The sequence below is a fragment of the Pezoporus flaviventris genome, unplaced genomic scaffold (genome assembly GCF_033815535.1).
Source record: "Pezoporus flaviventris isolate CSIRO_AGI_PZ_B2104156 unplaced genomic scaffold, CSIRO_AGI_Pfla_v1 ptg000057l, whole genome shotgun sequence".
Taxonomy (NCBI): Eukaryota; Metazoa; Chordata; class Aves; order Psittaciformes; family Psittacidae; genus Pezoporus; species Pezoporus flaviventris.
This window is the reverse complement of record NW_026892605.1, coordinates 7,753,728-7,804,258: the sequence shown is the minus strand read 5'-3', so window position 1 is coordinate 7,804,258 and position 50,531 is coordinate 7,753,728. Positions and strand designations below refer to the sequence as shown.

The window sequence follows — 50,531 nt, the reverse complement described above, 5'->3', positions numbered from 1 at the left end:
GACTACTGCATAAGGTGACGGTAAATCCTGTCTGAGCAGACCTCAGAAGCACTAGATGGGAAGGCACTGCCTGATGCATTGGGAGTCAAGACAGCAAAAATGAAAACCTAAAATATTTTGGTCTATTTTGCCAGAAAAACAGCTTATGTAATCACATTCTAAGTGTATCCATGCCTCTTTCTTCCCCCAGGTGTCACTTTTTATCAAATTAAATGGAAGTAACCTTCAAAAGAATTTAATTTACAACTTCCATAAAAATAGACAAATAGAGAAGATGCCTTTTTGAGCTGCAACACAAACTCAACTCTTTTTTAAGCAGAGAGCCCAGAAGAGGAAATTACTCTTGTACATAATGCTCTCACTGTAGGAAAAGCTTAAGTAAGCGGTACCAAGTCCTTAAAACACTGGCTCAGGAACAAGATCTACGTACATTAGAGAACTGGCAACATCATGATCCTCAGCGACAAGTCTCCCTGCTGCATGGACAACAGCTTTTGAAGCAGGCAAAAAGCAGCTTCAAGGTAAATTAGCATCACATTTTGCTCACCTTAACAAACCATCTGTTACAAGCCGTAGCAGTGGCCAGCTGCTTCAGTTCAGCCACCAAGGCAGATGGTATTGACAAACCTATTTGTTGAAGGAGGGGAGGTTCCTTGAGGCATCGGCAGGGAATGAAAGCAGAGGGGAAGCAAACTCTGAGAACAGAGTAATGGAGAGTCAAGCTCGAGCTGACAGTAAAACTGAGAGCAAAAAAATAAATAGGTTAGTAATAAAAAGGCAAGAGTGGAAACATCCAAGATTGGAGATCTGCACAACTCATCCACAAGCATGAAGCAGGAAGTCACCAAGCAACAGCAAAACGAGAAGAAACAGAAAAGATCAAGAGCCAAAGAAAATAAAGGAAAAAAAAAGAGCTGAAAAGCAAATTGTTTGGAAGTACAGAAAGGGGGGGGGGGGACACGGGACAGGATGGTGTAGGGAAAGCCAGAGGCCAGTCATCAGCATTTCATTCTGTTCCTTTTTGCCATCTTACAAACTAACTTTCTTCTGTTTCTGGAGAAGCTCTTTCTCCTCCTTAGTCAGAAGGCATTTCTTACTGCCAGCTTTCCATGGGCTTCATGCTGCTACTGTGCAGGCAACAAAAAACAAGAGCCAATGGGAGGAAACTCCAGACCTCATTCAGGAATTAGCATGGGCAGCAGCTCTGACCATGCTTCTTCCCCATGCAAAGATCCTCCTACACACACCTGAAATCACACTTTTGTTTTTGACACAAAACACTTGACAGTGTCTCATTCCTAATTAAACTGTTTTATACATTAAGAATTGCCACAGAATGAATTACTTTTTGAATAAATTTGTATTTTTCTGAAGCGGGAAACCCTCTTCCATGTGAATAGATAGATGGACAATAGGGAAAAGTAGGACACAACAGGCTGACTACCTGAAGCCCACCTGAAGCAGAACTGAGGCTTTGGTGGGAATCTTGAAGTTCCACTTCCCAAAGTGGTGAACACCAGAGCCTAAAAAACCCCCAGAAATTACTTAACAAATTAAAAGAGAAAAAAACCCATCCTTTAGGTATTGCATGCATGCGATACGCAGTAACCACCTGCAGCTCATAGCTTCAAAGGGTGCTTTATTTCTTTTCAGTACAGATTCAGTCCAGTTCACAGAGAACATGTTAGTTTATACATATCTTCACTTTGCAGGAAAAATGGACATGAACACATGAGCAGTCAGTCACCAGCCTTTGATAGGCAATTTATGCCATTTTTGCCTCACAAGCATTGTGTATGGAACACAGGTTTCATTAGCATCCTATATAGGACCACTGTAACATCATCCTAAAAACACAGGAGAGCAGGATGTAAATCTCAGGACTGTAAAACTGCATATATATGTACTGCTTGGGGACTGAACTTTCAAAATCCTGATCTTGACATTAACTTGAAAGTTTGTTTTAAAAGAATGTGTCCCTGAATAGTCTATGTTCTTCCTTGAGGCACACGTTCAAGTTCAGGCTTTGGATAGCAGTCTTTATTTCAAGCAGCCATTGAGAGCTGAGACTTGGAGCAGACAAAACTGCCTTAAAACCAGCTCTCAGCGAGCTGCAATAGCAGCTAATAGGAAGAAGGGTACCTGAATCTCAGCAGAACAAAGCAGTCTTGCATGTTTAACCATGTAATTAGGACCTGAAATACCAATGAAGGCAGTTCCTGTTAACCTACCAAACTTACCTTTCCTTGTTAGATACATGGTCTGGTAATGCTCGTGAGGCTTTGGGTTTTAAGACTGGAAAAGCTCATCTATTTCCCCTGAACATCCATGCTTATACCAGGTGGTCTAGCAAAAGACACTGTTGCTCTTCACAAAAATCTTTATTACTTACATCAGTTATTTGATAACACCCAGTACAAACTATCCCCATCACAGACAGAGGTTCTGTCTTAAAGTAAAATAAAGCTGATAAATACTGTAGGCAGTTATCTTCTACACGAAAAAAAATAAAAATCCCCAAATCTTCTTTCTGAGGGGCATTAAAAGCTAACTTATTCTAAACCATGCTGGCTGTAAGGGTGACAAAACACCAACATCCTCTACAACCTAAACTGAAACAGACAGAATATGGAAAAGACTCACAGAACGAAGATGAGAAGACAGAAAAGGGACTACTAAAAAGATACTTCCACTCTGAAGCATGTTTCAACTAGCTCAGATTTTCAAAGTCATTTTAGAAGTTCTGTACATTTAACTTGCTCCTGAAAACTCCACTATATTTCTGACCTTTCCACCTAATTATTTTTCTCTCCTTTCAAAGAGCAACAGAAAAGGAGAAAACAGATCACAGGAGAGACAATGAAAGCAGTGAGTTAGCATACACTAGCAAGTACAGAAAGTATTCTCTATGCTGTCAAATGTAAGATCAACATGGCAACTTTCATTTTTCCTCCACTTAAACCAATTGCATTTTAAAATGTTTAAAAGAAAATATCCAAAGTTCATGGCCAAGCTCCTCAAAGTTAAAACACAGCATCTTACAACTGAGAGAACACTTGTCTTTTTATTTGTAAACCAGAGTTTGAAATATCTTACAATAGATTTTTAACTTCATTTTTTTTAAGGAAACAGCACTTAACTGAAAGAACAGTGTGCCATTAAATGTTAAGGACCATATTTTAAAAACCTTTATTAAAAAAGGTTATGTATGAATTTAATGGTATGATGAATTTAAGTTGCATTTTAAAGTCAACTACTTAAGCATCTAAATGATTGAAAATGAAGTGCAAAACTGGAATTCCAGTCAAAGATGAGGCTGTAGAGTTGTGCTTAAGACAGATGAGGTCTACCTACGGCAGGCACAGCTGCACGCTCCCAAGCTAACTTGGTCTGTCTCAGCCATGAATCCTGCAGATCCGAGTGACACTGCTGATTATGTCAGTTTGATCTATTTAATATAAACTCTCCCTTTCTAATAAGAAGGATATTAACTAAAGCTTTCAGTTAAGCAATAAAACCTTTCTAATTAGCAACAAAAAAATAAAAGTGACATGCTTGCTCTGTTTCAGGCACTTTCAAGATCATAGTTTATTTACTGCAGGTAAAAAGCTAGTATACAGATTAAGGGAACCCTTAAATTTCTACTCTACAGTTATACACCATCTAGTATTCTTGCTCTGAATATTAACCAAAAAAGTTTCTAAACACCTGTAAGCCCCACTATAAATCTGCATTTTTATGACGAAAAAAAAGAAGAAATATAAATTGTTGCTTAATTTTTTCAATGCACAATATTTACACTGTGAAATGGAAGAACAAGGAGTAGCAAAGAGGCAGTACATTTTAAAAAGACAGAGTTTTATATTTTTTTCACAAGTGGGCTAATCAGCATAACTGTATGTAAAAAAAAAATTAAAAAAATCAAAGTATAGCAGAGTGTCCCATGACACAAATCTTAATTGTCTGAACTGCAGTCATTATTTGCTAACTGTTTACATGCAGCAACTGCTAGGACTGAATTTCCGCTTTTAAAGTGTAAAATAGATTATGAGATTTAAGAGACAAACATTAATTTGTGTACGAAATAAAAAACTGCACTCTAGAATTGTACTGGTCACTCTTCCATAAAAGAGGGAGAAGAAAAGAAACAACAAAACAAAGCACGCACAATGATAAAAAGCAGTCTCTTTCCGTACACTTAATTATCAAAGGCAATGCATAGACTGAGAATACCTGAATGGCAAACTCTGCAGACATTGGAAACAAACAGCTTTCACATACATGCTCTTTACAGGAGGCCTCTCTTTCCATTGAATGGCAATGGCTGACAGCAAATAAGGGGCACCAGGTGTACAACTAAGTAGATCTTGCAAAATACTAAGATGGGGCAGCTGTTAATATACAATTTGAACTATATATACAATATAATGGAATGTATCCCATCCCAAAACTGGTTTATGAAACAACTGGACCTTTCCATACTAGCCTTATGACTCAGCTATCATTCTAATTAAAACTACACAAGAGACTTACATAAAAAGTAAAATTAATGGGGCCTTTTACAAGAACTATTGACAAAGCTGCTTAATGGCATTTCTGCTTTTAAAGTAATTTTGTTGGATATAATTGAAATGACATCTGTGTACAAAATGTCCTGAAAGACACTTCAACATGGAGCTTTGGTGATTTAAACCACTTCAGTAACAATAAGATGAAAAATAGATTAAACAAAGTATTTCAGATAACTCAAACTGAATAGGAAATGGAATACCAATATGGCAGTAAAACCTTTTTCTGTTGTTTTTAAACAGGAGAGTCTCTTGTACCAGCAGAATCCTGCATACAGATACACAGAGAAGGAGGGAATACACCGCTTATAATTCCCATTAAACAAAAGCCGATTCATCATGTGAGAAGGTACAAATTACAGAAAACATGAAGAGTCAATAGAAGACTAAACAACTGGTTTACATGAAAGAGAGAACACTTCAGTCTGAACGCAGTTACTTAGTGAAAGCTGCTACAACAGCCCACAGAACCTCATTCGTGTTGGCTTTCATACATTCAACCTCAGGGTCTAAATCCAAAAGCTGACGCACTCTCTTTGTGGCTAAATCATACTGCTCATCCAAAAGGGGGGCAAAAGCGTTCTCCAGAACATCTGAAGCATGGGCTAAGTAAACAAGTGCCAGCAAGCGCTTGTCCATGCGGTGAGGGTCGTTCACCCATTTGTCAAGAACTGCTTCTTGAACCTTCTTGATGAGGCGCTGTTTGATATTGTTGTTGGTGAGAGGGTGGGTGGTCATGTCAAAAAGGAGGAAGTTCTGTTTCTCTGTTGTCAGTACACCTTTTTCCACTAGATTTTTAGCTAACCGTTCACGGACATTTCGTAGTTGGTAGTGCAACTTCAGTGGGTTCCATGTTTCACCTAAAAAGACAAGCAAAATACCCAACGGTCATGTGAAGTCTAAGCTGCTCTGTTAAGAGTGAATGCCCCACCTTCCCCCCCTCACTGTGGTGGACAACGAGCTGTCAAATTTATATCGATAACCATTACACTAATATACTGTGCCAATGTCAGCATTTCTCCAATCGGACCTACCCAGATATAGACAGAGAGACACAAAATGTAAGAGCCTCCTTGGAGGAACTTCAGTGTACATTTTAAGTATAAAAGTAAAAATCCCCAAACAAGCAAAACCCAAACCAGTCACAAAGGAAGAGTTTAACAATAAACACCTTCTCCAATCTTGTACGTTTGTCTACGTCCACCCTTTTACCATTTCAGAGACTGGAAGAAGTGCCATTGCCTTTCTTACTGCCACAGAGGCAAGCTAATACAGACCTACCCAGTGCATTTCTTCATTTCTTCAGGTTTTCATTCCCTCTGTTCCTGCCCTCACCAGGTGAAACAGTAACCATGCACTGTGAGAGTGTGAGCGGTTCGTACATACAAGCACATTAGGCAGGGAATTTAATACTTCTATAAAAGTTATTTCTAATGATTTTTGTCAAGGCAGGAGAACTGGGTTCTTTAGAGGGCATGACAGTGTGTGGGTAGAGGAGGGAATTAAAAAAGCACAAAGTCAGCATCAACAGCTACTGATAAAGCTAGAATTGTTACACACTGAGAAATTCACCTTTGTTTAAGAGTTTACTCAAGTTAAAATTTTAGATCCAGCCTAATAAAGTATTGTCATAAGTACTAAAATCACCTCCTGATCTAAAAGAGTCTAAGCATATTAAGTGGTCACAGAAAAAAACAGCAGTACTTATTTCTTATACAAGTGGGAGTTTTCCATAAGTACAATACAAATTTCTGTATCAACTTGTTTCTGTATCAGAAAGCTTTTAAAAAAATCATTGGTATGAAAACAACAATAATTAATACCCACAGATTACTTTAAGATTTCTCCTGCTGTGATGGAGGGTGACATATGCTGTATCCAAATAACAGCCACTTAAGTAAACAAATGAGGTGATAACAAGTGCATAGTGAAAGGTAGAAAACCCACCCACACCTGAACTATAGAAGTCCCCTGTAGGGCCCACACTCATTGAATATGATTCCTCAGCGTGACCATGAATTAAACTATCACACACACAGACACACACTAAACAGCAGTTTCCTTACAGCGTTTCAAAGGGCAAAGGCTATTTCCTATACGTGTCTACATTTATCAGGTGGATATGGCTGTACGGCTGTACGGCAATAAAAATCAGTACTGTGCTGACACCTTGTGACCAATCTCCTCAATTACACCGACACTTGCTCGTGCAGGCAGATGTTTGTTACGTCTACAGAAGACCCGACATTTTGATTCAGGCTTCTGTATGCCGTACACTTTCTTCCCTTAGAAGCTATCTTAAAAACAACATCAGCCTGGCAAACATGACCTTACACGTCCACATTAACATTTCCATGATGGATTTGAAATCATATGTACGGTAACTTCAAGCCACATTCTTCACATGGTTGGCAATTACAATGGGAGTAGCTATTTTCAAGGATCAGGCCCTAAAGAAAAAAAAGTTCATAATAAAATAAAACCTAATAAAACACAACAATACTTCTCTTCAAAGGGCAGTCCTCTAAACCATGGGAAATACAAAGAACTCTAATGCCATTCAAGAACTAGTAATAACCATATGTAAGTAAAAATGTTTGATCCAAGTGTTGGTCACCACACTGACAATAACCATTTTCCCAGAGCCAAAGCTCAGCAGGGTCAGGGAAACAGCTTAGCTCAAAGAAAACATACAACATTGTTCATTCATTAGTTGACCTTTTTTAAATCAGTCCTAACTTGATGTGCTCTGCACTGAGAGAGAAGGTGAAATGTCAGCACAAATTATGTATTTGGGAAAAGAAAAATGAGTTGGTTTTGCAGCCTGTTAAAGTGAGGGAGAGCTGAGCAAGAACTGAACTGCCAGGCTGTACTGCAGCCATGCCTCCTACTGACAAGGACTGCTTTGTTTTCCTGTCTCCCCTCTCTGCCTGACAGTCAGTGAGCAAGAAGGGAGGGATGGCAAGGACAGGAGTACCATGTGGATGATGTGCAAGGAAGGCTGTTAATGGTGGTACAGGATGAACGGGAAGAACATAATGAAAACAAGCAAGCAGAGAAAGGTGGAGAAATTTGTTCATTTTTCAAATTCTTACGTATCAGTTGTTGCAAGTAACAGATTAAGAGAGACAACTTCAAGCATCATTAGCCATGCCCCACCCCAACCTCCCAGAGCCATGATGTTGACAAAACAGTGTGTTTTTCTCCTGCAGTGTTGGCACAGCTGAAGTACAGTTCTGCTATACTCCAAGGAGGCTGCTGTGTTTTGTAAAAACAAACGCTGGTGATGAATTCAGGCTACAGAAACAAGAAAACCCCCCAAAAACCCAGTAAAAGCACTGCATGTTAGAAAATGGTCATTGTTAATTTCAGTTTAATTTACGTATCCTAAGGATTCAACTGTTTGCAACGAATATGAAAAAAAATGTTAACTGTAATTGTAAAAATTAAATCTAACTGATATTTCATTTGTTTTGTTTTTTCCCACAACTTACTAGCTGTGCAGAAAGTGCTTTGTGTGAAGTACTCACGTTGAAGACTTTATTTTGAACAACAAGAAACATCTAACACTTGAAAATATTTGTTAAATTTGCTCACTTAATGAAAAAATAGAACTCCTGACTCTGTTGCTTCATAATTACTGGCCAAATAATCCTCAATTTTCACATCTGTGTGGCAATATTCTTATCTCCTTTCTTCATCAAAAATATCTGAACACTGAATCCATACACCTACACTCCAAACTTCCACTAACCCTGATTTCCAATTACAGAGAAAGGCAGTTCTATCTCCAGGGTGCAGTCCTGATTTACTGCAGAAACACCAGAAGACACCTCTTCCGCAGAGTTGACATGTCCTCTGACACTTCCATATAGATCCTTTCTGTACCAAGTCAAAAGCAACAGTTACTTATATTTGATTACAGGCTACAATCAACAAGAGACTACCTTAGAGAACATACTAATTAACTTTTTTGCATACTTTCTCCCCCAAAACCTTGTATCTCTAGTGATGCTAGATAATTACCTTTATTGGGGGTAAAAAAAGCAAATACATTATGTCTAAGGCTTACCACTAAGCAGTTCAATCCAATTTTGTACTGTTTCAGGAGGCTGTGTCTCTTTTATGTGTTTCAGAGCTTCATCAAGCAGAACATCCCCTGTAGGAGCATCTGACTTGCAAATCACCTATGACAGAATAAAACAGTATTTTGACTTAATTCATATACTACAAACATTCACCAGTAAAACTTGGGGAAAAAAAAAAAAGAAAAAAAATCTGCTATCAAAACTAAAGAAACCTTAAAAAAATAAGGAATCATCTCTAAGAACTTAAAACAACAAAAAAAAACCAAAAAACCAAACCACCTATTTGTTGAAAAATAGAACCCCAAACCTATCTAAGGATTTTAATTAGAAAGCTATGTCTTAATATAGCTTTATTTATAGGTTATCTACAGGTTATCTATAACTTAAAATAACCTTAACCCCATAGCATTAATAACATGCCTAATGACTAATCTTTAAGCAAGATACTCCACTAACCCAGCCAGGTCATTCACTTCCTCCCCAAAATAAACTTACTAACTATAGTGTTAAACTACTCTCTGATAGCTTCAAGTCAATTTATTCAAAATACTGCAGTTAAACAATTACAAATTAGCACTTCAAAACAATCAGGTAAAAAGGTAAGAGGCAACTGACAAAAAAATAACACAATATGTAAGAGAAGAAGCAAGAGAAAGCGCTTTTTTTTGTGTGTGTGTGTAGCACTTCACAGTAGTCAGGTGTCCTGGAAAAGCTTTAAGTGTCTTTTAGAAATACATCCCATTAGTCCTGTTCTGTAGTGCTAGTCATCCTTAATATAAACAGTACAGTGCAGTACATTTTCATAGGGTCTAAGATGACACTAAAATGAGCTACAATACTAAGACAGCTTTAATACTGGCAAGATGATCCCAAACTGAGAGATGTGAAAAGTCATGGAGATGAAATGGAAATTGCTGGAGAGATCTCTGTGAATACCTAAGAGGTCATAGCTGGGAAATTATTTCCAATTTAGATGGCATATATAAAGCAGAGAAAATAAGATTTTATTAAAAATCAGCATGAATGGAACAGTCCACAATGACGGCAACAAAGGGCAAAGTTTGTTCAGATCTAAACCAAAAGCATATAAGGTATTTTTACAAAGAAGGTATCATATTTTATGATGCCTATTTCAGGGAAAAAAATAAAAGATATCAGCTTTTTCTGGAAATACAAAAGAGCAGGATGTACTGTCAAAAGCTTCAACAGGCAAATTAAACTGCTAAGCAGCCAGGGAGCTGCTGAATTGCATTCAATGGAGAATTTTAAGACTAAACATCTGCTAGAGAAAAACAGAGAAACCTCATTATCTCTTACTGCATCAAGATTAAAGCAAGTCTCCATTTTGGGGAGCTGGAGATCACTTCAACCATAACCCTAGGATGTTTGATTTTAAGAACACAACTACACTTTAATCCAGGAAACTCCTTTTTAAAAAAACACAAAACAATGCATGTTTGTCTTTCTGATTTACAAGCTTCCACCACAGCATCACTCAAGACCTCTATTAAGTACATGTAATGGTATCACGTCTGGCAGTTTTATATCAAGATTCTGATTTTGTTTTGAAGTGTCTGTTCTTTAATTATACAGGAGTATGCTTCAAATTGGGCATTTAAGCTGCTAGATTGTGGCTATTAGCCACCTGTCAGATACTCCTTTAATAATTAGCCTAAACCCACCCACTTATCTATCATTTCTTCTTTTCAAAATTGACTTTGCAGCAGTATTTTAGTTTCTCTGAAGTGTCTTATTAAAGTAGTCTTCATTACACTGATCACTCCAGCCTGTTGCAGCTGGTAATCTACTGCTCACCATTTCATGTTAACAGGCAAGATGTGAAATCACCTTTCTTACCTTCTTTATTATTATTAAGAAAAAACCAAAACTAAATAAAACCCACAAAACAAAACCACCAACCACCCAAAACAAACCTCAATGAAGAGACAAAAAAATGCTTATAAGTTTAGGATATACATAAGGGTTTTTTAAAAAAGTTTAGAAAACAGCCTTCCTTATTTGAGGTTAAGATATTTCTTTCTACCACTGCAAAGAAATTTAAAAAGCTAGCCTGAATATAATGCACTGCAACAGTATGAGCCAAAACATATAGCCATTTAAAGGAAAAAGCTGTAAGGAATAAAGACTCTCCTATTAGTCAGGACTCCATAAGCTCTTGTGAAGCCACAATGCACAATTTTGTGTACAAGTTTACAGCTCTCTGCAGCCAGGGATACACCATTGTTTCTTCCCTGCTCGAGCAAGTCCAGAGGATGCCAGGAAGATGATCTGAGGGCAGGAGTACCTCCCCTCTGAGAACAGTCTAAGAGACCTGGGGTTGTTCAGCCTGGAGAAGAGAAGGCTCTGGGGAAACCTTAGAGCAGCTCCAGTGCCTAAAGGGAGCTACAAGACATCTGGACAGGGGCTTTTTACAAGGGCCTGTAGTGACAGGACAAGGTGGAATGCGTTTAAGCTGACAGAGGGGAGATTTAGACTAGACATCAAGAAGAAATTCTTCCTTGTGAGGGTAGTGAGGCACTGGCACAGGTTGCCCAGAGAAGCTGTGGATGCCCCGTTCCTGGCAGTGTTCAAGGCCAGGTTGGACTAGGCTTGGAGCAACCTGCTCCAGTGGAAGGTGGATGGCAGGGGGTTGGAACTGGATGAGCTTTAAGGTCCCTTCCAACCCAAACCAGTCTATGATTCAATGATTCTTCTCACTTCTCTGTTACACTCACTATTCATGGGACAAATTTTTCTTTGTTCTCCAAAAGAAAGTGAAAAGTGGTTCACACTTCAATGTATTTCTCTACCCCCTCCCTTCCCAACACATGGAGTCAAGCAACCATGGAAAACTAGCCACATCCCTCCTACCTTCATGGATCTACTCTTTCTTGAAGGATTAATTGGTGAATAAGCTTGGCTAACTCTTCAGAGTCATTAAGAGCACAAGAGCAGCAGGAAATCAAGTGGGTTGGGGATCTTGTGAATTAAATCACTACAGAATTTTGAACATCCACAAGGGAGAATGTTCTTCTATCTATCTTTAATAGAGGAGGTAAGGCAGAGAAAGAACTTAAGATCCTGGCTCTTCAGAGATGGTGGTCTCAGCCTTACTGCAAAAAGTCTTTATTTATTCCAATTTCTCAGTGATGGATTTGGTACTAGATTTGCCTTGCATCCAGCTGCTGAGGAAATTTCAATTATACAGGATACTTGATTTGCATTTTCCAAAGTGCAGCTTTATAATTAAGCAATGTTCAAGATTAAGCACTTCTTGTGTTGATTTTTAAGTAAACTTCATAATCTAGTTTTAGATACAAATACAAAAATTCACTCATAAATTAATAACTCAGAATTGTTAGCACTAAAATACTGGTATAAATTAATCTGCCAAGGATTTGGTGGGATTTCTTTTAATAACTCTAATGGCTTGGTTTTCTTTCTGAGGTTGTAGGGCAGCACAGAGTACTATTTTCTATCTGCAATAACCACCAGCCCTAGAAATTACTTTATACATAAACCTCAACATTTAAATATTTATTTCTAAAACTGATACCAGTAGACAGAACTCCAAAATGATGCAGTGACTACATACCCTTAACCCAAATTTAAGCAGATGCTGCAACGTGAATACATCATATTGTCTGACAGTTTTTCTAGTCTCATTTGTCTCCCTATGGCATTCAAGCATGAATTTAATATAGCTTGATCCATTCTGAAGTTCTGTCTTAAAAACTGCAAAAATTATCAAAGATCTACCCGATTTAGGGCTTGATGTGCAAATCATTGTAGCTAGCAATCTTTTCAGTCAGTTGTATGAGCAAGGCCACAGTTAGCTGGTCACAAATCCATACTACTGCCCGAAGAACTAGTTCTGCCCTCTTCTTGTGCTCATCTTATTGCTTGTGACAGCAGTCTCACTTGTGCCACACCTGATGACAAGATCGAGATAGCAACTAAAGTAAAAAATAAGCTGATTGAAGCTTTTCAGCCAGAGGGGTTACACAACAAGGCTGCAAACATGCTAGTAACAATCCAAGAGAGACTCCAGTAAGTTTCTTTGCAAAGAGAGTACTACCCTTCTCATCTGCAATACAGGCTAAAGTGACTGAAAACTAAACTCCTCCCTTCAGATCATGGCTTGAAGATACAGGGTTTTGATTCACAAATCAAGGTTTTGAGTTTTTAGGAGGTTTGACCTTCCCACAAAATTGAAAGATGGACCTGGCATGAGGACGAAGAAGGGCTAATCTGGATGACATAAGGTATAGAAAATGGTACTGCCATGAATCACAACCTTGGATGCACTAGACAGCTCACTGCATGCACTAAGCACAGTATTTAATTCACAGCATAAGCTGAGGGCAGGGGGAGCAAAGCCTGCAAAAGGGAATCAAGGAAGACACTTGGTAGAGCTGAGGCATCTAAATCTAGCCAACACAGAAACAAGACTGAAATTTTATGTTAATGCAGAACTTAAAATAAGGCACAAAACAATACAAGTCATTCATGAAAATAATTTCCAAACTGAGAGCTGGTGCAGAAGAAGAAATCTCAAATATATCACCAGTTAGGGATTTTATTTGCAAGAAATCATTTAAGCAGAAACCAATCTTCATTTAAATTTTAAATTAAAGTTTTTTTCACAGAATCCTCCTACCTGCAAAAAGAAATCTCAATTGCCTTACAGCAGAATAACAAAACCTTTAATATTGGGTAGCTCAATTAAGAGAAGGGAAGGAGAAAACAAACACACCCACCCCCAAAACAACATGATAAAATTTAACAAAAATTAAAATTAAAAAAAAAAAAATGAAAACAACCAAGAAAAAAAAAAAACATACCTCCCACCTCCAAACCAGCAAAACAAAACACTGGGAAACAAAAAAAAAAAAAAAAAAAAGACAATAACTTGCTTGCATTCTTTATTGTAGATAGGCCCAGGTTAATTTGCCATTTTCAAAACAAATAAACAAAAAACACCTCATAATTAAAATTTCAGGTTGATAGAGCTGACAATGCTTACAACAACAACAACAAAAAAAAACTACTAAAACATTCTTATATGCCTAAGAAGCCAAAAGTTTTGGAAAAAAAAAAAAATGCAAACTAATACTGAGTATGCTTTAAATGGAGCTAAAAGAAGTAGGAGCTGTTTGTCTGAACAGAGGTTAGATTCAAGAGGGTGAAGCTGGGAGAAGGTTGGGGAATTTGTAGCCTTTACTTTAAAAAACCTAGCAAAAGATAATATTGACAGGGAAAAGTGCCATAAAAGAGAATTTATCTGTCATGGATAGAAAACATTTGACCATGTCTTCATTAATCCTGTAAAGTAAGTATCCTCTAATGCTGATGAAGTAAAAAATTCTTCTGACACTCTGACTTTGCACATTTCATACAATGGAAAAATCCAGGAGCAAAAGTAATACATTAAGGCCTCAAACCTTCAGCTAATTTTATAAAGGACCTTAAAAATTTGGCCATCTCAGAAGGTCAGTGAGTGGTACAATATATTTAATACACCACTCATGCTCAAACTAGACAGAATTTTGTTTTCTGGGGGCCCAAGGTACAAGGCTAGTTTCCTTCTGTTCCCCTGCACAAACTGCAACATCATGTTCACCAGAATAAACTGATGGCTTGAAGGACACATCTGGCAGGCTGTCAGCCATTCTTTTCAGCTCTAGCCAACATCTCACCAACCTTGCACAAGCCACTTCCTTCGGCAGTGGTACCACAAACAGTGGTACTGGCTCTCAGCAGTAATGGCTGCCACTGCACCCTGACCAGACCCACTGTCAAATATTTGTACAAGATTCCAAACAGTTGCAGGAACACATCAAGAGAACAAACAGAAGCAGATAACAAGTACTGAAGGCACGTCAGCTCACCACTGAAACACTTAACTCTGTGAATCTAACTTACGTCACTTCAGGATCCCTATGCCCACGTAAAGAAAGTAAGTCTTTTTCTTATAACCAATGTAATTTACAGGTCCTGTACTTCCTTAAGCATGATACAAAAGCAACTGTGATCATTTTCTTCCACTTACCTTTCTTGTTAGTAGACTTTTGCGCCTCATTCCACAAGCCTCTAGCTGAAGACGCCCTCGCAGTGCCAATTCAATTAACATACAACCTCGCAATCCTGAGGAGATACAGTCATTCCAGAATGATGTGTAACCCTGTGAAGAATGAAAGACAGTAAGATATCTCTATCTCCGCAAAGCAAACAGAAAATGAGGCTTCCTGCATTCTCTAAGCAGTTTTCCTGCCTTCACACAGGTTTGAAGTAGCATCACAACCACCTCTCCTGAAAGGGAAATAGACTCATCCCCTGTTGAGACAGTTAAGTCTTCTGCTCTTTGAGGAAACATGGAAACCTCAGGGAAGTGATACAAAATGAAAGGGCAAGACGTGAACAACTACAAGATACGAAGTGTAGTTTATACATAGACAAACTAACCTTACTACCTTTAAGACACCAAGCATTTGGCATTACCTACACCACACAGGCTGATCTGAATTTCCTGAGAGATTTTAATATGGTATTACATCCATAAACAATATGGCACTGATAAAGTAATAATAAGCTGAAAATAGATATTAAGTAAAATATGGAGTGTACTGGAAACACAAATGTGGCAATCAGTACAAACCAGAGAACCCATTTTTTAGCTTGAATATAGTAAACCAAAGTTTTCAAGCAACTAGTTGGAAAAGCTATTTTGTTATTTAAATCCTTTGAAAATGTATTTTTAAACCTTAATACCCATTATTCTTATACAGACTGCAAAAAGCAAAACATTTATTCTATGAATTATGTGACATCCAGCAATGCAATTTTATTCTATTCTGCCAATACAGATACATAAGATTCACGCATCTGAAATCCACTGAACTTACAAATCAGTCCCTAACTAATGCATGCCATTAAATACAGATTTCCAGGAACATGAGAATACTTATTTCTATATAGCACTTAACTATTTTCAAGACCTGTATTACACAGATTACCAATACTTCTGAAAAACTACTGAAATATGTCACAGATATTTGCTTAAAAGGCCATAAATAAAAGGTTGGCAAGACATTTCAAGTTATTTAATCAGTCTTCTAATCAGAGCTGATACTTTGCAAGCAACAGCTACTCTCGTAAGTCAGCCCTCCTGTAAATAAAGATTTTGGTTAGCACCAGCCATTTCTTGGCTGAAAACCACGCAAGATAAGGAGCAATATTTGCTTGATGGGGAGGGTAAAAAAATAAAAACAAACAAAAAAAAGAGACTCCTACATTCCACTATTTCTAATTAAATACTCTCCTTACATAATAATTTTTGAAATAAGACAAAATATGCAAACTAAAAATCTACTGCACAAAGTTACAGCTGTGGCACAATATCCACTTCTTTCTGTTCACAAAAAAAGTTTTATAAATATGCAAACAATTGAAGTGCTGCTTTTTCCATCAGGAATGAAAACTGGATTTCTTTTTATAGTGAGTTGCAGAGAAATAGAAGATGACAGATTAACTCAGGCTGGAAGGGACCACAAGAGATCTCTAGTCCAACCTCCTGCTGCAAGCCGGTTCAGCTATTAAGCCAAGTCAAGTTGCTCAGGGTTCTATTCAGGCAAGTCTTGAAAACTTCCAGTGATGGAGACTGCACAGCCATCCAACAATTTTTAATGAAGTGATCCTGAAAGGCAGCTCAAAAAGATTATATTTTTTGTAAATGGAACTGCTTGTTCTACTGGGTTAGATGACATCAAAGTCATGAGAATGCATATGTGTGTGTCCCCCCCACCCCAGCAGGTAAGGAGTTTGCAGGTGAACCACTAGAGAAGGAGCACTGTATTTCAATTATACTGCTATGACTACAGTGAGAAAGCAGATGCTTTAGAACAGCTGGTGTCATCCTGAACATTTTTCAATCCATTAAACTGATCTTTCCAGATAGTTTAGGCAGATGGACCGTTTTTGGCACTTACTGCAAAGACCTCAGACAACTGAAGGGAACCTTCACAGAAGGTCAGTTAAGCATGTTACAGTCTTAACTAAATCATCCTTTAAATTAACTCAAACTTCTTGGTATGACTGAAAATGAGTAGAAGCAGATATTTCTCTTCAACACTGCAAAAAGCTTCTTGACACCCAATTTAAATGGCATACAGCGTAACTATAATAAAATGCACAACAGTAACACTCAGCATTATAGAACTACTGACTATTAAGGAGGTTATAGATGGTGCAGAAAATGAGCAAAAGAAGTAGAGAGAATAATAATAATAATACACAGAGAGGGAGCATAAATAATGTACTATCTGCACAGGAAACAATTGCCTTTTCCCACAAACAAGGTCTAAAATGTGCTAAATGAACCTAGCTCACAGGTTAGAAAAGTAAGAGGTCAACTTCTTATCTATGTTTCAACTGGTTTTCCACAAAAGCAAAAGTTTTCTAAAATACCCTTTAAAAGTTAAACTCACAGTAGATTAATAACCACGTCTGACAGACAGCAATGGATCTGTAAACCACACATGATCTTGAAAGCTCCCACACAGCTGAAGCCAGTGTACATGGACGGAGATTTTGTCAGTCTGTGCACACCATTCCCTGAACAGGTTACTCATTGTTCATTACAGGTTATGGAACAAAACAGGGATTTAGCTTGACTGTTTTACACTGTTCTCACCATTATTTGAAATACCTAACAGCCTCAGAACACTTAAATTGAAGATCAAAGACCACTACTTACAGATGCAAGTCATTCCACTATTTAATGTTCTCAAACAGCACTAGTTTTCTCAAAAACACAACACCAAGTAATTTTACTTTACCCTTCTTCCTACAAGTCTTTTATAATTATATAAACATCCTACCTCAGTGAAATACTTATACCATTAAAGTTGCTAAGCATCAGGAAAAGAAAAAAAGAGATCTCACAAGGCAGGGAGTTATTTTTATCTGACAGCAATAGCACTACAACAGCACTTCAAGCTATGAATAGCTTGCAAAACAAATTTTAACAGTACATTGATTCAAAGATCAAAAGAATATTTACAACTGACATGTTTATTTACACAAACACAGCACAAAAGCATTTTATGTCAGAGCTAACCTAGAAATTTTCAGGCAAAAACTAATTTGCTAGACAAGCATAAAGGGAAATGAGACTAGTCTGTAACAGAAACTTGTTACCATATTAACTTTGAAAGCTCAGACTTTCCACCCAGGTATGGCAAAGCACAGAGCTACAACAAAAACGCACTTTGTGCTTAGACTAAGTTACCCAAAATCCATGTTCATTAGGCCTTTTCTCTCCCACCATCTCCAGCAGCATTTACTTGCTTTCTCCTCTTCCCATTCCCTTTATTTGATTTCCAGCTCACAAAGGTCTTCCAGTTCAGTTAGCCATTATTCACTTGAAATTCTCACTATAGTCCATCTCCTAATGATGGCCCAATACCTCGGGGTCTTACCCAGCCTACCTTATCTTCCACCCTCTGCTTTTTCCTTGCCTCTAGCTGCACTTGTCTGTCAAACTGTGACACTCTCCCTCGTACAGCAGCACCCTTCCCCACCTCATCTTACTGTGACATACAAAACAGTAACTTATCAGAGATTTATAACGATTTGAATTTGTGGCCCTCATGGATTTCCTTAGATCTGTTCACACAGATGGTGCTGACAAGACAGCAAAGTATTTATTCTACTTACAGTGAGCAGCCATCTTATTCCTGTCTCTGCTCCAAGAGAGACAAAGCTGTATGATATACAGATGTACAACTAATCCTTACCAATAATGCTGGCTCTAGCTCTGCTGAGCAAAGCACAAGCTCTTGCAGCTTCCTTACTTACTGTAGGAATACCCCAGCTGGTACCTGTATATAAAACAGTACAAACTTTAATTCATATTATTCCCTAACAACATCCTTTCCCAGTTTGCCTCCAGGTCCCCGCTTCTCAGGCTTCACAAAGCTATACTTAAAATGGAATAGGGTCCTAAGACTTGCAAAAAGTGTGTCTAAGGACTGCTGAAAATTATGAAAACTCCTACATAGACAAATAAATAATGTCATTCAGCAACTCAAAAATTATCACCCAGATTTGAAAAACCTATTGGGATCATCTGTGTATGCTGTAATAAAGCCACAGGTAGATGGACAAACTACAGCAAGAATACACATACACAACAGAACAGCATTCAGAATTTGGTGGATATTGAAATGTTTTATTGAAGCACTCCATACAACTGATGCCATTGCACATTTATGGACATTACCTCAAAATATTTCTTGAGGAACAAATGAAGAACAAATCTTTAATGGATTAGAGTGACTAAAAAAAAGACTCACACAAGACCAGGTAATCTTTTAGTTAAAATAGTTTTTACATTTTACAACATAAGAGTTACTAAAAATCTCTCCCCACTACAGAAACATACATTCTGTCTGATTCTTCAGCTAACTCAGAATAGTAGTGTCAGTAGCACTATACCCGGTACAGACCGGAAAAGAGTGAAAAATCCACTGAAATCTCTTAAGAGTCAAAAGAAAAGAAACACTTGCAGAGTTCCAAGCCCGAGTCTTCAAGATACACACATGATAAATAAATAGAAATAAAAATTCACAGAAATAAAAATTCTGTATTTAACTTACTTGTTTAATGCCACCTGTTTACATTGTGCTGTACAACATTCTGTAGACTGTAGCTGCCAATGCATTCCCTGATACAACCCAGGGAGTCTCAAGATATTACAGATTACTTTGCAGACCACAGAGCCATGGCTAATGGAAATCAGCTTTGTTAAGTCTTTCAAAAAAGCATTATAAAGGCATAATAGATAACTGAGGGTTACAACAGCCCTGACTCAGACTCAATTTACACTTACGAAGAACCACAACAGCAGAGTTTCCCTGGGATAATGGATATAACACTACCCGGTCTATACTTCTCTTAGTAAAAGCCTTTTCATTTTACATTCAGACTTAATAATACCCCTTAAGCCTTCACCTAGCACCCTCTACTTAGAAGCAAAAGACCTATGGTAGCCAAATGGAAATAAACTACACCTTCTGAAACAGAAAAGTCACTACAGCTACCCAAACCCCTGAATTCTTGCTCTCCGGAAATTCTGAGTTCTTAATTTACAAAAGACACAAACAAACACTTCAAAAATTGGTAAAGAATGGAATTTCTAAAACTTCATGTAGAGACATCAGAGAGAAAATGTTGATTGGGTAGTCCCATCAGAAGGGGAGACGGCCAGCTTGGGTAGTAACAGGAAGCCAAGATAAACACCGATTACAGCCTCTTCAGGTTTTGAAAGTATTAGCTTTGATCTGACGGTCTATCAAGAAGACACAAAACCCCTAACTTCAGGGTTTCTCAGCCAGGAGGCACAATATAGGTTAAAGAAAGTGTTCACTTTAGCAAACAGTAAATTCTGAATTTACAGGTACCCTGTTTTCCCTTAGAAGAATATTTCAGAGGAAAAAAAAAAAAAATCAACCAGATCTACGGATGGTGAAAAGTAGAAAAAGACATACTTCCTGAACTCTGCTGGAGTTTGCTATTACCTTTATTACTTCTACCTGGATGACATTCAAATACTGTGTTGGTAGTAGCAACAGGTATAAAAGTTCTGAGGCATAAAACTAGTTTTGTTTATAAACAAACAAGTTTCTCGCTTTCCCAAACACGGGTTTCTTCCTTGCTATCTGGACTTTCCAATATGTGGCAGACTATTTCTATGTTACGTTCTCAGAAATCACAGATGACAAACATGCTGGAAATTCTGTGCTTGCTGGCATCACGGGAAGTTACTAAAGGCAATTATATCCAGGTCCGTTTAGTCACCCTCACCAAATTCACATGCCAGCATAATAAAAATGTATTTTGGAGACATATGGAAAATACAAAGTTCAGTTCTACTAATAAGATGGGAATCAGAAGAAACACTTGTCAACAGATGTATAGCCTGAGATGGACTAACTAAAGCAAATGTAGAACTTGGGAGAAGAAAAGAGAACAAGCCAAACAAACAAAACCCACACAAACAATTTTGAAAGTCAGTTTAGGTCATTTGCAGGATTGCGCAAAATAAATTGAGTACTCTGCTAGTATAAATGTTATGTATGGGACTGATTTTCATGTTGCTTAACACAATTAGCAAGGATCCTATTTCTAATATTTACATAGCATGTGTCACAAAGCATACACCTGTGTGCTTACTTTGAGTAGGCACCTCAATACTGAGAAAGAGACCCATGTTTCATAAACATAAATTCAGTTATTTTTTCCTCCCAGTCATTTGCTAGCACCTATAATAAATGCTCAGAGCAATGTAGAGATATTTCAGCCGCTCCAGCCAATGAGCCGGCTTCACTTGGAGCTTGGCTCAGATGCCTCTATACAAACGCCCATAGCATGGGGAACAAACAAGAGGAATTAGAGATGTGTGCACGTCTACGGGGGTATGATATAACAGGCATCACAGAAACATGGTGGGATGGCTCCTACGACTGGAGTGTTGGAATGGAAGGTGACAAGCTCTTTAGAAAAGACAGGCCCAACAGGCGGGGAGGGGAAGTTGCTCTTTATGTTAGGGATAAGCTGGAGAGTATGGAACTTTGTCTGGGGAGAGGGAGCAGTTAACAGAGTCTGTGGGTCAGGGTTAAAGGGAGAACAGCTACAGGGGACATTACTGTGGGGATCTGTTACAGACCACCTGATGAAGAGGACTGTGTGGATGAAGCACTCTATAGACAGATAGGAAAAGCCTCACACTCACAGGCCCTTCTTCTCATGGGGGACTTCAACCACCAATACCTGTTGGAGGGACGGTACAGCCTGGCACAAGCAATCCAGAAGGTTCCTCGATTGTGTGAGAAGACAACTTCCTTCTGCAAGTAACAGAGGAGCCAGCAAGGAGAGGTGCCACGCTTGACCTCATGCTCACCAACAGGGAACGGCTGGTTGGAAATGTGACACTCCAGGGCAGCCTTGATGTAGCCATCGTGAGATGGCCGAGTTCAAGATCCTCAGGACAACGAGAAGAAGCAGCAAGCTCACTGCCCTGGACTTCAAGAGAGCAGACTCTGGCCTCTTCAGGAACCTGCTCAGTAAGGTTCCGTGGGATATACCCTAGAGGGCAGGGGGGCCCAAGACTGTTGATTGATATTCAGGGATCACCTGCTACAAACCAAGGAATGCTGCATCCCGACTAGAAGGAAGTGCAGCAGGAGGGCCAGGAGACCTCCTTGGATGGATAAGGAGCTCCTGAGGAAAATTCAAATGAAAAAATAGGCTTATAAAAGGCAGAAACAAGGACAGGTGGCCTGGGAAGAACACAGGGATGTTGTCCTGGAAGCTAGGGACCGGGTTAGGAAAGCTAAGGCCCAGTTAGTATTAAATCTAGCAAGGGATGTGAAAGAAAACAGGAAGGGATTCTGTAGGTACGTAGAGAATAAAAGACAGACTAGGGACAACGTGGGCCCTCTCCAGAAGCTATCAGGAGAACTGGTGACCCTGGATTTGGAGAAGACCGAGGTTCTTAATGACTTCTTTACCTTGGTCTTCACTAGCAAAGGCTCTGACCACACCACCCAAGTCTTGGAAGGCAGACGCAGGGACTGTGAGAATGAAGACCTCGAGCCCGCTGTAGGAGAGGATCTGGTTCAAGATCATCTTAAGAACACAAACATGCAGAAGTCCATGGGACCTGATAAAATCCATCCACAGGTCCTGAAGGAGCTGGCAAATGTACTTGCTAAGCCACTGTCCATCATATTTGAATAATCATGGCAGTCAGGTCAAGCTCCTGACGACTGGAAAAAGGGAAATAAAACCCCATTTTCAAGAAGGGAAAATGGATGACCCAGGAAACTATAGACAAGTCAGTCTCACCTCTGTGCCTGACAAAATCTTGGAGCAGATTCTCCTAGAAGGCATGCTAAGGCACATGAAAATCAACAAGGTGCTTGGTGACAGCCAGCACGGCTTCACTAAGGGGAAATCCTACCTGACCAATTTGGTGGCCTTCTATGAATGGGCTACAGAACTGATGGACAGGGGTAGAGCAGTTGGCGTCATCTACCTGGACTTGTGTAAAGCGTTCCACACTGTCCCACACGACATCCTTGTCTCTAAATTGGAGAGAGATCAATTTGATGGATGGACCACTCGGTGGATAAAGAACTGGCTGGATGGCCGCACGCAAAGAGTTGTGGTCAATGGCTCAATATCCGGCTGGAGACCAGTAACGAGTGGCGTCCCTCATCTTTGTCGCTGACATGGACAGTGGGATTGAGCGCGCCCTCAGCAAGTTTGCCGATGACACCAAGCTGTGTGGTTCAGTTGATACCCTGGAGGGAAGGAATGCCATCCAGAGGGACCTCGACACGCTTGTGAGGTGGGCTGATGACGTTATGAAGTTTAACCATGCCAAGTGCATGCATTATTGGACTACCTGTACTGAAACCACTCATGAGGACAGTCTGCTCAGAAAATATAAAATGCCTACAGCTTACGGTATCATGTATTATATTCATCCCTATCTTTAGGTCCCCATTTTGGACCTCAGCAATGATTACGCTGATTATCATGAATGTGAAGTATACTTTTCAAATCTGACACAACATCAGTAGCATCCCTTTCAAAATCTCTGAAGCAACAGCAAGTTTTTTCAGAGATGCCTACTAGCCTATTATTAGCCAACACAAAGCACACAGAACATAATCCAAAAGCACCATCTGTCACCCATTTGACACAGCAAAAGGCAGGCAGAGACTATCTTAAAATGCGAGTGGTGGCAAGTTGTATTTCATAATGACAATTGCAACAAAACTCTCACTTTTTTAGTCAAGGTATTCCTCTCCGAAGCAGTCATTTTATGATCTTTAAAGACAGCTGGAGAGGGCAGAGGGGACAGGAATAACAGCATACAGTGTCCAGGTGCACTGCAGCAGGTTTAAAGTTAATAGCAATTTTGATCTGCCAGTTTCCATGTCAAAGATGGCTGCTTCTTTCTTGCATCCTATTTCCAACATAAGAATCTGTTGCAAGCACCTTCACAACTTCAATCTGTTTCATAGCTATGACTGTTGATGACAAACACTGTTTTAAAGTATTTTGATTTTAATGATGAGTAGTAGCAGACCGAGAAGTGTAAGACTATCATATCAAAAAAAAAAAAAAAAAAGAAGAGAACCATCTTAATAGCTGTTTCCTTTATGTGGTCTCTCTACAAATCGACTTTTTGAAAACAATTGGAATCACCTGAAGAACTTCTACAACACATCCTTAAAACTGATCCCAAAAGCAAAGAGGGAAAACACAAAATAAAAGCAGCATGTATACAGAAAGGATAATGAAAGTTTATTATTAATTATGTTTTAGCATAGAATTTCAATCTTTCTTGTTGACCCAAAAGCTTTATTTTATGAATTCCAAATGTATCTATTATCAGTATTCTTCTGCAACAGACATACTATGTTCTCTTGGATAGTCATGTAAAGTCATATAATTAAATGGAGATACCAGCAGACATGATAGGAGAAGATGAAGAAGTGTAAGTGAACATCACCTTCTGACATCTGTACGTGGTTCCTGTCCCTTTAGCTGAAAGTAAAATTGCCGATTAGAAAGAAAGAAAAAATACCTGCTATTGTTAAGTAAATATCTTCTTTGTGATAAATAATTTGCAGAAATCTCAGGCATATCAAAGTCAGTAACTGAGTTACTATAACAAGTTTGTGGATTCTTTAGATTTGAAAACCTTTAAAAATCAGTATTTAGGAACATCACTCTATAAGGAACAACTAATACACTTTCTGAATGTCCTGAAAGGTGTGGAAGTGAGCAAGGTTGATACAACGTATGTCTAATTCAATATTGAGCATATTTTATAAAGTGTTTTGCCAACAAATCTGATACCTGACTTTTTCAATCAAACCTAAAAATTTCAACTACATCCTTTTTCAGAACAGGAAGTTCTTATATGAGAAATAAAGTACACTTTACAAAAAGTTTATCTCAGTTTTATTTCCAGCATACTGTTGCAAGAAGCTTTTCAAAACCAAGAAAACAGGTCTTGTAAAAATGAACACAAAATTAAAAATAAAAAAATTCACGAATGTTTCCAAGTTTTCAAAGACAAATAGAAGAGCTGGTTAATACAAGGGGAACTGCCTATTTATTTTGATAATTTGAAGCCCTTAGATCCTCTTGTGCAGGCAGCCAGCATTTGTTCCTCTTCAACTAGGTCCTTGCACAGATTACCATAAAACACTAATTCAACTTCAGTAACTTTAGACGGATTATAAACATATAAAGCATCCTAAACTCCAGTGAGGACCAATTAAAAGTCTTCTTTTAACTAAACATACTTATAAGAAGGTGGGGGGAAATACAAACACTAGAGATCAATGACCAAAGGAAAAGCTTCATTGCAACATTCATCAAAGACAAGCTAGAATGTCCAAAATTACATGAATCCTCATGGTAAAATCAGGCTGCTCTCACAAGAGGTATCCATATGTGAACTGATCCATTTTCACCTTCACAAGATCAGAAAGACCTGTTCTTTTTTTTCTAATGCAAGTTAGGGTTAGACTGCAATTTAATCTACCTGGAGGTAAGTGTAACCACAACACAGAAGCTGCAGCTGTGAGTAAATCTTCAACAAGGAAAGCTGACATGGTCAAATGTGAATGTGTTTTAATGACCTCTGTTACTTTATAAAATACATTCAATATATACGTATCAACTTACTAAGCCTAATAGCTACTGATTTTTTACCTCTAAGAAAATCTTACACTTCATGACACCACAGTACCACAAAATGCCAAACAGATTAAAATATCAAACTACATTTGGCTTCTCTGACAGCATGCTCTGTCAAGACCCAAATCAATCTCCTTCCGCAAGGAACCGCCAAATCTATGGTCCTACCCCAACCTATTCATACTCAGCTGAAAATATAATGTTCAAGGTTAAGGTCTTGCTTAAGTATGTCTTCAGTAATTGTTTCAATATCTTCCCTCCTCTACAGAACTGTAAGACAAGAAAAAAGAAAAGCCTCCACAATTCTGGGATACAAAAATGATGCTGAGAACACTCTCAAAAAGTTTTTTCTCATGTTTAGGTTCTAAGACAACAAGGAACTCCAAAATGCAAAACTGATTTTTGGTTTTGGCAGCAATAAAAGTCAGTAAAATCTATTATTATCTAGAGAATTATAAAAAGACAAACCTTCCATCTTCCTTGTAGCATGGTTTTCACATCTACTATCTGCCAGATTACAGAAGATTTTCAATGCTACTGTAGACCACTCTGTTTCAAGACATATCTGCTTAGAGACATGATCCAGCTTCACCTGACAGGAATGCATTCAGAGAATGTATATACTGTATATACTATATAGACATATTTGTAATAACCAAAACTAAGAGATTTGTTTTTTTCAGGTACCCCCCTTAAATGGCTACAAAGGAATTTGAGATCCAGTCAAGAAATAACAGTTCTATCTACATAATTTGAAAAAAAAAAAAAAAAAAGGAATTTCTGAAGACAAAATTTTAGAAGCCATTCATCTCTTTTACCAGTTAGCCCCTCAGAAATAGTAATAAAAAGATTAAAACAACATGCCCAGAAATTGTCAACATTCAAGACAGTCAAGTAAAACACCTGCTAGCGGAATACCCTGGATTGTCTCACATGTCAAAGGTTTCCCTTTCTTCAAGTCATCTGCAATGAAAATAAACTGGATTCCTCTTCTTTCTCTTCTCAGTAGATTAAGGGTTCATGCCAACCTATACCTAGGTAGCTCTTCGGTGCAAATCTCACCTTTCAAGTAAGCCATCACCTTCTCAACACAGAAGGTTGTTAACATCTAATTGTAATCACTGTAACATCTAATGACACATATGGAAATTAGTATCTATTTAAGAAATAAAAGAAAAGCAGAGTGCAGTAGTGTTTATTATTGGAATACTGTGAAGTGAGAACTTTGATGTCTGACTGCAGTCCCTCTTGATTTCCTCTTCTGATGCTACTGAAATCATTAACCATTTTGCTGGAACATAAGTTGCAGTCTAATTTTAAACAGAAGTTAGTGAGGAAAATCTCTGAAGTGTCTGACCACAAAACACTAGAAATACTTTAGGAAAGCAAGCATACATATTCTACAAAGTACAGTACTGTTGATAAGAAACTTGTCAGGTATTTGATTAACCTGCCACTGCAATTAACAGCAATTGTTTTTGACTACTGAAAACACTCAAGCCAAATGCTATTACCCAGCTTTTTAAGCATGTGTACAGGCATGTATTACATAGACACATCTCTTCACAAAAATGGAGATAATTATAAAACCTAACTTTGCTGAAGAGGAGGAATTAACACATGCATGCTGCTGAACCCTTGTAAGACCCCTGAACAAATCAACACTTGAGAGTCTGACTGTTCATTTAGGAATGAAAAGACAAACTTCAGAGCCTAACTTTCAGCATGATTAAGTGTATACACATGCAGATAATGACTTCAAATATTTGCATGGCTCTTGCAAAGCCAGCTTCCACCAGGGCCCATTCTCTATTCTCCCTACTTGGTGCAAAATAAAGATATAATTTATTTATTCCATAAACTGCAAACTGATTTACACAGCTCCTGTCCCCAAGTATAAAATCTGACATGTATTTGAAAGTGTTTAATTAGAACCAGTGCTTGAATCCTCCACACCAGATATTTCAGTTTAAAAACCCCCAAGTCTTCCCCCATCAGTAAGCAAATATAGCTTGCATCCTGCCTAGATCTAACAACCAGAAGCTTACAACACAAACCATGCACATATTTAGCATCTCCTAACTGTGGGCTGACCCTGGCTGGCAGCTGAGTCCCACATAACCGCTCCTCCAATCTCCTCCTGGAAAAGTGGAATAGCCAAAACAAAACCAAGTGATGCAAAATACTGACTCACTACGTTCCACAAGCAGACTGGTGCCCAGCCACTCCCCAGGCAATGACCAGCTACCTACCCCGGCCTTTGCCTCCCTTCTTACTGCTGATCATGATATTATACAGCATGGGATATCCCTCTGACCCACTGGGGTCAGCTGTCCTGGCTGTCCCCCTCCCATCCTCTTGCACACCTCAACCTACTCACAGGGTGAGAAACAGTCATGGTCTGAACACTGCACAAACACTGTTCAGCAAGAGATAAAACAAAGGTGTGTTATCAACACTGTTCTGGTCAACAGCTGAAGACACAGTACCATACTAGCTGCTATGAAGAAAATTAATTCTATTCCAGCCAGGTTCAGTACACTTCTCTTAAAAACAGTGAGAAAAACCTAAATCTGGTATGCCCTTCTAATACAGGCAAAGCAGGTGCAATATCAGCTGACTAAATAACAGGCAGAAGTTTAACTAGGCAACACTAAGACTACAATTCCCTCCTCTAGGCTTATAAAAATACTGTATATGCTCCCAAACACAACAGCTATCCTTCTTCTTCTAGAGCAGTCACAATTTAAAACACTATGTAAAAGCACTGTGCCACTTCAAATTAGGGAGCTGTACACTTGGAGGGATCTGCATCTGATCATTAATGTGGATGGATTTCCAGAGTCATGTTTTGGGTGTTTAAACTTACCCTAGCTTTCTTTCAGATTGTTCTTTTCAGAACAAGCCTCTCACTTGTTTCACCAATCCAGGTACAAACAATTTTCAAGTAACAGACTATCTTGCAACAATGCCATGTCAACATTTTCAGTGAGATAAAAGAAAACATTCACTCATTGCACTGTTCTCACATTAAACGGTAAAAGTTCCTTCATTTAGTCCTTAACATATAAACTGATAACGTCAGCCACAGATTGCAGATGCTGCTAAAGCATAAGTCACAATCAAATATCCAGCACTGGCAAAGTAGTTTAAGGCTTTCTAAGTCATAGAATCACAGAACAGTTAGGGTTGGAAAGGACCTTAAGATCATCTAGGTCCAACACCCCTACCATGGGCAGGGACACCTCACACTAAACCATGTCATCCAAGGCTCTGTCCAACTCAGCCTTGAACACTGCCACAGATGGAGCATTCACAACTTCCCTGGGAAACCCATTCCAGTGCCTCACCACCCTCACAGGAAAGAACTTACTCCTTATATCCAATCTAAACTTCCCCTGTTTAAGTTTTAACCCATTACCCCTTGTCCTATCACTACAGGCCCTAATGAAGAGTCCTTCCCCAGCATCCTCATAGGCCCCCTTCAGATACTGGAAGGCTGCTGTGAGGTCTCCACACAGCCTTCTCTTCTCCAGGCTGAACAGCCCCAACAGCCCATCTTCATACGGGAGGTGCTCCAGTCCCCTGATCATCCTCGTGGCCTCCTCTGGACTTGTTCCAACAGTTCTATGTGCTTTTTATGTTGAGGACACCAGAACTGTACACAATACCCCAGGTGAGGTCTCACGAGAGCAGAGTAGAGGGAGAGAAATCACCTCTTTCGGCCTGCTGGTCACGCTAATTTTGATGCGGCCCATTATACGGTTGGATTTCTGGGCTGTGAGTGCACACTGAAGCCGGTTTGTGGTAAGTTTCTCATCGATCAACACCCTCAAGTCCTTCTCTGCAGGGCTGCTCTGAATCTCTCCTCTGCCCAACCTGTAGCTGTCCCTGGGATTGCTCCAACCCAGGTGTAGGACCTTGCACTTGGCATGGTTAAACTTCATAAGGCTGGCATCGGCCCACCTCACAAGCATGTTAAGGTCCCTCTGGATGGCATTCCTTCCCTCCAGCGTGTCAACCGAACCACACAGCTTGGTGTCATCGGCAAACTTGCTGAGGGCGCACTCAATCCCACTGTCCATGTCAGTGACGAAGATGTTGAACAGGACCGGTCCCAACACCGATCCCTGAGGGACACCACTCGTCACTGGTCTCCAGCCGGATATTGAGCCATTGACCACAACTGTTTGTGTGCAGCCGTCCAGCCAGTTCTTTATCCTTCAAGTGAAAGTAGTAAGTGACTGATACTGATCAGGACTGAGTAGCTACCTGGCATTTACCTCAACCCAGACTTCTCTACTGCTCAGCGCATTAGACATATTGAAATGCCAACGCGATACGTATGGAACGCTCCTCTTGCAGTAGAGACTCATTGCGGCTGAATGTGGAAGCACTCACGTGAAATCAAGCATCTACTGAAGTAAAAAATGGAAATGTGATGTGCTATGGTGTACAAGAATGACTGGTTAAACAGAAACCTCATGGTACAGCCCATGTACAAAAGGCACCCAGCCTGGCAGTTAAGGACTTTGTAAATAATACAACAACATGATGCTATCTAGTAAGACCATAAGGGCAGATGACTAGGAAAAATATAGCAGTAAGCAGCTTACAAGTGGTTAGAAGAATATCAGCAACAGACTAATTTCCCAGTGTGATGAGCAAATCCTGTAACACCCACAAATAAGAAAACAGCTATGAGTGTAACACCTCTCCAATTACAGAGATCTTGCTTATAGGGCATACAATGTTATCTTAACAGTCCATCACAAATAAGGGGGGTAGGAGGGTAAGAGAGAAGAGAAGAAAAAAAAAAGGGTTGAAATTCAGTAGCTTAGTATAGCATATAGGGGGGAGGTGAGAAAGACTTGACATGCATAATACTGGTTTGCACACAGGCTTAACAGCTCAGTCACAGTACCACACACCTGTGTGTTCCCAGCCTTATATAGAGTGTATACAGAGGAAGAGAATAGTAGTACACTATTTTATGTGTAACCTTCAATTTTTATATCTGAAAAGCATATAGGAAATCATTCTGCAATAATGTGTTATGAATATTTCTGGAATATAGATTACTGAAATTAATCTAAAACCTGTTTGCAAGCCAATAAAAACCCAGTTAAAAGTGACACATAAGTTGAGCATTACTTTTTTATTTCTTTACTCAAAGTTATGAGATGACAAATTGAGAATGTTATCTATGCAGAAGAAACAAAGCCACGCATTTACCCCAGACTACTTTCCTTTTCCCCCAGTAATGCAACACAGGAGTGACTACGTGTTGTAGTTATTATTTACTCTAACAGTAACAGTCATTCTTGAATACTGGCTGCAACACTCAGCCTGTTCAATTCAGCCTTGCAAAGAAGACCTGTTACATGCAGCTTAACTAACTGAGGTAAATGATGCAGTACCTGCACTACTTGAGGATCAAACAACACCTGAAATAATACCAATTAGTCTTCAGTTCCATGATTATTTCCATTCCAGCAAGTAGCAGCAATACCTTCTTATATACATTTTTAATTTTTTTTTTTTTTTAATAAAAGCAGCTTGCTATAGGAAGACAAAGGTCAGTTACAGCTTTGTTTAAGAGAACTTTGAAAAAACTGAGATGCATCACTAGAAAGGCTCTGACAATGTTTGTCTTCGCCTTACACGAGACAGCTTGACATGAAAGAAGGGACTACACCACTCTGGAAGTTATCCATGAATAAATAATTTAAAATACAGATTAGCCATGCTACAAGAGTGGGGACAGCCACACTAGCTGCATGCAAAACTAGGAAAGACAAACAACATTTATACACAAAGTCAACTTTATCCAGAACGCTGCTTTCAAATCAGCATGTCCTCCAAAGAACACAAAAGCAGGATTTACTCCGCAGCAAAGAGGCACTTCACTGCATGGTGTGGCACACAGAACTGGGTTACTCCTTCTTCCACATCTCCTATCTTCTCTTACCCTGTAGTTTATTCATGGACATGAAATTAAAAAAAGGACCAAGAAGGTAGAAAGCTATGAAAGAAACAATTTTTCACCACAGACATTACACACTTTGTTGTTATTAGCCCCTGAACATTTGAGAAAAAGCATGTCTTTGTCAAGGTTTCAACACATTCATACATCATTCTTCCGACCAAAATGCAAATTCCCAGCAGACGCCTCTTCATGTTTCACTCATTTGTCTCATTTTCAAGCAAAACTTGAGAGCTTTTGAGTTGACATTAAGGCTGTTGCCAAAGCTTTTTTATAAAAAAAAAAGGGAAAAAAACTAAAACAAAATAATAATAATAATAAAAAAATACTAATAAAAAACATAAAAATATATTTTGAAGACTTTTCAAAACCTGTTTCTTACACAGGCAAAAAAACCTTGACTACTTCATCATAATATCAATTTCCCTGATCTTCGTCGCAATGAAAATCCCACCCACACCCTGAATGTTTTCAAAATTCTTATTTCACCTTTCAGAAAAATCTCTTCAGGATTAAAGTACGGGGTTCAGTAACAAATCCAGGCACTCATATTTCTAATAAGAATAAAGAAACTACATTTTAGGACTAATCTGATCCACACAAAACAGCATATCTGAAGCAGGCAAACTAGCTCCCTAATAACTTATTTCAATATGACAAAAAATTTAAACTGCACACCTTCACAATACCTATTCGGACAAAAAGCTACACTGTAACATTACATCTTCAGCAATAAATGGAAGTTTCTGAAGACCAAAGATAAGCAGCAAAGATACAACATAATTCGTGTACCCTAAAAGGTGATTTAACATTACTTCACTCTCACAGATGAGATTTTAGTCTTCACCAAAGAAAGGGTAAGTAAGCCCAGAAATATTTACTGCTGCAGTAGACCACAGTGCATGATGATTATTTCAGCACACCATAAATAAGTTTTCTTTTAGCAAGTAAGGAATTAGTTACAGACCAAATAAATATTTTATCTTATTAGGTACCAGGTCTCAATAGCTGCTTCAATTTGTTTTGTTGCGGCACATTGTATAGACTGTAGAAGCAGATGTGTGCATTGCTGTATTTGAACAGATTCCTAACATGTATCAAGACAGAACTCCAAAAAGGAGTGGAAAAAAAACCAAACCACAAAGCAAAAAAAAACCCCACAAAACAGTTAAGAGAGCACAGCCACTTAGAAACCTCTCAGTGTACTACGGGACTGACTTACGAGACGTCTGGAAGAGCTGCAATGAACAAACTGGCCCGTACTCATATCTCATTTGTCATTTTTAAATAAGCTAACTTTTAACATTTACTAATCCCTTCTTTTGGGAATGATGACCTCAGATGCTTCAGTATTTCTACAAAATAACCTCCTTTTTATTGTGGCTTTGACCTATCCTACCACAATACTATTTTTAACCTTATACAGCAAAGTATTTTATTTCAGTGAGTATTTTTTATTCCTATAGCAACAGGGTATTGCTCTACTCTAAATGGACGAACACGACTCTCCTTCCCAAGCATGTTTCTGAAGGGTTTCCAAATAACTGTAGGTGTTCTTGTGATGTTCTCTGAAGAATTCTAGTAACATATTTTGTTCCAGTATATTACCTGCTCCCCCAAGGACACCGCATCTGTCATGTTACGCAAGCATGCGCATATTTCAGCACATATCCCTTATAACCTATCTTGACCTTGGAATACAGATGTAGTTACATTTACACAGAATACATTTACACAGAATAGAAGAAAAACGATTGGTAGAAAAGAGAAGCCAGTACACATACATCAAGTACAATTTAATTAGGCCAAAGAGGGAAAACAAAAGAGGAAAAAAAAAAAAAGAAGGAAAGAAAACAACTACAAAAAAAGGCCATGTTCAGAACCATGTGCTAATACAGTTAATTGTGTTCAAGCACTGAACGGAACAGAATTCAGGTGTGCCGCGTTCTAGGACAGACATTCTCACCACCAACCCCATACTGCAGCAACAAGCAGGCAACAACACACAAGTTTTGCTGTGGTTGCCTACAAACCTGAAAGCAGGTTTCAGATACATACCTGACAATCTCCTAGAAACACTGAACTCATCAACCCATCACTGCCTGAAACACTCTCTCCTAAGAGCAAAGACTGCCACCTACACTAACAAATTGTAAGTGGTCACTCCATACACGAGGCATTTTGTGTATATTTACATGATGTTATGCCATATTCACCAGTGTTTAACTTTAGAAAAAAAATACACCAAACCCTGAAAGCTAAGTTCAATGCCTATATCAGTGACTTCTGAGAGAGAAGCTATTTTTAGGGAAATACGTTCTTTGGCCAACTCTGACTTTTTTTTTTTTTAATTATTATTTTGTATTTATTTAAAACTCAACATTAGATTATTGTATCCTGGTGGAATGAACAGGAAAGATGTTAATCAGCTGTAAATTTACTGGCCTTCAGTTGAGCTTGTAGCTCACACACTTGCCTTCTCCTTTCCCTTAGACTTTGTGTAGTTTTACAGTTCTACTTTACAGACCCTATAGGCTTTGCTCTGCTTGCCGTCATGAGAAAGTCTCACACAGATGTCACAGAAAATCAGTTCTACTGGAAGTAAAAATCTTGTAAAAAGCACTTCCAATGTGTAAAGTAAGTAAATTTTGCTTACTTAGCATTAAAACTATAAAGAGCAATAACAAAAAAAAAAATCACCTTTGCAAACGAGTCTATCATTTTATTTCCAATTTCAAAAGGAAAAACCAGGAACAGTGTTTTGCATAGCACAGCTTGTACACAGTGGTACAAGCAGACCCAAAACCAAAAATACAAACCCTAATGATTCATTCATGATGCATTCAAAAACAGTGCATGCTACAGTTTCTGCATATAAGCCCCCTAACTTAGATGATATTATCATTCTTTTTGTCTGATGTCTCAATGCAAAATCCCAAGGCATTTATAGGTGTCTGTGCCACTGTAACCTTTCAGTTCCTTTTGCCACACAAAGAAGTCCTTGGTCATCTGCAGTGTGCACCACTGCTGCACTTAGCAAAGTTAGATTATTTGAAATTTTAAGGCATACCAGTGCAAATCTGCATTTTTAGGCCAAATATTAACTATTAACTTTTGATTATATGATGAAGAGTTGCATCATATATTCTTTCTACGGAGAAAGAATCTTTAGAGCCTAAAGCCCACAGATTCAGCAGATTTAGCACACAATCCACAGAAAAAAAATAGCAGAAAGATCACCCAGCTTATCTCACCTTCCTCGAGGCAAGATCACCTAGGCAATCTGCGAGGTATCTGTCTTGTCATATCCATCTTACTTTCCTGCAAATATTCAGGTGTGTAGAAAGAAAAGCATGCATATACACAAGTCCTCAATTCAACTACTGAAAGTACACATCACTGAACATCTACAAAGTTTACCAGGATGCCATGACAAGGTCCATGTGAAAAAATAGGAAAAAATATGGCCTAAGATACACAATCAGTGAGAGAAATAATATATGCTACTGCAGCAAGTATGTATACAGATATAACCACATGCATTAAAAAAAACCAAATGTCAACCAGGACTACTCTTTAATCTATTCACTACCAAACCAGAAAACCTATTTTAGATGCAACACACTTTCAAAAAACATATAACCTACCAGCTTCCCTCCTCCAGTATTCTGTCCTAATGAACATGAACAGTTTTAAGAGACTTCCACCCAAATCAATGAACTGGCTTCATTAATGAACTTACCAAACACACACACACACACACACACACACAAAAAAAAGGCAAATAGGTTGCTTATAAAATTCATTGTAACTTGTAACTAAGACATACTATGCTTCACAATACACCAATTCAGATTAAACTGTTTCCCCAACAGGTCAGTGTGCACACTTTTAATATTGATTACCTCTTTCAAATGAAACAAAAATCCAACATGCTGGCAGCAGTAAGCCTTCCTCAATTACTGTCATTCACAGTATCATAACAACTAACTTGCAAATTCGGTAAAACCACAGAATTATATAATAATGCCATTTCCCCATTTTGACACACTTCTCATTACTCAAGACCCATTTTTGTCATATATCCCTCCCTCAATTTTAAGGCACTGTTCACATGCATTAGCCTGGAAAGTCTTAGTAGAATGTAAGATTAGAGCCCTTAGCGTGGAACGTCTTAGCAGAATGTAAGATTAGAGCCTCAGAAAGTAACATTAGATCCTAAAGCATCCGAGAACCCCATAACTACCAGAAAGTTGTGTCTGACAGAATAGGTAAGAGTTGACAAGACATTAGAGCCATGGGTAAATTGTAGGAGGTGTATAATTATTACAGATCTAGCCAGACCTCCCACCAACGCTGACAAGAGGCCCTGGTCCTCACCTCCAGTCTCCTATATTGCCCCAACCTCTATTCTGCGTTCCTTGAGAAGCTACAATATAAGAACTCTTCTGCAAACCCTATATCCAAAGGGCAATCCAAACTCTTGGCCAGGGCCCTCCTCCCCAAAATCCAAGCACCTTCCCCATCTCCCCCAGAGCACTGAGCCTGTTCCAGCATCCACACCTACCCACAGCAACATCACGCCTCTGCCCCAAACCCGCAGCAGCATCCACCTAGGAGCGCCCTTGCTGCCATCCAACCCATACCCCGGCACCACTTGGGCTCCCCTTTCCTATAAAAGCTCTTCATAAGCCCCCGAATAACCGGTGTCCCCTCAGCCGTCCCGTTCCCGTCCTCCTTCCCCACAGCACCACCGGGCCTCCTCAGCCAGCGCCTGCCCACCGTCCCTCACCTCGTCCCGCCCCGGCCCCGCCGCCACGGCCCCAGCCGCACCTCACGGTCCTTGAGGCCCAGAAGCAGCACCTCCTCCATAAGGGTTAGCCGCGTTTCCTTGGAGTCGCCCTTCTCGTCGTCGCCAGACTCGTCCCGGCGGCCTTCATCCTCCGAACCGCCCCCCGCTCCCCGCTCCTTGTCGGCGGCGGCACTGCGGGAGGCCTCGGTCCGGCGCTGCACCAGGCCGGAACTGCGCTGGGTCAGGGAAGTCATGCCTGGAGGCTGCGGGAGGGCAGAGGCCCGCTGAGGGGAAAGGCGACAGCTCGGGGAGAGTTGAGGAGAAGAGACCGGATCCGCAGCCGCCTCCGCCCTACCCGCACCGGGACAGCGGCCGGCCGCGGGGAGTCATGGGGAGCGGCGCAGCGGGGAGGCGGAGGCTGCGGGGGCCGACGTCCCCCCCTGCGGCGGCCGAGCTGGCGGAGGCGGCTTCTCCTCCAATATGGCGCCGCGGGCTGATGTCAGCGGAGGATGTGGCAGCGCCGGGGAGACGGAGGGAGGAGGCACCGGAAAGGGCAGCGGGCGGGAGGAGCTCCGCGGGGCGGGGGCGGGGCGCCAGCGGCCGGGGCCCGGTTTTGACCGTTCTGGCCGTTACCTGGGGCTGCGGAAAATGGGTGTTCCAACGCTCCGGGAGACGGGCAGGCCGGTGCCATGGCCCGGGGGAGCGGGTGCTCCGCTCTCTTAAATTAGCGGGGGGGGGTGTCCTTTAAAAAGTGCCTTATTTACAACCTTAAGCCAGCTTGATTTAGTTCTTAGCCACAAGGCCGTGTCTGACGGCTAGTACAGTTCCCCCCAGGGATCTCCATTTATATATATATGTATCATGTAATCATAGACTCAGAGAATAGTTAGGGTTGGAAAGGACCTTAAGATCATCTAGGTCCAACCCACCTGCCATGGGCAGGGACACCTCACACTAAACCATGACACCCAAGGCCTTGTCCAACCTGGTCTTGAACACTGCCAGGGATGGAGCATTCACAGCCTCCCTGGGAAACCCATTCCAGTGCCTCACCACCCTCACAGGAAAGAATTTCCTCCTTATATCCAATCTAAACTTCCCCTGTTTAAGTTTTAACCCATTACCCCTTGTCCTGTCACTACAGTCCCTAGTGAAGAGTCCCTCCCCAGCATCCTCATAGGCCCCCTTCAGATACTGGAAGGCTGCTATGAGGTCTCCACACAGCCTTCTCTTCTCCAGGCTGAACAGCCCCAACAGCCTATCTTCATACGGGAGGTGCTCCAGTCCCCTGATCATCCTCGTGGCCTCCTCTGGACTTGTTCCAGCAGTTCCTTGTCCTTTTTATGCTGAGGGCACCAGAACTGCACACAATGCTCCAAGTTCAGTTTTTCATCAACCAAATGTGTGTATACATATATATGTGTGTGTACATATGCTTACTGGCTAAGCTACGGTGAGCTCTCACATTCTTTATTTCAAACTCAGGAGATGGAGTCCCTCTGCTCTGCTGTCAGTGAGCGTCTCTTCAAAACTTTAGCCCTATTGACTGGGGCACACCAAAAGCTCTAAAGAACTACTTAACAAGGCTACATCCTGTATATGTTTCCATATAGTGTGTTTTATTGAGGCTTGTGAGCCCAGAGAAGCTGCGGCTGCCCCATCCCTGGCAGTGTTCAAGGCCAGGTTGGACAGGGCTTGGAGCAACCTGCTCTAGTGGAAGGTGTCCCTGCCTGTGGCAGGGGGCTGGAACTGGATGAGCTTTAAGGCCCCTTCCAACCCAAACCAGTCTATGATTCCATGATTCTATATATCTAAGATACAAATAAAATACGTCTAAAAATAATAAAGAATTAGTTTTTAGACGCACCCTGTTTACCAAGAGCTCCAAGTCACTTTGTAAGTGACTTTAGCCTCCATGGTTTCCCACACCCTCAATTCTATCGCCAGGCTGTTGTGGCTTGATGATAATTCAGTGTACCTTCTTCAAGATCACTGGTAAGAAGGAATAGCAGACGGACAAGATTGATCCCCAGAGGAAATGAATCACTCACGCAAGGGTTCACTGATTGACAGACAAAATTGATCCCCAGAGGAACTGAATCACTCCCGCAAGTGCTCGCTGATTGTTCCTCTTCTGTGTTTTGAGACCTGTTAATTATTCACAGTCCACTTTACTGTATGGCATTCTGCGGTTTTTATATTCCTAGAATTTTTAATTAAAATGATTTGCTGTACCAGTCAAATGCCTATCTGAAGCTTAGGTTTATAATATCACTGCTTCTTTCATCAAATGAACATTTGCCTAAAGGAGAGATACCACAATTGCATTACAAGATCTGTTTTCTGGAAATATCTTTTATGAGTAGTAATTATGCTCAAATAGTCATTAATTTAGACCTACATGAGACATTGGATATTTTGCTGAGGATCACAATCAAGATGATAGGCATGTAATTAACCTGGGTCATCCCTTTTATTTTCTCCTAGCTTTCTATATTAGCTTTCTTCTGTTCTTTAGGTCTCCCAGATTTACTGAGAATCATAATCTCAATTGAGATCAGAAAGAGGTTCTATAATGCCCTTTTGAAAACCTGTATACAAATTATCCTGGCTTAATGATGCAAATTACCTAGCTTCGCTACTGCTGTTTAAATTTGTCTTCAAGTATGCTGTTAGACAAAACTGTTTAATCTTTGTCCTCTATTATAATACTTACCTGTTTCTCAGGTAAATGAGAAAGCCTATTAACTGAACACATTTTTAAAGCACTGTTAAGAGTTCTTACATTTTTAGTGTAGTGATATCATTGTTAGGATTTGCCTTGTATCTACATTCAATTCCCTGTTTCTTTCTGTTGGCAAAAATTTCACATCACCAATTTCCTTTAATTCCTAGGTTATTTAACAAAGCAATAGTATCTTCTCCTTTCTCATCAATAGAATGCACTAATTTGGGCTGTTACCATTGTTTTCACCTTCCCACCACACTAGTATGGCATTTTAACTACGTTTGGCTTTTTTTCTAATTGCATTTTAAGGCTTAACTGACAGAATGTTCATCAGCAACTAGTAGTTTCTATTTCCTTTGTTTGGGTCCTTTCGTCAAGGGCCAGAAAATACTCATAATTATTTTCAGTTTTGTGAAAAATCACTTTTTAAAAAGCAGCTGATTAAGTTACTGATTTGCCCACTTTTTATTACGAAAGTGATAAAAATGTAATCACTTGTAGGTGAATAAGAATTCTCAATTTTGTTGATCGATTTCAGTTTTATTAGGATGAGGTGCACTATGAAGTGCCTTGTATTTGGCAGTCACTTTTCTGGCTTAGAAATTCAGCTGTTTGCACAAATTAAATAGTGTAATTTCAAACAAATATATTTTCTCATGATTAACTTCCATTCTGATTCTTTATCTAATGAACCTAATCTAGTAAATTCAGTGTGAATCAAATTAAGAATGCATATAATTGAATTTTGAGCCTACTAAATATTTTTTTAACACCAATACAATGCTGACAGAAAAAATCAAAATCTGAATGAAGAGGATCACAAAGACACATTTCAGCACATGATTTTGTTGGTGTTGATCCCTTCTACACCACTGAGAGTTGGTATGTTAGCAGGGACTGTTCAGCTTGCTAGATCTCCACCTAGGAGATCCTAATGTACTGTGTTGTAACCTTCTTTGCTGCAATTTATTTTACAGTACTGACCTGTATTTAAAAATATTACAGAGTCAGATGTGGCTCTATCAGGAGTTCAGAAGGCTATAACACCCCATAGTGCATTTGGCACTGGCCAGTGCAACATGTGGGTCTTGTCATTTGTGTTGTCACTAGGTACAGACTCCCCTTCCTCCCTCCATCCCAGTCCCAGTGGTATCCAGCCTGAGAGCTGAGGCCCTAAATCCTTTAAACATTGTGTGAAGAAGTAATCATGCAAAAGCATAAGCTGTAGTCTATAAATTTTTTTTTTTGTCTTGCAGTAAATTCACCTTCTAACACACGTGTTTATTCTTAAGCCTGTATCTGGCAGGATTTCTATTAAGAGTTGCTGATGACTCTAAGTTATCTTTACTAAACGCAGTAGTCTTCAAAGTAGCTAGGTTTTTTTAACTATTACTAGCCCACTGAGGAGTTGAAATGAAAGGGAATGAATTCTGGGCTCTTATTTTGTACTGTGCTAGTTGTAATTGCCATGATTACTTCACCGTAGGAGCAGGGCGTACCTCAGTGATGTCAGCAGAAAAAGTGATTGACAAACTGGTTGCAAACATCTGTCAGGACAGCGGGTCAAGCAAAGAGTAACTTTACTGAGCAGGAGGTCACATGCTATTAGCTATCCACAATTGTATCGCAACTTGAACATCACAAGCATGATGCACAGCTGGTTAAAGCAAGTGTTTGTAAGAATTCTCAAGCTAACAGATGTGCCAGGCTCTGAAATGTAAGATGTAGTGGGCAAATTCTAGTGCTACAGTCGTGGCATCATAACAAGATACTGCTAGGCAGATTTTGCTCTTGCGGGGCAATTAAATTAATAGCAAGTGCATGTTTTGAAGTTGACAGCAAGAAGGCAGCACTTGTTTTCTAGAAGGCAGCTGCTCACTCTCCTACAGCTTCACCTTCCAGTGGTTTCACCAATCAAGCTTGTTCACATTCCTGCCTGTGTCTTCCATTCCCTCCCAGTGAAAGTTTGACACTCCCAATTATGCCACGAAAAACAAGTGTCAGGTGGAGCTGTGGCCCAAATCTGGCTAAGGATCTCACTTAAAAACAACAGGCAAAAAAAGGCATGGTTACCCTTATCATTTCAGGGATCTGTTGCCAGGGCAGCCTCACAAGCAGGCACTGTATCATTACTGAAGGAGCACTGAGCTTAAGTACAAAATATGGAAACCCAATGGCCAGGAGCAAAGGGCTTTAAAACCATGCTGATTAAAAGCATGCTGCTTGAGTGCTAGAGTAGACATCAACGCCAGAAAGCAACTGGAAGGTACAAACTATCTTGAGATTTTTTCTACCCAATATTATCAGTGTTATCTCCAAGAACAGGATTTTCATTTCCAGTGAGAATCCAGATGCTGAAAGTTACAGAGTGACAACAAGAGGAGGAGCTCAAAGATACGGGACAAGAGAACTGAGTGGACTAATATGTGGTAATGTAAGTGGAAAGAAACTAGGGTAATGATCAACTGATTGTGGAAATCATGCGTAGTACACAGTGGTCACATAATACAGAATCACAGACTGGTTTGCGGTGGAAGGGACCTTACAGTTTATTCAGTTCTAACCCCTGCCAGAGGCAGGGCACCTTCCACTAAAGCAGGTTGCTCCAAGCCCAGTCCAGCCTGGCCTTGAACATGACCACAGTTGAGGCATCCACAGCTTCTCTGGCCAACCTGTGCCAGAGTCTCACCACCCTCACAGTAAAGAACTTCTTCCTAATGTCTCATCTAAATCTATTTTTTTTCAGTAAAAAAAGTTATTCCCCTTGTTCTATCACTACATGCTGTGGAGGCATTCTCACAGGAGAATGGATAATTGGTACATGAATTCTGAATAATCCTGAAAGATATAGCAAGGCCATGAGAGGCCTGAGGAAGCCTAAACAAGCAAGATGAGAAGAAGCTGGATTTTACTGAGTTAATGAAAACTGTGGACTGTTGGCAAGCTTTCCAGGTCCAGTTCTCACACCTGTACTTAACCAATTATATGTTAGTCACTAAGGGTCTTCAAGACATGTATCCAATCATAATATGCCAAATCACTGTAAGTGCATGTAAGAAACAGTATTTAAGGGGTTAAGGCTTTGTAATAAATGGCTTTTGTCTGATCATATTGATCTCTGACTGAGTCCATGTATTTTCTGCGGCAACATGCCTTTGTGAAAAGGGCATGAAGTGACTGGACAAGGGGAATGGTTTTTTTCCCTCTTTTTCAAAATTTGTTTGTTCTTACTATTCTCTCTTTTGGTTTCAGCTTTACATGCTTTACTAGTGCTGTTTTTCTGGTTACTAAATAAATCCTTCACTAGTCTGTGCAGACCAGCTGGGATTTTTTTGTTGTTGATTTTAGGAATGAACTTTCCAACACTAGTAGCAAGTTTTTCTAAGTGAAAAGCACTTACTGATATGGCTTTTTCTGTCCATAGAACAAACCCTTTCTTTGACAGCTTTTAATGCCCAATAGTCAGATATCATTTAAATTACCAGTTTACAAAATCAAAATTTGCCAATATGTCTTTTTCCCATGAGACTCTTTAAGGTTCCCCCTTGGGATGATTTAAGGATGTTTTAGGCTTCTCAGAAATATTGAGCATTGTTAACTTTTAGGGGCATAGCGCCAGCTGTTAATGCCTAGCTCTTATAAAATTAGATGCAGTCACTAAATCGGTAATAAGATTTAACATCAAGGGGCTCGAGCGAAAATTTAATGCTGCTTTTAGTTGTTGTATGTACAAAACCAATAAATTGTGGTTTTTTAGAGACAGAGTTGCAGGCATGTTAGAAAAACCAAAGGCAGATATGTAAAGGTGTTATTCACATTTGCCTATTTCAAAAAGGTTTTCTTCCTTTCAGGAATTTCCAGATCCTTCCATTTTCTCATCTCCTGTGGAATTGAAATGATTGCTAGTTTCTGAAATTTTTGTATTGTAATAGCATCTTCCTCCTTGTACCTGAGTGATACTGTTCAGTATCAGGAATCTGTACTGGTGTTTTAATGTTACAATTATAGTACTGAAATCATAAGGACAAAAGTATCAGGGAGTATGCTGTTTGTAATGAAGTTGCACTTTTATTTCTACACTGAGGCAGTTCAACCAGCATCACTAGGAAAAATGTGCACATAACTTACCTTTCACTGGGTAAAACTGAGTCCCATGAAGCCTCCACCAAAACTGTCATTGGTAGTTGGGCAAAATTTGCAATGTATAATTCCATGAACTTTATACAAATTCAGTTTTGAAAAATCTTTATTTCACTTCTTAATGTAATAAATGCTTTACTATCTGTTCCTTGAAAAGTGCATAAATACTCATCAGCTCATTAAAAAAGTACATAAAGCCAGATGGTGCAAAGAAAATGATTCCATAGAGCTGTAATTTACAAGATAAATAGTGATTAGAACAGTATTCTTATATAAATAGAGAGTACTCGTGTCATTCAGAAATGTGTGTAGAATAAATGTCAATTACTTTTGGTAGGTTTACACACTCTTGTTATGACCAAAGACCCACACAAATAGAATCTGGTAATGAGTGGTAATTTTAGAACAGTAACTGTGAGGCAGAGCCATGAGGTCAATCAGGGAGAAGAATAAGGATTCCCGGAACTAGTGTTCATATCAACTCAGCAAAGGTGTGTGAGCAGCTGGGACAGCAGCAGCCATCTCTGAACATTTATAAGGACTGTGGTAAAGGAGACTAAGCTGCATTTTTGTCTTACCTTGTTCCCAAGAAATCAGCTAAGCACATTGCAATGTCTGTTCTGCTCCTGGCAAAGGTTGCACACCCTGCTTGTGCAATTTGGTTTGTACTTCTGATGGCAGCCAAGAGGTGGTCATCGCAGGGAGGGCCAGAAGGTTTTTAAGTCTGACAAATGATATTTCCTTCCATAATACCGTCCATCCAGGGTGCAAAACCACTGATAAACATTTGCAGATTAAACATGCAGACATCTCCAGACTAGGCAAATTCATTCATGAGTCAAACGAGGATGGAAATATGTCTAAATAGTATGTTACATTTGAAGTTGGTTTTGAAAAAACAGAATAATAAAACTTAGTGCGAGTCTTAGAGAGCATTATGTCTTACTATCTTGTTGTAAACTTCCTTGCACGGTTGTTGCCATCGCGAGCCACTAGAAACCAAACATGGATTTGATTGTGACAGAGGGAGAAAATTCCAGAAGATATTTTTTGTAGGGGACACACTTGCTTTTAACTGGGTGAGTTCAGAAGTGAGACTGCCCACTCAGCAGCACAGCACTCCACCAGCACTGCCGCTTTTGTTTTAACCTGCATTCTGGCCACCTCCATTCCTGCAAGACAAAAGCTTGAGTGTATTATCCCCATTTTTCCATAGGGTTAAAATGAGCCAGATGTGCAGACTGATTTTTGGGGAGTTAATTCTGCACTGGATTATATCTGTGCAACAACATCTACCTTAGGAATTATAAAATAATATTATTGCTAGATCATTTCTATGTGGCGGCTTTTAAAGAGATTTCGCTGGCTAACACTTTTCCATCCATTCAAATATTTATTAATAGGTTTGGTGCAAAAGTGCTGTTATTCAAACATAAACTTGTTTCTGTTCAGTGGAATAAGTACATTTTCGTAAGTACTGATTGCATTTAGGAGTTCATTAATGATTTATAAATATGTAAGAACTCCTGCTATGTACTCATAGGACTAACTGCACATGGCTTAAGTAAAGATGATGTACAGTATCTAACCATGAGACCCAGAAGGGTGTGATGATGTACAGTATATAACCATGAGACACAGAGGGGTGTGATTCTAGAATGTCTTTTGTTTTTTAATATTAGTATTTCTAGCAATCACAGTGGGTTCATACAGAGCAGAAACCTGACAGTTTCTGATGGTTTTCTATGTAGATAGTTTATAGATAAACTTCTGATATTTTTCTGAACTGTATTTTCTGAACTCTCAGAAAAGTCATGATAAAGCAATAATTTTACAATCAGCTTTGTACATCTATAGCTTGCTCATATTTCTGCCTTTGGTGGATTTTTTCTCCCTAAAAAGTAGATGGAGAAAGACAATGATATCTGGGGCTTCACTTGAAGATAAAAAGAGCTAAAACAGCACCAGAAATACACAGTATAGCGGGAAAAGTTATGTGGTTTTTGTTTTTTTTTTTCCTAGGGACCCTGAATGGGGAAGTGGGACTCTACAAATGCCTCAGTGACTCCAGAGCGAACCAGTAGCTGAATACATTCCCCTGCATGCCTGGACATGCAGCACACCATTAGAGACCCGACGAGCCTGACAAGAATAGAGTCAAAAAACTTGGCACAAGAAAAATTCTCCAAAATACTTTTCTATACCTGGGAGGAAAAGGAAATAAAGTCTAAAATAAGTGCTTGCATAGCTTATTCAGATGTATGGACTGCTGTCTTGCAAATGGCCACTTATTTTTGCATTATCATATTTTTGGTTTTTTAAAGGTACTACGCTGTTGCAAATTTAGCTTTGAACAGGGCAGAAGAAGCTTTCCTTTTCTCCTGTATCCAGTTACCATTAAATTAAAACTTCAAGCTAGGACATTGATAGCTGCCTGCATCAAAGCCTCATGCTTAGAATAGGAGCAGTTGTTGCAAGTGGCCATCAGGTCACTTTCCCATGATGATGCAGGCAGTTGCAGGACTAGCTATAAAACATAGCTTACCTTTGGGGCCTCCCCAGAATCCAGCTCCCACAGCTACAGGAGGTGGTCTGATGCTCAGAAAAATAAACTATGTCACAGAAGCCAGGATTAGACCTTCAGGACTCCAGTAACTTCCCCAGAGAGGAGAGATTAAAAAGGATCAGCAGCTGAATTATTGCTGGCTACAAATTAAGACAGAAGTTAGAAACAAAATCTTAGTGAAGAATCCCAGCTGATGACTGTTAGTAGAAATACATTCAGCAGCCTAAGAGGGTGGCCCTGGCACGGTCCAGGAACCTCCAAACAACACAGATGCACCTTAGTGCGATGGGGAGTGAGAGAAGCTGTTCAGTGTACTGGTACTTTCACCTGCACAGACAGTGAGTCAAGATCTCTGATTTATAAGTCATCTTCGGAAGAAAAAATAAATCTTTCTGCTCTTCCTCAGATGCAATAAATGATGTCTGCGCTTTCCATATTTCATAGGTTCAGTTTAGGTTTCACAGAATCATGTAGGTTGGAAAAGACCTTTTAGAGTTGAACTCTTCACCCAAAACCACCAAGTCCACCACTAAACCTTGTCCCTAAATGCCACTTCTGTATGTCTTCTGAATACCTCCATGTCACACTGATGAGTCAGCCATCTGTATCAAGGTATCCAGCTTTCATATGCATGGTCTTCTCTCACCAAATGTTTTGCCTAAGGTTTATCTATGCACCAGCTTAATTTGCCAAAGGGTAAGCCAATAATTTTACTTAGCAACTACTTGCTAAGCAGTTAAGTTCTTCAGAGAGGAAAACAAGAAAAAATCCTTTAAAAATCCCCCCAAACTAAAACTAGCCTCACTGTTCACAGCCTAAAGAGTGGAGCAGCAAATGCAACTCTTGTGTTTCTGCAGAACAAATGCCTGAGCAGAAGACACTTTTCCTGGCCTTAAGCATCAAAATGCATCTATGGCTGAAATCCAGTGAGATGATTTCTCACTGGTTACAGTAGGGTAGCAGGACCAGGCACTCTGCCAAAGCAAAGAAAGCGCTCCCTCCCTATCCTGGAAGCGTGATCCCACTCTGACAAGCAAATTTAGGACTTTCCCTCTTCTTTAAACCAACGGGGCTCTGTTTTCCTAGCTGCAAACTCAGCCTGGAACTGGGGAATCAACTTGGCACTTTACTTCCAGTCATAAACGTCTTTCAGCCAAAACCTAAGTGCTGCTTATATCTGCACAACCCCAGGATTGTAAACTGGCCTCAGATACAAGTGTCATGTTTGAATACTTGTTCACTAGTCATTGTTTATATAAGGTTAATACAAGGTGCTATGTGTTTCTAACATCCTGGTTCACAACAGGAACTAGTTCTGGCACTGCATAAGGCCATGTTGCTCTCAGCTATGTTACTGCCATGGAGCCAAAAACTTCAGCAAATTATTTTTGTAGAGGTGTACTACAAGCTGGCAGTAGCAGGGACTTTATTTTGCCATTAACATCAAGAAATGTGGCATGGAATATGTAGGAGGACCAAAACTGAAGAAGATGCCATTTTTACCACTTTCCATTGGCAAGACTATATTGAAAAGATACGGCTGCACAAAAATAACTCTGAAATTTGAAAATACATAGATAAAGCTACTTCAAAGTAGGCTTTTTGCTATGTCTCTTCAGCACAGCTGACAAACATTAAAAAACAATCAAGATTCCTAATTCTGCTCCATCTGCCAGTTTCCCTTCCACAGGAAGGGACCTTTCTTGACCTGGGCAGTTGGCCAGCTCAGAGCCCAATAGGTTACCCCAGCTAGGAATAAAGCATCTTTGATGCAGTTCAGTTTATTTACAAAAACATGTGGCCCTACTCCTCTGAGCACAGTATAAATCAAACAGCTGGAGACAGTTTCTTTAAACACAGCTCTTGCAGCCTGCGCCTCACCCAAGATCCCTTTTCGCAAGGCTTCTCCTACCAGTTTTCCATAGAGCAATGCATGTCTTGCTTCTCACCACCACCAAATACAACTAAGAACTGACACACCAAGGTTACTGATGGGTGGTGACACAGCTATTGCCTGCCCCAATGTGGGACAGGCTGCGTAGACTTCCGTAGCTCAGCAGTGACAACTTGGTGATAGCCACACCAAGCTTAGAATCATAGAATCACAGAATAGTTAGGGTTGGAAAGGACCTTAAGATCAGCTAGGTCCAACCCACCTGCCATGGGCAGGGACACCTCATACTAAACCATGTCACCCAAGGCTCTGTTCAACCTGGCCTTGAACACTGCCAGGAATGGAGCATTCACAACTTCCCTGGGCAACCCATTCCAGTGCCTCAGCACCCTCACAGTAAAGAATTTCCTTCTTATATCCAATCTAAACTTCCCCTGTTTAAGTTTTAACCCATTACACCTTGTCCCGTCAGTACAGTCCCTAATGAAGAGTCCCTCCCCAGCATCCCTGTAGGCCCCCTTCAGATACTGGAAGGCTGCTATGAGGTCTCCACACAGCCTTCTCTTCTCCAGGCTGAACAACCCCAACTTCCTCAGCCTGTCTTCATACGGGAGGTGCTCCAGTCCCCTGATCATCCTCGTGGCCTCCTCTGGACTTGTTCCAACAGTTCCATGTCCTTTTTATGTTGAGGACACCAGAACTGCACACAATACTCCAGGTGAGGTCTCACAAGAGCAGAATAGAGGGGCAGGATCGCCTCCTTTGACCTACCTGTTTATTAATGCAATGTTCTCACAGCAGGCCCAGGGTGACCTTCAGTGGGTGATTTTAGCTCAGGTCTTCCCGCAGTTTTAGTGTCTGGGCGGTACCTACTGGCAAACCAATAGTAAAATGAAGTGAACAAAAGCTAATATAGAGGCATGAAATACATTTTCTACACCTTTAAAATCAGCCATACCTAAAGGGACTCAAAATCCCACCATAAAAGCTTTCAAAAAATTCATGTGGCCAAACGGATGCTGTTAAAGGGTGCAACTACTTGTTTGTGGTGGGTTGACCTCGGCTGGATGTTAGGAACCGAACAAGCAGCTCTATCACTGCCCCTCCTCAACAGGCCAGGGGGAGAAGAATATGATAAAAGACTTGTGGGTCAAGAAAAGGACAGAGAGAGGTCACTCACCAATTACTGTCACAGGCCAAAACAGACTTAGGAAGAATTAATTTAATTTATTGCCAGTTAACATCAGAGTAGGATAATGACAAAAAAGAACAAACCTTAGAACCTTCCTCCCACCCCTCCCTTCTTCCCTGCTCAGCCTCACTCCTAATTTCTCTACCTCCTTCCCCTGAACAGCACAGGGGGATGGGAGTGGGGATTGTGGTCAGCCCGTCACACACATCCTGCTGCTTTCTCATCCTCGCACTCATCCCCTGCTCTGGTGTGGGACCCCTCCCACAGGAGACAGTCCTCCAGGGACTTTTTCAATGTGAGCCCTTCCCATGGGCTGCAGTTCTTCATGAGCTGCTCCAGCGTGGGTCCTTTCCATGGGGTGCATCCTTCAGGAACAGACTGCTCCAGTGTGGGTCCCTCCATAAGGTGCAGTCCTTCAGGAACAGACTGCTCCAGTGTGGGCCCTTTCCATGGGGTATATCCTTCAGGAACAGACTGCTCCAGTGTGGGTCCTTTCCATGGGGTACATCCTTCAGGAACAGACTGCTCCAGTGTGGGTCCCTCCATAAGGTGCAGTCCTTCAGGAACAGACTGCTCCAGCGTGGGTCCTTTCCATGGGGTATATCCTTCAGGAACAGACTGCTCCAGTGTGGGTCCTTTCCATGGGGTACATCCTTCAGGAACAGACTGCTCCAGTGTGGGTCCCTCCGTGAGGTGCAGTCCTTCAGGAACAGACTGCTCCAGCATGGGTCCGTTCCGTAGAGCGCAGTCCTGCAGCAAATCTGCCCCAGCACAGGCTCCTCTCTCCATGGGGCACAGATCCCACCAGGAGCCTGCTCCAGCCCAGGCTTCCCATGGGGTCACAGACTCCTTTGGGCCTGCCAGACCCAATACAGTGTTTCTTTTCCCCCACACATTCATGTGAAAATGAGCTAATTCTCCTGTACTCACTTAAAAGAGTTCAGCTGGATTGAATTCCTTTTCAGTCACTCCTGTGATTAGATTTACCTTTTCAGCTCCCCTTTGGTACACTCAGATACTATTTATCTGACTGAATGTAACTATTCAAAAGTGACTTCTTGGCAGGAGAGCTGCCATATGTGATGCTGCTCATACAGATGTAAAGATTTAAGTCAACTTTTCCCTTGGAGCATGCATTGCAGCAGGCAGATGTTTGCCTTGTGAGGGTGGAGCTGGTAGGCAGCAGGTTGTATATTGATAACTGAGAGGAAAACTGTCACAAAGGGAAGTGTTGTCTGCCAGTCTAGAGGGAACACTGTCAGCAGCCAGCACCAGTTGGGCTACTATTACTTTAATAAGATCCAAAAATGATGAGGAAACATTTATGTTCTGTCATTTCCTGCTGCCTAACTGAGTCTGGGTCCCTGGTAATTTCATCCGTTTCCAGCATCCATTATTAACTGCGGAACTCCAGAGGCCTTACATACTCATGCAGCCTCTACTTAACACCATTACTAAAGTAATGGGTTTACTATTACTGTATTTCAGTAGCTAGCCATTTTTATTATCATCTCTGCCACACCAGTTCTCTTCAGGTCCAGTCTGAATCATAAAAAGGGTCACTTAGATATGACGCCCGGTGGGTAATTTTCACTGGGAAATTAGGGTCTGTCAGAATGGAGAGAGCTCCTTCCTACATACGGGCTGCATATGGGCACAGCACATCACCTGCATCAAATTTAAATAAACCCAAGAAACAGATAAGTAAAAGATGCTAAAAAGGGGTTGGAGTAACCAACCAGCTCAGCTATGTGTGTCTGAGGCTTAGAAAATCAGGAATGCATCAGGAATC

At 40.1% G+C, this 50,531-nt stretch overlaps 1 protein-coding gene across 1 annotated transcript; it reads right to left on the bottom strand.

The window, feature by feature from the left end:
- Positions 1-1,622: 1,622 nt before the first annotated feature.
- GOLPH3 (golgi phosphoprotein 3) lies at positions 1,623-36,747 on the bottom strand. The gene is made up of 4 exons (XM_061469564.1): positions 36,261-36,747; positions 14,709-14,840; positions 8,641-8,755; positions 1,623-5,428 (listed from the first exon to the last, which is right to left on the bottom strand). The coding sequence occupies exons 1-4, from the start codon at positions 36,471-36,473 to the stop codon at positions 5,004-5,006; spliced, it is 885 nt and encodes a 294-aa protein (XP_061325548.1). The 5' UTR covers positions 36,474-36,747; the 3' UTR covers positions 1,623-5,003.
- Between the last annotated feature and the right edge of the window lie 13,784 nt (positions 36,748-50,531).

Coding starts and splice junctions, on each gene's coding strand:
- GOLPH3 (XM_061469564.1), bottom strand. CDS start 36,473: ATGACTTCCCTGACCCAGCGCAGTTCCGGCCTGGTGCAGCGCCGGACC. Junction 8,756..14,708: donor AAAGTCTACTAACAAGAAAG/GTAAGTGGAAGA, acceptor ATTCTGTCATAG/GTGATTTGCAAGTCAGATGC. Junction 5,429..8,640: donor TTGGATTGAACTGCTTAGTG/GTAAGCCTTAGA, acceptor TTGTCTTTTTAG/GTGAAACATGGAACCCACTG.